Source organism: Schistocerca americana, chromosome 6 (assembly GCF_021461395.2).
Source record: "Schistocerca americana isolate TAMUIC-IGC-003095 chromosome 6, iqSchAmer2.1, whole genome shotgun sequence".
In the NCBI taxonomy this organism is placed as follows: Eukaryota; Metazoa; Arthropoda; class Insecta; order Orthoptera; family Acrididae; genus Schistocerca; species Schistocerca americana.
The window spans coordinates 159,603,345-159,675,433 of record NC_060124.1 but is presented as its reverse complement, the minus strand read 5'-3'; the positions used below and the strand labels follow the sequence as shown (position 1 = coordinate 159,675,433).

Genomic DNA, 72,089 nt, shown 5'->3' with positions numbered 1-72,089 from the left:
TCACGCCCGGTACTCACAGCTTTACTTCTGCCAGTATCTCGTCTCCTTCCTTCCAAACTTTACAGAAGCTCTCCTGCGAACCTTGCAGAACTAGATGGTAGAGCACTTGCCCGCGAAAGGCAAAGGTCCCGAGTTCGAGTCCTGGTCGGGCACACAGTTTTAATCTTCCAGGAAGTTTCATAACAGCGCACACTCCGCTGCAGAGTGAAAATCTCATTCTGGAAACATCCCCCAGGCTGTGGCTAAGCCATGTCTCCGAAGTATCCTTTCCTTCAGGAGTGCTAGTTCTGCAAGGTTCGCAGGAGAGCTTCTGTAAAGTTTGGAAGGTAGGAGACGAGATACTGGCAGAAGTAAAGCTGTGAGTACCGGGCGTGAGTCGTGCTTCGGTAGCTCAGATGGTAGAGCATTTGCCCGCGCAAGGCAAAGGTCCGAGTTCGAGTCTCGGTCGGGCACACAGTATTAATCTACCAGGAAGTTTCAATTATTGTTATGTTTAGTGTAAGACAATTGTTATTTCAGTCCCATAAAGGATTTCGTTGAAAAGAAGCTATCATAAGCGGGACGACGTAGCTTGTGTACACTGTTAATATACCTCGTATTGTCATTTATAACATAGACCCGAAGCTGATACTGGCAAGCCTCCTTGCCTTGAGGATCAGCAGGTTAAACGGGTTACTGTTAATTGTGTGTTTCTGCTGATGTTCGTGACGTTGAGGCCTCTCTGTATGGATTGGCCTCTGGTTGCAGTGGATGGTGTTGTCCTCCACTGACTCTCGCGGTGTGCTACATTCTCGCAGCAGGTCTGGCCAACGGGTTGACGGCCTGTCATGCACCGAGTGGTCCAGGACGTCTCTCAGCCGACTATGAGACTATTCCAACCTGGCATAGAACAATCTAGTAGTTTCTCCGAAAGGATCTCTCAGTAGCGGCGTTCCTGTATCTACATGAAGGTGTTTCGTTTAACAGTCTCACGGAAAGCGCAGCGTGAGATTCATAGGTACACTGTGCACACGGTACAGAGGGTGCTGGCACTGTCAGTTTAAGGTAGTAAAGATCAGTAGCACGGGAAGTAGGCTGCGGATTGGATGAGAACACAGAGACATAATTCGAGCATTCAGCCACTACCGCGGGACATAAAACATTCAGTGTCTACCTCGTAGTGGCCTCCCACCGCCGACAACATTTGGCGGCAAACGTGGCCAGGGCGGCACACCAGGATGTGTTCGGCGACTGAAGTCATGGACGGCCGCAAACTGTTATTAATGGAGCGCGCCGGAAATTGCAAGTAGGCAGTCTCGCGTTCGTATAATTCGGAATGCAGATACTTTCCTATGAGCCTCTGAAACCCCGGTGGATTCCAGTATGCAGGTGGACCTGTTTGCTGGTCTGTCAAACCAATTTGACTCCATGCCACGACTATGCGTGATGAGATATGTCAAATGTTTAGACGGCTGACTCAAGATAAATAAGTACACCCACACAGCACTCGAGTGCGTGATGCTTAAATCTTAGACTTCCCCCACTTCAGCACAAGCCAATCACGAGCTGGAACCCAGCATTCGAAGATGGGAGAGCGCCCTTTCTCTGCATACACCAATTTGACCAACCAGAGACTTTAAAGTTAATTGGGAGAAAAGGAAAAAAAATTCAGCTTCGCGGCCTCTTTCCCACTTGTTTGCTCTGTTTTTTGCTGAGAACATGGCCAGTATGAAACAACATCCCTCCATAAAAGCTTGTTATCTCCCTTGGTGCGTCCATTTCAAAGGTTTCAAAGAATGGCCATAAACTCAGTTAAAGCCTCGGGCTTTCACAAATTTGTTTTGTAACAGAGTCTGGACGTCTGGGCGCCAGTGGCCCTGTCCCATAGAAATTCGCTTAACGCTCACAGTTCTCTTGTCTGCTTCCTGCCTAACAAGGGCCCATCCTCTGCTTTATTGCCGGTCTACAATGTGCTGGCCATTGCAATGGCGACTTCGAGGCGCTGGTCAGTCTATCTGGATGCGGTAGCTTCCTGACCGGTGCCAACCAGAGTTCCTGCACAATGAGACCACGGATCTCGTCCGTCCGGAAATGTCTCCCCCAGGTTCCTCAAAAAAAAGCGCGCTTCCCTCAGCCCACCGTCGCCGTGCACTTTTACTGCAGTCGTTTAAATCGGAACCCTGTTCCGTTGAACGCAGGTAAAGCTTACCGTTATTCCTGCCCTACAGCATGCAAGCAAGAGCATTAACTATTGCCAACTATCATTATGATGTATGAAGTCAAAATTCCACTAAAGAACATATTCTCTAAGAACATGAAGCGGTATAACACCAAATCAGACGTAGAATGCTCTGCAATATCTCAAACGATACCTCATATTTACGGGTTGAAGACACACCGAGGTCTGCCTCCATAACACGCTTTGTTTGCGCATTCCTCAAGTGCATTTCAATACTATTGATTCGCCAGAGCGATTCCCTGTGTTATTCGTCCACTCGACATTCTGTGACTCAAACCAGATTCAATGCTTTTAGGATCCTTGATGAGCCTCTGCTAATATTCTTGCCTGAAATACAACCCTGCTGCCTTACGTGTGCTGGCATTATTTTATGGCAAGCTACATGGGGGAGAAATCCCTACATAAAGCCACAGGTTTTTTTATACCAACAAGGATTTCACCACTCATTCGTCCTCCCACTTAACAGGAGTTAGCCATTCTCAGACTGAAGCAGGATATGGCTGAAAGACGCAAAAAAATTAATGCTGTCGTGTCAGATCCACTTGGTTAGATGTAATCTGTGGGAAGATCGCAGTAAGAGGAAAGTTACCCAACACAAAACAACAAATTAAGTTTTGTCATTCAATTCAGTAATATGCAGAGAAATACTCTGATGAGCCAAAACATTAAGACCATCGACCTGCCTCAGGCGATAACTGTGTCATCTGGCACGGAATGACTCCTGAGTTTGACTGAGGGCAGGTTGTGATGGCCCAGAGGCTCGGCACGAGCATTTCGGAAACTGCACGACTTGTCATGATTTCTAGGAGTGCTGTGGTGAGCGTCTTTAGCTCGCGGCGAAACCAAGGTGAAACCACTTACAGACGCTGGATTGGGTGGCCACACTTCATTAAAGATTTCGGGCATCGTAGGCTGGGCAGACCGGTAAAAAAGGACAGGCGGCGAATTGTGGCGGAACTAACATCATACATTAATGCTGGGTAGAGTGAAAGTGTGTTTGAGACCACAGTGTACTGAGCACTCTTAACAATGAGCCTCCGGATGCATGTGCCAATGTTAACACTGCGATATTGGCAACTATGACTGAAACGAGCATAAGACCATCGGTACGAGATGTTTTTGCAGTACATCATGACGATGAGGCGGGGGGAGGGTGTGGGGAGGGTCCAAATCCTTCGTCTTCCAGGTGAACAGCTCCTTGACACCTGTACTGTGGGACGGAGAGAAGGCGGCGGGGGCTCCATTGTGCTTTTGAGAACACTCACGTCGGCCTCCATGGATCCAGTGGAGCTCGAACAAGGCACCATGTCGGCCAACGAGAGTCGTACAGAGATTGCAAACCACATACACCCCCTTCACGACGAACCGCAAGACCGCTACGGTCGCAGGTTCGAATCCTGCCTCGGGCATGGATGTTTGTGATGTCCTTAGGTTAGTTAGGTTTAACTAGTTCTAAGTTCTAGGGGACTAATGACCTCAGCAGTTGAGTCCCATAGTGCTCAGAGCCATTTGAACCCCTTCACGACGATCATGTTAGCCGACAGAAGTGGCACTTTTCAACAAGATAATGCGCCATGTCACAACGCCAGGAAAGCGAAGGAGTGGTTCGAGGAAGACAATTGTGAGTTCCAGTCGATTTGCTGGCCCCGCAGCTCGCAAGATCTGAACCCAATCGAACACATCTAGGATGTATTGAACTTGGCATCAGAGCTCCTTGCCCCCCGCCAGGGAATCTACATGAGTTAGGTGACTTGTGTGTGCAGATGTCGTGCCAGCTTCCTTCAGCGACCTATTAAGGCCTCATTGCTTCCATGCCACAGCGCGTAGCCGCTGTTATTGGTGTCAAAGGTGTACATACCGGCTATTAGGTAGGTGGTCATAGTGTTCTGGCTGATCAGTGTATATACATCCTTGACCTAGATGCGTCAACGTCGATGGATTACTTTCGTTCTTCTTTAATATGAAACTAAGGAATTTCGTTAGAGTCCTACTTATTTCCCACTACTTCTTTTGTCTAGATGCATGTAAGAACGCTATACTTACGTCTTTCCGATAATTACGAATAATATTCTTAATTTTGAGCTAAAATGGCTTACTATTTATTGAATATGTATCCTGAATCACTAATTGCAATGAATATAGATTTAAGTGTCAGGGAATCCTTTCTGAAAGTATTCGTCTGTAGTGTTGCCACGTATAGAGGTGAAACATGGACGATAAACGTTTTAGACAAGAAGAAAATAGAAGATTTTGAAATGTGGTGCCCCAGAAGAGTGCTGAAAATTGGGTACGTAGACCACATAACTAATGAAGAGGTAATGAATGGGATTGGGGAGAAACGATATTTGTTGCACAACCTGTTTAGAAAAAGGGATCGGTTGGTAGGACAAATTCCAGCACATCAATGAAATAATAATTTAGCATTGGAAGGAAGTTAGTAGGGGGGATAAAAATTGTAGAGGGTGATCATGAGATGAATACAGTAAGCAGTTTCAGAAGGATGCATGTAGCTCTAGTTATTCGGAGGTGAAGAGGCTTGCACCGGCCAGAGTAGCATGGAGAGCTGCATCAAACCAACGTACGGACTAAAGACCACAACAAAAATTGTCTGTAAAACCTTATTATATGTGTCAGCAATCCAGTTCTGCTGGGAAGCGTGAGTTTGGTGGTGTGGCGATTACACGCCATCAGCGCCCTACTATATTGAACCTCTTCTCTTAGAACCTGCTGTCTAAACTGTCTGATTACTCTTGCTGTGCTCTGCGAGACACATTCTGGTGACAAAAGTCACAGAATACCTGCTAATATCGTGTCAGACCTCTTTTTGCCCGGCGTAATGCAGCACCTCGACGTGGAATGGACTCAACAACTCGTTGGAAGTCCCTGCAGGAATATTGAGCCATGCTGCCTCTACAGCCGTCCATGACTGCGAAGGTTGACGGTGCAGGATCTTGTGCTCCAACTGACCTCTCGATTTTAGCCGATAAATGTTCTATGGGATTAATGTCAGGTGATCTATGTGTACACAATGTTCTTCAAACCAATCCCAAACAATTGTGGTCCGGTGATACGGCGCATTGTCACCCATAACGTTCCCATCGTTCTCGGCTGAAAATGATCTCCAAATAGCCCAACATAACCAATTATCCGTTTAGTTGCACCAGATGGCCCAGTCCGTTCCACGTAAACGCAGCCCACACCATTATGCAGCCACCATCAGCTCGCACAGTGACTTGTTGACAACATGGGGCGTGGCTTCGTAGTGTCTCCGCCACATTCGAAGGCTACCGTGAGCTCTTAACAACAGAAATCGGAAGCTATCTGACCAGGTGGGCTGGTCGGGGTGGCCGAGTGGTTCTAGGCGCTACAGTCTGGAACCGTGCGACCGCTACGGTCGCAGGTTCGAATATTGCCTCGGGCATGGCTGTGTGCGATGTCCTTAGGTTTAAGTAGTTCTAAGTTCTAGGGAACTGATGACCTCAGAAGTTAAGTCCCATAGTGCTCAGAGCCATTTGAACCATTTTTTACCAGGTGGACTCCCATTTGGGAGAATGACGGTTCAATCCCGCGTCCGGCCATCCTGAGTTATGTTTTCCGTGATTGCTCTAAATCGCTTCAGGCAAATGCCGGGATTATTCCTTTGAAAGGGCACAGCCGACTTCCATCCCTAATCCGATGAGACCGATGACCTCGCTGTTTGGTATCTTCCCCCAAACAACTCAATCCAACTCATCTGACCAGGCCAAATTTTTCCAGTCGTGTAGGGTGTAAACGAACTGGTCACGATCCCAGTAGAGCCGCTGCAAGCGATTCGCTATTGCCAAAGGCATTAGCATCGGTCCTCTGCTACCATACTCCATGAACGCCATATTTCACCGCATTGCGGTTACATTCGCCATTGATTCCTGAGGTTGTTCACGCAGTGTTGCTTGTCTGTTGGCACTGATAACTCGACGCAATCGCCGCTGCTTTCGATCGTTAAGTGAAGGTCGTCTGCCACAGCGTTTCCGTGGTGAGAGAAAATGCCTGAAATTTGGCATTCTCTGCACTATCTTGACACTATGGATTTGGGAATATTGAATTCCATAACGATCCCATACCTCTAGCTCCAACAACCATTTCGCGTTCAAAATCTATTAACACCCGTGGTACATAGTTAATCACGTCGGACACTTTTCACATGAATCACCCGAGTACAAATGACAGCTCTGGTCTTTTGCGGCCTGTGTGAGGCAGACTATCACCATCTGTGTATGTGGATATCCCTACCCCATGACTTTTGTACCTCAAGTATTTGATCGCTTTGTACCACATTTTAACACGGTCAGCCATCACCCAGCTTATCGCTTCGCTGCAGCAATCCCTGATGCGCCTAGTTTCATCACGACGGGAAAATGATAGTAACACGCGCAGCATCAGCTACAGTGGGAGTTTGTTCAAATAATATATCACCTGAAATCCAAACAAAATCATTTTCTTTCCCGCATCAACTTTCGTCATTTTCCCACTTTATGACAACTAGTATTCTGAGTCAGAATGCAATCTAGTATTCTTTCTTTACTCTGAATACATTTTTAAAAGAAATATGACAACCACATCCCCTCTACAGAAAGTGCAGATTACAAGATACTCTTGCACATAGGGTCATTTGCTCTGATTAAAACATAATCCGTCCCGAACTAGCAAAAAAGATTGGGTTCATAACCGGAACCACCCCCAACACCACAGAGAAGAATGTCGACCTCCAGACGGTCTGGCACATGTTTGCAGGAACAAAGCATGAATCGTATATTTCATATGTAGCTCATTTCAGTCATTACTCGACAACCACAGTCTCACTTGAAATATTCGACTCTGAACCTTACCTTTAACAACAGTCATGTGACAAAGCAGCGGCATAAAATACATTGAGCGGTTCCAAAACTATTCAATCACATTTTTTGGTCTGCATCATAGTGGAATGCAAGTCGAAATTCATCAAGGACCGATGACACTCTTGGAGTGCTAACAGCCTTTAATGGAGCGCAAGGAATATTACAACCGTCGAACCGTCCTTAGGCGGAACAATTTTAATTTGCAGAATTAAGCTCGATTGTCTTTTTAATGACTAGGATATTATTTCGCCAATCAAATTCTCACATAGTATACACAGTTCTGCGACTGCTACTGCTTGGCCTTAACATTAGTCTTTATACGAGGGTAATCCCAAAAGTACGGTCTCCCACTTTTACACGTACATAGACCTGTTTATTTCTACAATGGTTTACATCAGTTTACAACTTGCAGGAGTGCAACGGTTTGCCGAACGTGTGTGTGCAAGCGTTGTCATGAAGAATGTGTTCTCTCTTGCTCAACATTCCTGCTTTCTGGTTCTGAATTACTCGTTTGAGTTTTTCGACATAATCACCATTCTGTCGATTTATTTTTGTAGACGCTGTGGCAGTTTTTTATGCCCATGTCATACCAGCTCGCCGCCATGCTATTCAGAAAGTTACGAACCTCTTCTTTCACTTCGTCGTCGGAGCTGAATCACTTTCCGGCCAAATGTTCTTTTAACCTATGGAACAGGTGATAGTCACTGGGCGCTAAGTGAGGACTATAGGTTGGGTGGGTGATTATGTTGCACTTAACTATTGCAGGAGTGCAACGGTTTGCCGAACGTGTGTGTGCAAGCGTTGTCATGAAGAATGTGTTCTCTCTTGCTCAAAATTCCTGCTTTCTGGTTCTGAATTACTCGTTTGAGTTTTTTCAGTCTCACAGGACGTGTCAGCGTTAACTGTGGTCCAGCGATTCAGCTCCGCCGACGACGCAAAAGAAGAGGTTCATAACTTTCTGAACAGCATGGTGGCGAGTTGGTATGACATGGGCATACAAAAACTGCCACAGCGTCTACAGAAATGCATCGACAGAAATGGTGATTATGTCGAAAAATAGCTAAATGTTCAAGCTGTAAACTGATGTACACCATTGTAGAAATAAACAGATCTATGTACTTATAAAAAATAGGAGACCTTAGTTTTGGGATTACCCTCGTGTTTACAGAATAGCAACAACTTCCACTTATTTTAAAATTGTTACAATTTTAATTTCTCGAAGTTCACGATAAGAAGACGAACGTTTATAAACTTTTATACAAGACGACATATTCTGCATAAATAAAAGGTACATCCGACATAAATGTGTTCGTTAAATACCGATTCTGCACAAAATTTTGTGAAATGTTGGATTTTAACAATCGTTTCCGGAATATATATGTTTCAGTTGTATAAATTAGCTATATATTTAGTTGCCTACAATTACGAAGGTTCTAATTCCAACGTTTTATTAATTCACGCAAAGAATTGTCTTTAAATTCATCTTAAATGTTGCTGACTATAACATCCACGATATATATATATATATATATATATATATATATATATATATATATATATATAGTTACGAGTGGAATATGAATGTGTGAAAAATTATGTAACTTAATTCATTCAATTATGTAATTATTTCTTAAAAAGATGATAATTATGTAAAACAGAGACAATATTTGTCTCACATTCTTTGTTAATCTACGTCATATTTTTCTTTTGTTTTGTACCCTTTTGTCGTCTTTTTCCGATGTACGTCGCCGACGCAAGACGCGAATCGATTTGAGGTCTGTTGAATAAAACACACTGAATGTAAAATTATTGTACTTTTATGTATATTTGCTGGTAAAAAACAAATAGAGCCAAATTCGTTAAAACTATTTATGATTAATTATTGAACAATCACTTCCTCTTTTAATTATAATTTTGTATTAATTGTTTTATCATAGCTGCAAGAAGCGCAGCCATTGTTATTTGCGATTATATAGCAACTTCGTCTGTACTTCTAGTTGAAAATAGCATGGGTTTGTGTTAAACTAATTTCCAAAACAATTTAATAATTTTTTTATTGGTGGCATCAACTTAAATGATCAATTATTTATTGAGAAAAGGAAAATCTTAATTAAAAAAGAAATCCTCTATCTTTTGTTGGCCGCCATCTTAACTTTTTTCACAGTGGAAAATTTAAATTACTTGAAACTGCAAACAATATTCCGATGTGTAAGAAATAAATGTGCACCGTTAGTACTGAACTCTATTTATAAAAGGAAAAATTAATCGAATCAGACTGCATTTTCTAATAACAGTGCTGATGGTATTTATTGTTGAACAAGATTTCATTGCTGATGTATGGGGCCAAAATTAAACTATGCACAAATCACGCAGAAAAATATTTCTGGTAGCACACGTCAGTGTTGTGTGCAAGTGGTATTCTGTGGTTCCTTTTCATGGTCAATTTGCTAAGAATAATTAAATCGATCGAACACAAAAATTATAAAAGCCCTGATGTACGATCTGTAATTTTAGTGAAATGAACACAACTTACATTCAACATTATTACACTGCGTCAGGTGGAATTCTTGTGCAATTTGAACAAAATAATTATCTGGGAGAAGTTGTAGTATGAATAATGCATTATACATGTGTATAATATTGTCAGTATCACTTACAAAATCAAATCAATGCAACTGCTAAATAACAGAGTGAATTCAAACCGCAGAATACCATAGAGTATCATATCATCGATATTCATTGCATTTGTCCATGTTGATGATACACAAAAACCGCCACATGATGTTTGAAATGTTTTCATTTTGAATATGTCTACATCATTTTATAGTGTTTTGTATTTCCACATATTTTATATAAAATTTGCTTTGTATGAACAAATTTGTGTTAGTTAATTACTAGACACTTGAATTTTCCGAAGAGAAATATGTAGGCAAAAACAGAAAACTTCAAATTGTACATTGTCGCAGTTTGTTTCCAATAGGTAAGTAAATTACTTTACATGGTGTTAAATAATGGTTAATTTATTTCGAAGATACATAATCGTAAATATTTGTCAGTATGATAAAAATCACTTTTTATCAAATACTACGCAAAGAGCTTGTATTCGTTAATCCTGTATAAAACTGTTGTAAGGAAATTTCTTAAGGGTGGTAGGACGTCAAACGGCCGACTAGGAGCAGGAGAGGACCCACAGGACATTTTAATTTCCACTGTCTATACTTTTACAAGTAAATTCATAAAACTTTGTCAGAATGACCAGGAAAGATTCAGGATTCACACTCGTAGCAGCGGAAGTTGAAAAACATAACAAAATATTTTTTGTACATGTGAAATATCATCATTTTTTCACTTACTATTGGCTGCATTTGTTGCTATAGGTACACAAGTAAGAGAGACTGTTCGATGGATTTTGCACAGCATACAAACCATATTTACAGGTGTTTGAACCTCTAGAACCTATTTAATTTATGAAAAAATGAATGAGCTGTTACGTTTTAAACTTAATGTTTAGAAAAAAATCAAATTTTGTAGTTAATTATCTCAGTTTTTACCACAGCTTTTAATAGATTTCGAAAATTCTAGAGTTTCATACACCTGTAAGTATGGTTTGTATGCTGTGCAAAATTCATCAAAGAATGTCTCTTACTTGTGAAGAAAAATGTACCTATAGCAACAAATGCAGCCAACAGTAAGTGAAAAAATGACGAAATTTCATATCTAAAAAAAATTATTTTGTTACGTTTTTGCACTTCCACTGCTATGAGTGTGAATCCTGAATCCTTCCTGGTCATGCTGACAAAGTTTTATAAATTTATTTGTAATAGCATAGACAGTAGATAATAAAATGTCCTGTGGTGCCTCTCCTGCTCCAAGTCGACCCGCTTGACGACCTACCCCCTTAATCCCATACAACAATAAATATGATCTGAAAGAGAAGGCTGTTATGTTCCAATAGGCGCGACAAAATGCCGTGATACAGAGGCACAGAAATGGCTAATCTGTCCCGAGATGTGCCTGTCTGCTGATTGGTGGACGCGTGCGGACGTAATCAGAGCTGTCCGGGGGTTGCCGGGCGCCTGGGAGGGGCGGAGGCCGGACTGCCCGCAGCGCTGCAGGCGCGCCACAGCCGCCCCCGTCGCCGCTGCCCGGGCAACGCGGGGGCGCGCTCACCGCTCCACGTGGCGCCGCTCCATTGTCGGCGTCGACACGTGGCGCCGGCCAAGGCCGCCGCTATCGCAGCCCCCGTCTAGGCGCGGACGGGAACTTTCCGCTGCTGCTGGCGTCGCACCGAGGGGTGGGGCGCTCGGCGGGGCGTGGCAGAGCATTCCGCGTATGATAGAAATCCCTGGAAACGCGGACCCAGCCTCGCACACAAAGCGGCGTTACTGGACCGCTCGCGAGGGCATCCCCTTCGCTTTTCCTCATACTGGGTGGTTTTGATGAAAGTGTAGCTACTCGCAGACCTCCCGCGTGAGCTGCAATCATTCCGGTTTACGGCGAAAAAAAGGTAGTCACAATTTTGACGACAAGCGTGCTGTCAATTCAAGAAAGACGTATAGAAATGTTTCCGTACGTAATGGATTAGGAACGAGACCTGGGCAGAAAAAGTCTAACAAGTGAGAAAGGCATAATGTTGATTTCAATTATTAACCGCCGCTTACACAATTTGTTCAACATGATCACTGGAGAGGTCGACCAGATGCTGTACAGTGCCAGATTGGCGCTTGGTATCCAAAAACGAACTTATCTTTTTCCAGTGTAGATGTTGATGTTGTGGTCCTCAGTCCTGAGACTGGTTTGATGCAGCTCTCCATGCTACTCTATCCCATGCAAGCTTCTTCATCTCCCAGTACCTACTGCAACCTACATCCTTCTGAATCTGCTTAGTATATTCATCTCTTGGTCTCCCTCTACGATTTTTACCCTCCACGCTGCCCTCCAGTACTAAATTGGTGATCCCTTGATGCCTCAGAACATGTCCTACCAACCGATCCCTACTTCTAGTCAAGTTGTGCCACAAACTTCTCTTCTCCCCAGTTCTATTCAATACCTCCTCATTAGTTATGTGATCTGCCCATCTAATCTTCAGCATTCATCCGTAGCACCACGTTTCGAAAGCTTCTATTTTGTTCTTGTCCAAACTATTTATCATCCACGTTTCACTTCCATACATGGCCACACTCCATACAAATACTGAAAGAAACGACTTCCTGACACTTAAATCTATACTCGATGTCAACAAATTTCTCTTCTTCAGAAACGCTTTCCTCGCCATTGCCAGTCTACATTTTATATCCTCACTACTTCGACCGTCATCAGTTATTTTGTTCACCAAATAGTAAAACTCATTTACTACTTTAAGTGTCTCATTTCCTATTCTAATACCCTCGGCATCACCCGATTTAATTCGACTACATTCCATTATCCTCGTTTTGCTTTTGTTGATGTTCATCTTATATCCCCCTTTCAAGACACTGTCCATTCCATTCAACTGCTCTTCCAAGTCCGTTGCTGTCTCTGAAAGAATTACAATGTCATCGGCGAACTTCAAAGTTTTTATTTCTTTTCCATGGATTTCAACACCTACTCCGATTTTTTTTTTTTTTTTTTTGTTTTTTTTGTTTCCTTCTCTGCTTGCTCAATATACAGATTGAATAACATCTGGGACAGGCTACAACCCTGTCTCACTCCCTTCCCAACCACTGCTTCCCTTTCATGTCCCTCGACTCTTATAACTGCCATCTGGTTTCTGTACAAATTGTAAATAGCCTTTCGCTCCCTGTATTTTACCACTGCCACCTTCAGAATTTGAAAGACAGTATTCGAGTCAACATTCTCAAAAACTTTCTCTAAGTCTACAAATACTAGAAACTTAGGTTTGCCTTTCGTTAATCTATTTTCTAAGATAAGTCGTAAGGTCAGTATTGCCTCACGTGTTCCAACATTTCTGCGGAATCCAAACTGATCTTCCCCGAGGTCGGCTTTTACCAGTTTTTCCATTCGTCTGTAAAGAATTCGTGTTAGTTTTTTGCAGCCGTGGCTTATTAAACAGATAGTTCGGTAATTTTCACATTTTTCAACACCTGCTTTCTTTGGGATTGGAATTATTACATTCTTCTTGAAGTCTGAGGGTATTTTGCCTGTCTCATAGATCTTGCTCACCGAATGAGTAGAGTTATGTCAGGACTGGCTCTCCCAAGGCTATCAGTAGTTCTAATGGAATGTTGTCTATTCCCGGGGCCTTGTTTCGGCTTAGGTGACAATTATTGAATTACATGAAAAAAAGTAAATTAGTTACAAAATACGTCGTGCACACACTGTATTCAACATGTAAACGTCACTACAGATCTTCGGATTTACGTTATGATGTGTTCGATATGCCTGCCATCATTGGTGATGGTGTGGCGCAGACGAATAGCGAAATTCTGCGTGACCCCCTGAATCGGAAGATCGATGCTGTCGATGACCTCATGAATAGCTGTTTTCAGCTCAACAATGGTTTTCGGGGTTATTGCTGTACAGCTTGTTTGTAACATAGCCCCACAACAAGGAGTCGCGTGTGTTCACATCCAGAGAAAATGGTGGCCATTCCAGGCCCATGCCCGTGGCCTCCGGGTACCCCAGAGCCAGAATGCGGTCCCCAGAATGCTCGTCCAGGACATCAAACACTCTCCTGCTTCGATGGGGTCGAGCCCGTCTTGCGTGAACAACATTTTGTCGGAATAATGGTCACTTTGGATAATGGGGATGAAATCACCTTCCCATGCCGTTCGAGTTATTCAACAAGAACGTATAAAAGTGACCTTCGAGCTCACTTCCATTCCGCTTTACTTGAATAACTCGAAAACCACAGCCTCTAGCGGAAACGTATTCTAGTACTAAATTAAAGCACTCTGAAAGTGCTGAATCAGTGCAGAAGATACTGTACCACATTGGAAAGAAAAAAAAAAATATAAATGCAGGACGAATATGTGCGACGGATAAACGTCCTTTGACCTAGTACACTGGCGAGCTTGAATGTGGTTTTTACACTATTTTCCACTCTAATCTACCCAAATTATGAACTGGTCTCAAATTTCGTCCTGAGAATATACGATACACAAAGAGTTTAAGTGCAATAACACAGAAAAAAACTTACATATTTCACAGGTAGGTGGCGGAAATAAATTACCACAATGCCAATAGTGGCGACAAGAACTGCTCCCCGTCACCGAGGTGAAACAAAATAAACTTGCCAATTCCTGGGTAGTATGGTTCCTGTGAAGTGGTTTAACAGCTGGAGAAGAAAAATTAAAAAGTGAAAGATGAACGTACTTAATCAATGGTTTTGTAATATCTCTTTATATTCTATTAACTATCCCTGCACAATTCTATGAGTGAATTACGTTTCCTACTTGACCATCTATATACTCGCAGAATAGATGCGCAAAGTAGTACAATACTATTACTATTCCGTGAGCGCATAATTACTCTTTGTAATATTCTCTCTGGTGTGTTGAGAGGACTTCTAGGAACTTCTCCGTGCCGAATAGCCGCATTGAATAATTGTAATTTTGCTATCTAGATTACTGGAAGAAAGAGATTGAAAATATATTGTATGCTACTCAAGAAAATATATACTGAGCATTTACATCAAAGGTGTGTAAGGAAATTCATTATATATGTATTCTCTAATTGGAAATTTGTACGGAGGTGTCGTTTCGTTGGTAATCAGAAGGGAACTTCCGATGAATTGGAAACGAAGTTGCAACTATTAGATCCAAGAGCTCCATTATTTCATCGGATGATTAAACTCTATCAAAGCAAGCTTTCCGCTTGATCTGAGGTTCCCCAACTGACTACGCAACGCAAGAAGACCAAATCATTTTATTTACACAGGATTGCAGATGGTTCGAATCATCGAGACTGCGCACAAGGAGAGTCATCGTCCGATTCTGATTAAACAAATAAAGCTTCATTATAACTTTCTTAAGCGACTGTGATGACTGTGATGTCTGTGATATGGTTGCTTATGAATGAGGTCATTAATAAAATACTAATAACTAACTTTCGTCCTCACTAGCAACCAGTATAAACACAATATTAATTAAAATTATAGTCTCACATGAATGGTAGTTCATTCCTGTCTGATATAGACTGCTGCGTCTAATCTTTTCACCTCAGATAATTTTCAGCTCGTGTGTCTGTACAGATATTCCTGAAGTCTTTTCAGCAATACGAGTGGTGTCTAGGGGCTCATGAAGCAAAGACTGGATCATTTTCCAACATCATTACTGACTGAGAGGGAGGTATTACATTTTACTTTTGTTTTATGTAAGGGAACTCTGATATTTTTGAAAGCATGACAATCTGGAAACTGCAGAAACAACAGAATTATAATAACGTCATTTATTGCCTGCTGTTGGACTTGTTTCAGCACTGCCTATTCTCTTTTGTTCTTAACGGATCATCTTCAGACCAATCAAAACGGATTAAAGGCGATGCCAAGTTTGATTTGACTTAACTAATCTGAAAATCACATCTCACAAATAAACTGATTGGTCAAAATCCACGGGAACGATACGTACATTTGAATAAGAGCTGTATTATGACGTCCGAACGTTGCAGCTAGGCGCAAGGTAGAAACGTTGTCTAGGCAATATGTTGTGAATGGATGAGCAGTCAAAATGGCAACGCCTTACAAGGTAATCAAGTTTTTAAACGTAAGTGAGTAATAGGTGTTAGACACAAGGGTCGTACCAAATCGCATGTTGCACAACAACTGGTATTTTCGAGGTCAACATTGACCATGGCGTATCTTGAGTACCGCAGAGACAGGTGTAAACCGCTGCACACGACGGTCCCAAGTGTCTGGCGAACGAACATCACGTCATGTCTGCAGTTCCACATGGACCAATCAGCGATTTGCTGTGACTCGGATTGACGCCGATTTCACACTGTGGCGCCGGGACCCTAGTTCTAGCAGGACTGTATGAAGACTTCGGCAGGTGACAATCTATATTATCTTTCCATGGCTTTTGGCCAGTCACCGTACAACAGCGTTCAACTTACCCATCATAGTTGAGGACCAACCAGTCTATTTCATGTACTGTGCATAACGTCCACAAGTAACAAACTGAATTACAGTACTATTGCACAGTTTATTAAGAAGTGGATGGATGGATATTAGGAGGCGTCTCCCTCTAGATGGGATACATCAAGACCATAAAGTAATTATGTTGAAAACAGAAAAGAGGTCAAACATGAAATTAACACCACACCACTTGAATAAAATTAGATGATAATTCTGCTGTTCTGAAATACATCCCACTGGAAAAAGAATTAGTACACCAGGAGAGACAACGTCAATTTTGATCCGATGATGGCATACACCAGTATTGGGACAATGGGGGCATGAACCCACTCTGCATTGTTGCCAGGTATATGCAAGATGGTGGCGATGACGTCATCCAAAAGCAGCATGTAGACTTGGCTACAGCGCATGACGTCATCCAAGATGGCGGCAATGACCCGCCATTTTCATTGGTTAGTAGGTATACCCCAATTGACCTATCTTCCTGCCAAAATTCAGACTTCCCACCAGTTCATACAATGAGGGGGCAGTTGGTTGACTTAGGTTAGTGGAGGTAGCACAATTAACCTACCTTCCCACATTTTCTTAGGTTAGTAGAGGTAACTGTCGTGTGCTGCATTATCCTCATAGAATTTGATCTTTGTGCCAATCCCTAGGAAGAGGTGGCGGTCGGATGACTTACGTTAGTGGAGGTAGCCCAACTGCCCTTTCTTTCCCGCCACTTTCTTAGGTTTGTAGACATGCCCAATTGACCTATCTTCCCTCCAAAATTCAAACTTCCCGCCAATTCCTAGGAAGAGGTGGCGGTTGGGTGACTTAGGTTAGTGGATGTAGCCCAATTGACCTATCTTCCCGCCATTTTACTAGGTTGGTAGAGGTTGCATTGTCCTGATGGAATTTGAACTTCCCAGCAGGGGGGGCGTGGCACTTTCCTGCCAAAAGCCACCATATTTAATGACTTCATGGCCGCCATCTTGGATGACGTCGTCGCCACCATCTTGGATATATCTGGCAACAAGGTAAAGTCGGCTCTTACCCCCCTTGTCCCAATACCTACACCACTTGGGTGATAGTAGAGGTTTTGATAATGGTTTCACCATAGTTTGACAACAGACAGTGTAGCTGCATAGCTACCTGAGCTCCAACTGTGTCTACCCTTTAACAGGGCGTGCAGACAGCAGAAGGCTCAGTGTCGTTAAATGATGTACAGAAAGCAGACGACCATGTCACGGAGACACACTCAAGCTTCCTACAGCCAACTGAGTGAGTTCAACAAGGGTCAAACTGTGGCCTTTCGAGTGGCGGGATGGTTCTTTTGGAGAATTGCCACACAAGTTGGAATGTTGCATTAGTTGAGCAACGATGCTGGTGTCAGTGGTCACGCGAGCATTCTCACACCTGTAGACGAGGTTCTGGACGTCCACGCAGCACAGGAGCCCTACAGGATCGTGGTGTTTAGACGGCAGCAGTGGCAGATCGTACAGCTACCACAGCACAGATAAGAGGGTTTGTGAACCCAGATGTGTCAACACGAATTGTTATGATCTGGTTATTAGCAGTGGGACTACAGGCCCGCTCACCTCTAGTCCGTCTTCCACTCACGCCACAACATCAATGTTCACAGCTCCCCTGATGTCGTTGGAGGATAACTTGGAAGATGGAATGCGTGCACGCAAGTGATGGTTGTTTGTACGTACCACATACATCTGGTGAGTGCTGTCGTGTAGAATGCATTTTTCCAAGAGACACTGGCCCCACCCAAGCCTTGTGGCCTGGAGTGACATAAGCTGCAACTCTCGTTCATGTTTGGAGTTTCTGGAGGGAACGCTAACCAGCAGTCGCTACGTGCAGAATGTTGTTAGGTCCGTTTTTTGCCGTTCTGGCAACGGGAAGGTGATGTGTTGTTCTGACAGGATAAGCCCGTGAAACTCAACATGCTCTGCAAGACGTGCGGCAACTTCACTGGCCAGTACGATCCACGGACTTCACTCCAATCTAGTACATGTAGAATAAGGTGGGAATATGATGGGACGAGAAGTGACTCACGTCAACCAACAACTCTTACAGAACTACGTGAACGGGTCGATCAGGGATGGCATAAGGTATTCCAGAACAGTATTCGCCAACTGTACGCTTGACTGGATGCCAGATCAGCTCTTTCACTGCCGCCCGTGGAGGCTACACTATGAACTAATACGGGAATTCAAGCATGTTTCGAGACCTGGTACCTTAGAACTGCTTGTGCTGTTGATCTGTATATGCAATCATTTATGCACTGTTGCTACAATAAATACTGTGAGAAATGTAAAACTTTAAAAGGTTTTTACAGCGTTGTATGTCAATAAAGTTCAACGCCGCACTAGTTTGGGATCGCTGTTCTTCGCAATTGTCATTGCCTTCCTTCGATTTGAAGTTAAGATTTCGTTGCCGTCAACCTGAAAGAGCACTAGTTCAGTGTAAAGATGAGGTGGTGTCGTCACGGATGAACGCACAAACCAAGGAAAGGAGAGTATGAAATCTTTAAGCAGACACAGCCAACAGGATACCAAGAAGGCAATAGCAGCCACCGAACCCAGCGTCCTCATCCAGTGAACTTATCACCTCAGCAGAGTTACGGTCTAACTATCAAGAAACGGCGGAAAATCTTGCGGAATAGTCTGTTCAACAGCAGTGCATTTACTCTCCCTGTGCCCAGAGGTTGACGCCTGCTCCCACCCTCGCTGTACATCGATTATTGTTTGCAGTCGCAAATTTAATTAAGGGAATCGGAAATTATTTAGTCCTGTGGTTGAATGGCAAATAGCTCATATGCAGGTTAAAAAGTCTGACCCTGTACCTCGTAGTGATGATATGCCCACTTTCTGCCTTGTTATTTAATTTTCTGAATTCATTTTTATAGACAGCAGGATGTATTTAGTTTATATCCAGTAGTCAAGGAAGGAAGTAAGCAGCAGGCTTTACTGGAGAAATATTTCAACCATAGTGAGCTTAATTACACACCTGTACAGTTGCATTTTCACTCTGGTTAGTGATATTCTGAAAATTTCCCGGCACAAATTACTTAGATGAAGCAGAATCCTCGTGGCGGGCATTTACTTTCACATCACGCACACACGACTTTGAATCTTCAACAGCTGAACGATGTCAACCAGAATGCAACTTCTTTAATAATTTCTTATTGCTGTCTGTTCCTTTGAATCCTTTGCTTAATATTTATCCTGGCAATGTATTTCTTGCTCTTACGTATCGCAGATATGAGCCAGACACTCAACTCCTATGTGCTAATTGCAAGAGTGATCACCTGGACAACACTGTTGGTCCACCGTCTTCGCTAGCTGACGTGCAGCTGCTGCCTTGTAGGTTTGACACGGCGCCATCAAAGAATAAGGGAGTCAACCTCGATAGAAAATCTCTAGCTATGTTAGTCATCTCAGTATTCGGAAGTAATTTAATTGATTTCAATATAAAAACGAAATCATGGACTGTATCCATGGCGGTAAGCAGACGAGGAGGACACTCGAAGTTACGCTGAACAGAAGACCCTTGGAGGATGTGCAAAAAGAACGTGCAACATTTCCGAGGTTTTGGCAGTGTTGTATATTGAAGAAAAGTAACTTGAAAAGATCCAAGGCGTAAGTATTATGCTCTCCACTTTTTTTGCAAATGCGTAAGGTGCCTTCAATGGGAGAAGCAGATCCCACACAAGGTAAAACTTATAATGTTCAACACCTATTATATTCCCATTTTTATCTACTGACTGAAGGTCGATGCTCGGACATAGAGAGTGAATAACAAAACCCCAGTGGTGAAATGAAGACTGTTAGGTCTATACCAAGGTGGAAAAAGGATGAGACATGAAATGAAACGGATGCAGACGTAAAACTGAGTGTGCTGGAAAAAGTTTCCATATCCAGATTAAGATTGTACCGATCATGTGAAACGGATGGAAGAAGCAAGGATAGGCAAGCAATCCCTTGAAATTACTGTAAATCGGAAAAGGCATGTTGGACGGCAAAGGAAAAGTTGGATCGACATGGTTAAGAAGGGCGTCTCCGACAGCGTTTTCCTTTCGGGTAGGATCCAGGAGGAAGAGCTATGCAAACGTAGGAGAAGTAATAACCAATTCAATTCTGTTTCACTCGATATTCCGTCAAATTCCATTTGCATTGTAAACTACCGGCTTATACGATTCACACTCGACCACCAAGTGCAAGCGCGTTCGATTCGTGAAATTCCCATGTCAGCACGACAATGTGCAACGAATACCTGTCTTCCTAGTTGCCTTCGTCAGATTCGTAGCTCGCTGTTCGGACTCCACCTTAGCAGTGAACGAGATACGCCGCATTTTGTCCTAGCAATTGTTTCACGTCGCCGTTAAGAAATGACTCGGACAACCGGGTGCATAACTCATAACTTTCGAATGCGTCATGTTATATGCTGGACAGACCAGGAATTGCTGAAGAAAGACGTAAAGAACACAAGCGTTACAGCCGGCTCAATGAGCCAAGTGAACCAGTTATCACCTGCGAGCAAGAAATGCATCATGGTTCAAACAACAAATCTTTGGGACAATGTTAAACAAGGCCATTTAGATTATAGTGATGGGTATCTCAATCAACAAGGCAAAGGCTTAGGTTAAGTAAAGCATGGTACGTCGTTTTCACTTTAAAACATCACCCAACAGCAGTCAGGTTTCCGACGAGGCAAATCGTGCTGCGGTCAAGTCCTGAACCTGACCCAACATATCGAAGATAGGTTTGAGAGGAAAGAGATCACGGGAGTGGCATTCATAGACCTTTCAGCTGCATATGATACGGTAAACCATTGGAGGTTCCTTAGGAAAGTATATAATATGACAAGAGACTACCATTTAACATCACTGATAGGTACTTTCCTGCATAATAGGAGATTTTTCGTTTGTCTCCAGTGCAAGAAGAGCAGGTGGAGAAATCAGAGGAATGGCCTACCTCAGGGAAGCGTCCTCGCCCCAGCTCTGTATAATATATATACAAATGACCAACCAGTGCCAAACATCACGCGCCAATTTATGTATGCCGATGACACTGCAGTTGCAGCCCAAGGCAACAATATCATGGATGTAGAGGAGAAATTAACCAGTACCTTGGAAGCTCTCTCCCAGTATTATGAGGCAAACCACCTAAGGCGGAACCCTTCCAAGACACAGGTCTGTGCATTCCATTTAAAGAACAGGGAGGCAAATCGTGAATTAAATGTAATGTGGAGAGGTGAACGTCTCGAGCATTGTAAAACGCCCAAATATCTTGGTGTCATGTTGGATCGCACACTGACCTATAAACATCATTGTAATGCCACAAGGGAAAAAGTCTCAACTAGAAACAACATAATCAGAAAACTAACCAGCGTTTCCTGGGGTGCAAACCCAAAAGTCCTGAGAACTTCAGCCCTTGCACTCAGTGTGTCAGCCGCGGAATACGCCGCTCCAGTCTGGTCTGCATCAACACACGCGAGAAAAGTTGATGTCGCGGTGAATGAAATGGCACGGATTGTTACCGGATGCTTGAGGCCAACCCCAGCGCACAAGATGTACTTAATCATTGGGATCGCACCGCCCAACATACGACGTGACATCGCTCCCGAAGCCGCAAAAACCAAGCAAGAAAAGGACATGCGTTATCCTTTATATGGACACCAGCCTGTTGACTGACGGCTTTGTTCGAGGAAGAGTTTCCAGTCACGTACCCGAGCCCTGGAAGGGTCGGCTGCAGAGAATCGTTTGAAAAGGTAGGAAATCTACCTGAGAAACCTCCATAAAGATGTAAAAGAAGAACTGGCGCCTGGTGGAGACCTGTCATACAGTCTTGAGAACCCTAAACCGTATGAGGGTAGAACTGCCAAAGTGCAAGACAAACCTGCAGCAATGGGGTTTCTTAAAAGAGAATGAGGACACTCTCTGTCTGTGTGGTTCTGTCCAGGATATTCAACACCTGCTTATCTGTCCACATTTAGGCCAGCCCTGCACAATGAATGACTTATGGGAGGCAAATGACAAGGCCATATTGGCTGCTGATTTTTGGAAGTCTGAAGTCTAGTTCCGGACACGGAAAGTAAGTTCTTTAAAACATCGTTAAACGAATATGAATAACTTTACTAACACTTACAACTACGAATCCAATCACAGTTTTGTAATCCCCAGATCAAACGGAATCGTTTGATGTACAGCATCATTCAGTTAGAACTTCGTTCAAACATTTTAACAACAAGAGGGCGTTCAATTTGTAAGTAGGCTGTTTAGGTTTCTATGTTGGTAACGTCACATAGCGCTCTGGATGAAAATCACTGACTATGCTGTGTGCAGTCTGTGGCTGGTACGCATTGTTGGGATATTTGCTGTTGTAGTGTTGGGCAGTTGGATGTGAACAGCGCGTAGCGTTGCGTAGTTGGAGGTGAGCCGCCAGCAGTGGTGAATGTGGGGAGAGAGATGGCGGAGTTTTGAGAGCGGATGATCTGGATGTGTGTCCATCAGAAAGAGTAAACTTGTAAGACTGGATATATATATCTCGGGGCGGTTAGTAGACCCGCAACCGAGCGCCTCCCCAGGTGGCGGATAGGGGAATGCCTCCTAGATATAGGTGGTACCGAGGAAATGAAATACTCGGGGCGGACCAAAACTACTAGTAGCGTCTGTTCCCACGGTGGGCGGCTACAAAAGGCGTCTGCTCCACATGTCAGTGGCGGCCTCAACCAACCTCCTGATCTGGAAAGTCAGGTTGTAGTCGGCAGCATGCCATACGTCCAACTACTAAACATCATGATGGTACAACGAGAAAAATCTCATTACCCCGGGCCCCAGTCAATAGACTGGGATCGTCGTGAGCATCGGATTCCGGGGGCTCACGGACATCATGAGAGGAATCGGAGCTTCCCAAACTCCCTCAAGACCAAACGCAAACACTACATCGGCACACTCAACGTGAACACACTGATGAAAACAGAAAAGATGAAACAACTGACAGACACTCTCGAAAAATTTCAAATCAAAATATGTGCACTGCAAGAAACACGATTCACAGACGAAGACCATTTCAACACGGAGAATTTCAGAATATACAAAGGAAAACCATCGAGACAACTGAAAAACCTAAGGCTTTTTGGCACAGGATTTGCAGTACACAGGTCCATCACGGACAGCATAATCGACTTTTCGTCACCAAACGAAAGAATCAGCACCATCACAGTGAAATCAGCCAATAAATCCTACACAATAGTCAACGCACATGCACCGACTAATGACTACAACACGAAAAACCCGGACGAAAATGATGACTTCTGGACGACAATGGAAGAAACTATCAGAAAAATTCCTGCACATAGAGTCAAAATAATACTGGGAGACTTCAACGCTAAACTCCGAAAAGAAAAGATATACAGACATATCACAGGAAAACATACTCCACACAAGGACACCAACAAAAACGGAAAACATCTGATAGACTTTTACAAAAGCCACGACCTCACAATTATGTCAACAAAATTCAAGAAACCAACACGAAAACTTACCACATGGAAATTCCCCAGCGGAAAGCAAGCACTACAAATCGACCACGTAATAGTCCAGAAAGACTCACAAAAAGATATTTTGAACATAGACACCCGTAAAGGCTACTTCGACTCAGACAACCACCTACTACAGATCAGGATTCGTCTTTTGCCCAAGAAAAAGCTCCAGAAGAACAAAATTGTTAGACCAGATCCAGAATACGTTACTTTAAACCAGACACAAATATTACACAAAATTAAAATGGAGAGAACGACAGACTGGACACAACTTTCACGAAGAATCCGAGAGGCCATGAAACTAGCAAAAGCACCACGCACACGGAAACACCGTTGGTGGGACCACATATGTGACCAAGCTATTGACCAACGAATCAGTGCATGGAAAAAATTTAGTAGCCATAAATCCCAAGAGAATTGGATGAACTTCTTGAATACACAGAAGCAATCAAGCAAAATCATTCGCAGCGAAAAACGACAGTATGACAAACGGCGACTGACAGAGATCGAATCGGACTTCATGAAGAACAATACAAGAAACTTCTACAGAATATTCAGAGAAAATATGACTGGATATCAACCACCCAACTTGTGCTTCAGGAGACCGGATGGAACCCTAGAAACCTATACCAAAAACAATTGTGTCATTCTGGCAAAGTACTTTGAAAAACTGCTCAACACGGACCTCCCAATGGAAGAAATGATGACAGAAACGAGCACATACAATCCAGATAGTGAACCTCCAACTCTAGAAGAAGTTAAAGAAATAATCAAGTCACTCAAGAATCGTAGAGCACCAGGAGAAGATGGCATCATCGCGGAAATCTGGAAGTTAGAAGACCCAGAACTCACCAAAGACATCCACAGGATCTTGGAAGACATCTGGAAGACTATGAAAATTCTTGACGACTGGAAAACTGCCCTGGTACACCTATTACACAAAAAAGGTGACAAGACTGACCCGAACAACTACAGAGGAATATCCCTACTACCGGTCACATACAAGATCCTCTCTAAAGCTTTACTGAACAGACTAGAATGCCAGACTGACCACTTGATTGGGGAATACCAAGCAGGCTTCCGTAAAGGGCGGTCTTGTGCGAAACAAATTTGGAACCTGAAAATGATTTTACAACACAAACAGAACCTGATCATTACCTTTGTTGACTTCAAAAAGGCGTACGTCTCTATCGACCGGAAAACTCTCTTCAAAATTCTAGCAGAATACAAAGTAGACAACAGAACACGGGCTATCATGGAGTAAACTTTAACCAACACGACCTCCAAAGTAAAGTTCTGTGGGGAACTATCAGAGCCCTTTGAAATTCGCACAGGTGTCCGACAAGGCGATGGCGTCTCACCTCTCCTTTTCAATCTGGTGTTAGATAAGGTCATAAAAGAATGGGAAACATCACAACAGGGGATAACCTTAGGAAACCTACAGATTAAATGCCTGGCTTTTGCAGACGATTTGGCGATTGTCACGAAAGGTATAAAGGAAACAAAAGACGCTATTGAAAAACTACACGAAATCGCTTCCAAAACTGGACAACAGATCTCTTACGAAAAGACACAGTTTATGAGCACAAAGAAACTCTCATCTCTGAACACAAAGTATGGCACGATTTACAAAACGGCAAACTTGAAATACCTCGGTGAAACACTACAAATGAGTGGACATACCAGAGACTCAAACGAAGAAAGAAAGACTAAACTGGACAAGGCATACAAAGTAGTGTGGAATCATTACAACAAGAAGTCTATCTCACAAAAAGCCAAATTACGCCATTACGACACGGTGGTGCTCCCCGAGGCACTATATGCAGCAGAGACCACACTAATCCTAGGGCATACACGTATCAGACAAATAGAAAAAGTAGAACGGAAAATACTTAGTAAAATATTTGGCGCAACTAACAGCAATGGAATATGGATCAAGAAACCTACAGAGGAACTGTACAAACATACGGAGACAATCACAGAAAAGATTAGAAAACGCAGACTACAATTCTATGGACACCTATACAGAATGCCATCACACAGGCTGACCAAACAGATCTTTGACTGGGTAACCACTAGAAACAACAAATGGGTGGCAGTGGTAGCAAACGACCTGAACCAACTCAACATAACAGCAGACACAATAAACGACAGAACAAAATTCAGAAACATCATTAAGAAAAGTAAACTACATGAGATACAATGTGACAAACGAACAGGCATTAAATGGACCGAAGAACGCAAGCAAGATCACAGCCAGAAGATGAAAGAAATATGGGCAACCAAAAAGGCAATCAAGATGAAGCCGAAGACACAAAGCCGACAAAAAGCATGGACAGAGGACCGGAAACAGAAACACAGCGAGCGAATGAGGGAAGTTTGGGCAGCAAGGACGGCAGCAAAAGGATCTGGCCATGTAGTTTAGTCCAAATGCGCTCTTTAAGGGCAAAACACCAGTAATAATATATATAACTATGCCTGTCAGTAGTTAGTGCCTTCAGTACTTAGAATCCTTTATTTAGGTGGCAGTACTGGCGCTCGCTTTATTTCAGTTGTTCGAGTAACGAAGTAAGTGATTCATGAAAGGTATAGGTTATTTCTAGTCAGGGCCATTCTTTTGCAGGGATTATTGAAAGTCAGATTGCGTTGCGCTAAAAATATTGTGTGTCAGTTTAGTGTTGATCAGAATAAGCAAAGAGAGAAATGTCTGAGTACGTTCAGTTCTGCTCAGCTGTTTGAAAATCAAATAACGTAAGGGGTTTACCAGCACAGTAATTCATAAATTTACTAAGGGGACATTTCAAATGTGTGTGAAATCTTATGGGACTTAACTGCTAAGATCATCAGTCCCTAAGCTTACACACTACTTAACCTAAATTATCCTAAGGACAAACACACACATCCATGCCCGACGGAGGACTCGAACCTCCGCCAGGACCAGCCGCACAGTCCATGACTGCAGGGGGACGTTTCAAATTTTTCTAAGCTCATTTATTCGATACCGGATACTTAGTATATGATCACTTGATACCACTTTTGGTCTAAATCTAGCGATCCTCAATTTTCCTTCAAAAACTGAGTTTCTGATTACTTGTATTCTGGTTTCTTACTTCACTACCGACTGTAGAAATTACGAAAACAGTTGTGGACGACTTATATAAAATAGGATGACTCTAGAAAGCTAATCATCCTGATATTTTTTCACGAACTATTTAAATAAAAATAAACAGAAATATATTGCATAAAGTAAAAGTATGATTTAACAGTGGATACTATTACATTACATCTGAAATTCGTTATTATTGTCAAGATCACAGAGAACATTTACTTTGTAGAAATTACTGAGATACATATCTCTAACTTCTGGACTCTTTGGAGTCATCATTCGCGCCTTTACAGTACTTAATTAGTTGGAAATAGGACTGTGATATACGGAGATAGGGAATTATACTTTAAACTGGTGACAACAGAGTTGTCGAAACAAAGAGCTGACAATAAATGCACATCTGTGATGCCAAACGGCATTACTGTTCTCAGACAATGTGAGATTAATACCCGCCAACTAATTTCAGATCTTGAAGAAAAAGACTGCAGCCTTTACGAAAGGTAAGTACTGACATACACCGACGAAAAGAAACTGCAGCACCAATAATTAAACACTGTAAAGTAATGAAATTTTGGCAATGCATTTGTCTGTGTCACATTTTTAAGTGATTAACGTTGCAAGATTGCAGTTTAATGAAAGTCAGATAAGCCATCGCAAATTTGTAATGCCGGTCCATTAATAATCGGTATAGCCGCCAGAATGTTGAATAAAAGCATGCCAACGTGCATATAATGCGTTGTACAGAGGTTGAACATCAGTTTGTGGGATGGAGTTCCATGTCTGCTACACTTGATCGGTCAGTACACAGATGGTTAATGCTGTTAGTGGATTATAATTGAGTTGTCGTCCAATGGTGTCCAATATGTGCTCGATTGGAGTCAGATCTGGTGATCGAGCAGACCAGGCAACAAGTCGACACTCTGCGGAGCACGGAGAGCGTTATTCTGTTGGAAAACACCTCGTGGAATGCTGTTCATGAATATCTGAACAATTGGTCGAACCGCCGACTGACGTACAAATTTGCAGTCAGCGTACGCGGAATAGCGACGAGAGTCATAGGAAATCGCACCCCAGACCATAACTGCAGATATAGGGCCAGTGTGACTGGCAAGCAAAGAGTTACAGGAATTCAACTGGCCTCCATCTAGCCAACACGCCGCCATCACTGGCGCCGAGACAGAGACAGCTTTCATCAGAAAACACAACAGACCTCCACTATGCTCTCCAGTGAGCTCTCGCTTGACACCACTGAAGTCACCAATGGCGGTGGTTTGGGTTCAGTGAGCTGTATGCCATAGGGTGTCTGTCTTGGAGCTGGCCTTGAAGAAACCGATTTGCAACAGTTCGTTGTGTCACTGTGGTGCCAACTGCTGCTCAAGTTGCTCCTGCAGGTGCAGAACTACAGGGTGTTTCAAAAAATGACCGGTATATTTGAAACGGCAATAAAAACTAAACGAGCAGCGATAGAAATACACCGTTTGTTGCAATATGCTTGGGACAACAGTACATTTTCAGGCGGACAAACTTTCGAAATTACAGTAGTTACAATTTTCAACAACAGATGGCGCTGCAAGTGATGTGAAAGATATAGAAGACAACGGAGTCTGTGGGTGCGCCATTCTGTACGTCGTCTTTCTGCTGTAAGCGTGTGCTGTTCACAACGTGCAAGTGTGCTGTAGACAACATGGTTTATTCTTTAGAACAGAGGATTTTTCTGGTGTTGGAATTCCACCGCCTAGAACACAGTGTTGTTGCAACAAGACGAAGTTTTCAACGGAGGTTTAATGTAACCAAAGGACCGAAAAGCGATACAATAAAGGATCTGTTTGAAAAATTTCAACGGACTGGGAACGTGACAGATGAATGTGCTGGAAAGGTAGGGCGACCGCGTACGGCAACCACAGAGGGCAACGCGCAGCTAGTGCAGCAGGTGATCCAACAGCGGCTTCGAGTTTCCGTTCGCCGTGTTGCAGCTGTGGTCCAAATGACGCCAACGCCCACGTATCGTCTCATGCGCCAAAGTTTACACCTCTATCCATACAAAATTCAAACGCGGCAACCCCTCAGCGCCGCTACCATTGCTGCACGAGAGACATTCGCTAACGATTGTAAGTAGGCTGTTTAGGTTTTTTTTATTGGTAACGCCACCTCTGTATAAAAATCACTGGCTGTGCTGTGTGCAGTCTGTGGCTGCTTTGCATTGTTGTAATACTCGCCATTGTAGTGTTGGGCAGCTGGATGTGAACAGCGCGTAGTGTTGCGCAGTTGGAGGTGAGCCGCCAGCAGTGGTGGATGTGGGGAGAGAGATGGCGGAGTTTTGTAATTTGTCATGTACTGCTATATATATTATGACTATTAAGGTAAATACATTGTTTGTTCTCTATTAAAATCTTTCATTTGCTAACTATGCCTATCAGTAGTTAGTGCTTTCCATAGTAAGAATCTTTCATTTAGCTGGCAGTAGTGGCGCTCGCTGTATTGCAGTAGCTTGAGTAACGAAGATTTTTGTGAGGTAAGTGATTTGTGAAAGGTACAGGTTAATGTTAGTCAGGGCCATTCTTTTGTAGGGTTATTGAAAGTCAGATTGCGTTGCGCTAAAAATATTGTATGTCAGGTTAAGCACAGTCCTGTACAATTGTTCAAAGGGGACGTTTCACGATATAGTGCACAGGATTAATGACGGCGATATGCATGTGGGCAGCATTTGGTTTACTGGCGAAGCTTATTTTTACCTGGACGGCTTCGTCACTAAACAGAACTGGCGCATATGGGGAACCGAAAAGCCCCATGTTGCAGTCCCATCGTCCCTGCATCCTCAAAAAGTACTGGTCTGGGCCGCCATTTCTTCCAAAGGAATCATTGGCCCATTTTTCAGATCCGAAACTATTACTGCATCACGTTATCTGGACATTCTTCGTGAATTTGTGGCGGTACAAACCGCCTTAGACGACACTGCGAACACCTCGTGGTTTATGCAAGATGGTGCCCGGCCACATCGCACGGCCGACGTCTTTAATTTCCTGAATGAATATTTCAATGATCGTGTGATTGCTTTGGGCTATCCGAAACATACAGGAGGCGGCGTGGATTGGCCTCCCTATTCGCCAGACATGAACCCCTGTGACTTCTTTCTGTGGGGACACTTGAAAGACCAGGTGTACCGCCAGAATCCAGAAACAATTGAACAGCTGAAGCAGTACATCTCATCTGCATGTGAAGCCATTCCGCCAGACACGTTGTCAAAGGTTTCGGGTAATTTCATTCAGAGACTACGCCATATTATTGCTACGCATGGTGGATATGTGGAAAATATCGTACTATAGAGTTTCCCAGACCGCAGCGCCATCTGTTGTTGGAAATTGTAACTACTGTAATTTCGAAAGTTTGTCTGCCTGAAAACGTACTGTTGTCCCAAGCATATTGCAACAAACGGTGTATTTCTATCGCTGCTCGTTTAGTTTTTATTGCCGTTTCAAATATACCGGTCGTTTTTGAAACACCCTGTATGAGCCAGAACCCAACGCTGAACGTCATGGTCTTCCCTCTCTGTAGTGCCACGTGGCCTTCGTGCTACCGTACTTTTTCGTGATCACGGCTGCCAGAAATCAAGTGCAGTGGCTACATTCCTGTCAAGTATTTCTGCAGTAACCTAGAAAGAATGTCCAGCTTCTCGTAGCGATGTTGCACGACCTCATTCAAATTCAGTCTGGTGTTTACAATGGCGTCTTTCTCGCCTTAAAGGCATTCTTGACTAACATCGACTCAACACCTCCAGTCTCAAAGACAACTGCAACTCACGTCCGTTACAAAAAAATGTGTGTGAAATCTTATGGGACTTAACTGCTAACGTCATCAGTCCCTAAGCTTACATACTACTTAACATAAATTATCCAAAGGACAAACACAGACACCCATGCCAGGGGGAGGACACGAACTTCCGCCGGGACCAGCCGCACAGTCCACGACTGCATCGCCCCAGACCGCTCGGCTAATCCCGCGCGCCACGACAGCTACAGCGTGTATTTAAAGCAAACCCGATTTGCATTCTCATAGTGGCGTCCGTAGCGCCACTCTTATGCGACCCGCTCGGAATTTGAATAGACATTGTTTTCCAGATGTAGAAACACCCCTATCAAGTTCATTTATGTAGCAAAACTCGTCCCTGGCGTTGCAATTTTTTTTTTTACTTAAGTGTGTAACACAATGTCATTATTATTCATGATGGAAAATAGTCATGAATCACTAAAATGTACATAGTGATTGTTTCCGATTACTGGTTCATCATCCGTTATTGTTTCATGTTGTAGGATTTTATATTTTCTTTATTTTTTATTTTTAGCCATTTCCACTCCGACCATCTAGATTCAGCCAAAAGACAGTAAACAGAATTTGCATGCGACCAGAGCAGGTAGGTTGTGAGAGATTTCCAATGTAATTTTCATACATTGAACTATTTGTATTATTAGCCACCATTGTAACTTAAATTTGCACAGTGCCCAATTTCGATCATAAGACACTCCGTAACTTTGACGAAGGACATGTGTGACACCATGAGAATGACGTCACTAGCCAATGGAATAAAAATAGCAGTTGTCAAGGTGAGATGTTGGCAGATGCTTTAGCAGACGACAGGTGTGCAAAATGCCGCTGCGCTGTTTTCACCTACGGTGCCGGTCGTAATACTGACTCACTGAGGCAGCAAAATATTTCTTCATTGCATCGATCTCATGCTGTTGTTTTCGTACATAACAACAATAAACCAAGATTATTCGAAGTATTTGTTTACTATGCATAATGTTAAAAGACAACTTCAAATATACACATGATGCTGCGAGCGTGCGACGCTGGACAACAAACGTCTACAAGATGAGCACATCCACAGGTTTTGTGAATGTGAGAACCTACATTATTAGTGTGGCCGCAAATGGAAAACATCTCAACGTCATATCACTGCTCACAGGTGAGTGCTTATTAAGATTTTTTGGTAATGAGTTTTTCCTTGCAGCGTTCTTCTTACATACAACTTTTTTTTACGTTTTGCCATGGCCTTTCTTTACGTTTTCACTTATTTCTGTGGTACTGCTTATCGGCGCCGGCAAACATTTACTAGTGCTGAGCTCAACGTGTCCTGTCTACAGTTTAGTTGGAGTCCAAACAGCGAGCAGTAAGACAACTTGGGAACTTATCAAAATACACTGATGGAAAAAAAATCGCAAAAAGTTGTGCGACGTAAACTAAAGTTGGGGGGCATGTTTCTACATCCGAAAGGTGTTGTATATTCATATTTCGCACCAGTCGCATAAGACTGGCGCTAGTAGCGCCACTATGACGATCCAATTCAGGTTTTCTTCCAATACACGCTGAAACGGCAGTGAGCTGTAGTCACCTTTGAGATTGGTCGTGGTGAGTTGACGTTAGTCGAGAACGCCTTTAAGCCAACAAAGACACCATTATCAACGATATCACGTAATATGGCTACCAGAAGAAAGATGTTCTTTCCGAGGTGTTGAAGAAAGACTTGGCAGGAACGTAGCCACTGCACGTGACAGCTGGCAGTGGTGGTCACGATCATGTACAGTCTTACAGTCTCAAGAAGACTGGGCTCTGGACGGCCACGTGGCACTACCGAGAGGGAAGACCATCATGTTCAGCCTATTGCTCTGGCGCATTGCACTGCGTCTTCAGCAGCGATCTCACCAGCAGTTGGCACCACAGTTGAAAGGTCTCTGTTGGATTCCTTTCATGTTAATTTCTTAAATATGTTGTCATTTACGGCATAAATTCCTCTGCTAAATTTACTGTGGTGTTTCTGACTATCTGGGAGGAGACTAAGCAGTGGAACGTGTTACTTTTACACATAAACAAGAACGACCTGTCACACTACTACACTTTAAAGCACAGTTTATATGTAATTCATATATGTAATTCATGTCACACAGTCTCATACGGAACCTACATCCGCTTTCTTTTATATACTGTATATGATAAGATACTGTCATCCCCCTTCCCTTCTGTCTGAGAGGATGAATGAGCAAATGTATTTGTAGTTGCATGCTGGATTTTAGCAGACAAGCCTGTCTGCTAGAGAACAGTAGGACCAACGTCGGAACAGGTAGCTACGCTTTCTAAAAGCAGAGAGGTTTCTATTCTTAGTATGGTCCTGTCTGTCCCTTGTCATGTTGGTATAGGGAGCTGCCTCTCTGGTCACTTCCGTTTGTATTTGGGAAGCACACTCGGTAGGAGCCCAGGTCAGTCTGTCTGCGGCGAGCGTCTGAAGTGGTAAGATCTCCGGCTAAGAGTGTGTCTGCTAAGTCCGTAGGACAATGGATTTCTTAAGTTCAGCCTAACTGAAAATTTAATCACCTTTATTTCAGGTTTATCTCTAAAATATCTAATGTTATCTTAAATTGCAATGCAGTGTAATTCGAGTGTGAAGTTCAGAATATACTCCGGTAGTTGCTTGGTCACTACTTTGTGAGTAAAGTGGAACCACGTGTTGATCAGTAACTCTAACTAGGATCATCAATCTTAAATGCGAATGTGCGTGAGATTATAACGTCTCGTCTTGATAATATTTTTCAATGTAGCAACTTTTCTTTATGTTCAACCCACATGGGGTGTACTTTGTGAGACCAGTACCACGTGCTTATACAATTGTTTGACCCATCAGGTTAATAGTAAGCCGATAGTAACCAGATCGAGGTTTTTCTTTTGTAAATTGCTTTTCGATCTAACTTATTTTAATTATCAAAATTATTGTGGAAACCAAGTTGACCACGTGAAGCATGCGGTGTAATCATCAAAGTAACCCTCAGCAATTCTTTTCGGGAAGATTTCACAGAGAGTTAGTATGAATTTAGTATACCAGTGTGTGGTAATTACATGACGGACAGGATTGCGCTATGAACGTAACTTCTTTGGGTGAAAATTGAATCGGTTGGTTGTGGTTAGTTTCCTCTTGCATATGTTTCAACGTTCTTGGTGTATTATTTTATGAATTCAGTGTTGAATGCAGTCTCCCAATCTTGGCTCCATATTTGATGTGTTCCATAAGATTACAATCTCACATTTTCACAATCCTAAATAACGCACCAGTTTAGTTATGAATCAAGTTTAATAGGCTGAAATTTCAAGCGCTCAAACAACTTCTGCTTTGTTTCTGAGCAGACTTTCAGAAGATTCACGGCGTTGTTGAGCGGCGTTGTGTTGTTTGTCTTGTTTTGTTTTCTATATTAGTGTGTTTTATATGTATGTGTTTTTTTTCCTCGCTTGTAAATTGCACTAACTTCGATCAAAGATATAAATTTCTTTTGCGTGTGAAAAAGTGCGTACTAGGTTGGGTACCCTTCGTGTGACTGCCGTAATTTTTGGGGGATACATTTATTCTGATTAGTGTGTTGCGTAATGGGTATAAATTGAACTAATGCAGACACGTAACCAAGCTAAAAGTAGGCGGTCCAACATCTTAAGCAACATGGACCAGGGGATAATTTGATTTCGAATAGTAACACGTCGGACGGTTCCGAAAATGCAATGGGGAATACTTTAGAGGAAATGCAAAACAGGACGAACGGGCTCACAGCAGAGCCAGAAATTAATTTGCCTCCAACTAACCAAATTGATTTGGCAGAACTCATAAAAGCCTTATTGCATCAAAATAAAGAAAACGCAGAGAAATCAGAAAAATCGTTCCGAGAACAAAAAGAATCATCCGAAAAATCGATCCGAGAGCTAGGTGAACAAATGACGCAGAAATCTGAAAAATCGATCCGAGAGCTATGCGAACAAATGACAGAGAAATCTAAAAAATCGATCCGTGAGCTAGGTGAACAAATGACGCAGAAATCTGAAAAATCGATCCGTGAGCTAGGCGAACAAATAGACGAAAAACTAATCCAGCAGACAAATAAAGTCGACAAGTCGATGCAGAGAGTGTCCGATGATATCTCACAAAGAATAAACAATCTGGTAAGTGATATAAAAAGCGATATTATGAAAGAATTAGGCCGTACATTTCAACAAATCGATGACCGTCTGCAAGCCTTAGAACAGGGCAAGTGGAGTCGCGATGCAGAATCGAAAGAGAGCGAAGAACAACTACTTAGGAATTTCAAAGCGCTGAGAGAAGAATGCCAATGGGAACCCCAGCAGGTACTCTCGAGGGTCCAGGAGGCGGAAACGCATTGTCCCGCGTACATTAGCAACACAGTAGCAGACAACAGTGAAGCGATTCACGCACTCGAACAGCAAGTAGAACAATTGAAGCAGACTGGGGCGGAGGACAACAGACAAATACATGATAAGATTGCGGCATTAGCGGACATCGCAGGCACGATGAAGGTGACGGAGAGCGATAACAATACTACAAAGGTAGCGATCGCAGAGACCGAAGAAGTGCGTTCGCGTCTTAGATTTCAGAAGGGACAGTTCGAAGTGAACTGGTGGCACAAAGCTGTAACAGGCGAATTACAAGAACGCGTGGCGCATCTGGAAAGCCACATTGGGTGTGATTCCGAACTCGCCAATAGCACTAAAAATAATCATACGAACAGTGCGGAGAGGGACTCTGGCCACGAGGTAGATTTTGACGACAGGGAGGAATGTATTTTGAGGGCAGACATGAGAAAAATAGAAACATTCAAGGGCCTCGCCGGGAGGAAATGCGGGGATTTGATTTCAAACATTGCCTTACGGTGAGAAAGTTTGAGATATTTCGAAATTCGCAAAAAGGAATACATCCACGAGCATCACTCGAGCAATTTGAGTTCTGTCTTCCCCCCGACTGGGCAAGTTCACATAAGATAGAATATATATGTGGCTATTTGGAAGGCGAACCGGCGATTCGCATGACGTCGGCAGCGCGTCACTGCAACTCCACTCGGGAGTTTCGACAAGCCTTTCTGTCCGCCTATTGTTTGGAAGCGGCACAAGATAGGTTCAAGCATGGCATAACTATGCTGCCAAATATGAACCAGTCTGGTTTCGGCAGCCCAGCACGCCTATTCGACCACAGGCTGCAGGCAAATCAATTTCTATACGACCATACAGGCCTGCGGAACTAATTAGGATATGCATCACCAAATTGCCGATGCACTTGCGCCACGTCATTCTTGCGGGACGATGCAAAGAGGACGTGGAAACGTTTAAGACACTTCTCCAAGTGTTGGAATATAATACAGCAGAATGCCCGCCTAATCAGGCACAAAGTTATTACGGGGCACAGCAGCGCGATCGCAGTCGTGGCCGTAGTACTAATCAACGGCGTGACTGGTCGTCGCGACGCGAACAGAACAATAATTGGGACCGGCCGTATAGAAACTGAGATAACAGTCGCGAACACAGGTGGAACAACGGAAATGATCGAGGACGTGTACAGGATCGTGAACGCTACATGTAAGACAACCAGAATCGATACTACGATGAACACGGTGCGAATAGGATTGTAGGCGGAGCACCACATGATGTTTAAATTCCGCCGGCCAACTCTAGAGATAATCCAGCAAATGGAAATGAACATAACAGGCAATGACAAATGATCAGCGCAGAAGGCGCCCAATCGGAACAATTGAGCGACATGGCAAATGAGTACATAGGGTATATAGAGAGAACAGTGAGGAGTAGAGAGGACGGTGAGGAGAAAGAATTGATCAGTTTAAATTTGTGACATATGCATTTTGAATAATGTTGGTAAAAATAATGATAAAGATATTTCTGTGTGATTGATTGAAGTGATGTTTGCGGTTTTTTTTTTCGTTGTGCAATTAGGATTTAGGTTGGTTCAAATGTGAAGATAAAAGGTTTCTTTGTGAACAAGTGAAATGCTGTTTATGGTTTTTTTGTGTAAATTAAAAGAGTCGCTCCTGAGAGAAGCAAGATCTGTGTTGAATTAATGCAAAACTCAGGGTAATATCCGATCTGTGGGTATTATGGGTCTGGAAAACCCAGGTCCCCAGCTGTTAGTAGCTTTGTTTCCGATTTTCTGCTTTCAGTGCTACTATCTATCTATTACTATTCTATATCTGTCAGTATAAATGAGGATCTCTTACTTTAGTATGCGTGCTGTATGAATATTTTAAGATAGGAGAACTCTGAGAAAGGAATGAGTAAGTTTGGAATCTTGAAAACAGGATGCGATATACGATTGTTTAATCAATGGCTTCCCAATATGCGCTAATATGTTAATATTGATGATATATGTCTTTTTTGTTCTTTATAGCTGAGTACGTAAGGTGCTGTCTGTGGATTTCGTAAGTAGATTGAATCCCTTCAAGGTGAAAGAAGAATTGTGGTTTGTGTAATTAACGTGGCCCTGAAATATTATTGTGGTAGTCAAATGACGAGCAGTTTTCCAACAAATGGAGAATGGAACAGATTTATGGATCCTTTTTGTAGTCTTGACTGATGTTGAGCCAGAGCCTGAAAAATTATTCTGCTTTAATACTTGTCCCAGAAAAGTGACGTTTATGTGTTTTGCTGATGCTGTGAGCATTACAGCTTACTGTATTCGCTGGTGCTGGATGCACTGCAGCCTATATGAGTTGAACTGAAGAAATGCCCCTCTTGAAGGTAGAGGAAGATTAAATAATTTTGATTATGGGACCGAAGGAAAGCTTGGTTTAATGTAATAAGGATGAAGCAAAATTTTTGTCATTTAAACTACAGGAGGATTCATATCTTCTGTGTCTGTTGTAAGTTCAATATGTTAAGATGAAACTGTTTTACAGAATAGAGGAGACCACAATTTTGCCATTCATGAGTTATGAATCCAGAATAACCACCACAGGCGAAATAACTGATTTGGAAGCGAAAGGTAACTTACAGAAGGAACGAAATTGAAGTAAAATGGGTAAGAAAATGTCGTATAACCTGTATAATGAAAATATTTTTACCCTTCTCAGAGTCATCTGTGTGATTAATTCTTGTGATAACGTAATTTTAGATGAAATTGTCTTACTATTTTTTGTATAAACATATGAGTATGATAAATGTATGATTGAGAGTCTCTTATCAGGTGTGTCAACTGGTATAAATGCTTTGGCGTGCAAATAACCATTGTTCTTTTTACTATGTATGTTTAAGGAAAGTTTCTCCATATTTATCATGTGACAAGACATATCCCGTGAGCGTCAAGAACAGGACGAATTAGAACAATGTCGTAGTGGTATAAACACGGTGTTTAAGTAGCACTGAAGTAGCTTGTTGGATTAACTATTAGTGGATTGAAGTAGAATTTTGAGTAATACATGTTTATGGGTAGTTAGTTTGTAGTATAGACAACAGGTGTGCATGTGTGTGTGTGTAAATAGCATGTGAACCCTATGCTGCCCTGACCTATACTTGCACAAGGCATAATCCTGTTCATTTTAGTGAATTAATAAGTAGCATTTGATTTATTAAAACGACAGTGAACCACATTAGTGATGTGGATTTAGATACTATATTGTCAGTTCATTTAATTTTTATTTTTTACATTGTCAAGTCATTTCACTTTTATTTTTTACATTGTCAAGTCATTTAACTTTTATTTTTATATTGTCGATTCATCTAACTTTTTTATTTAAAAAAAATTAAGTCACACTTTTGTTCTTAAAAATTGTGAAAGACAATACTAAGTGATATTATGTATGACATTTTGTAATCACATATCTATGATGAACAATTTCTGTGAACGCAGTTGAGAACGTGAAAGCGAACTGGCTAAACTCTTACAAGACAGTGGGAGCAGCCGGACCAGTTGTAAACAGGCGGGTTTCCCAGCAGGACACAGTGTCAACTGGGCTACTTCGGGAGCGTGGTCGACAACAAGAGAAGGGGATGGGACAAACACTTTCCCTTGCACCCAGAGCTAATGGCCGGCCGCACCAGTGCGACCCTTCGTGGAGGCGATGACCTGAGATGGACGAGCGGTCCACCACGCGGAAATCCATCTGCTGGCAACGCACCACACGCACGCGACCGTGACGAAACGGCTGCGGTAAAACGACAGAAGACACAGGATAAAGGGGCGTGGAGCCTTTTGACAGGTACTGTCCAGAGAAACTTGCAGACGTTAACGACGACTATCAACATTTCTTGGCGGAAGCCCATTGTCAAGCGACAGTAAATCATGGTTCGGTGTTCTCTGGTTGCTTAGGGCGGCACAAAGAAGAGCCACCAAGTGTCATCCTTGCCCAGGAATATCAAACCAGCGAGCCAATTGAGGATAACTCAAGAATGTAACAACACAATTGGCGTGGAGCCTTTTGACACGTACTGTCCAGAGAAACTGGCAGACTTCAACGACGCCTATCAACATTTCCTGGCGGACGCCCACTGTCAAGAGGCAATAAATCATGGTTCGATGTTTCTCTGGTAGCTAAGGGTGGCACAAAGAAGAGCCATTAAGTGTCATCCTTACCCAGGAATATCAACCTGGCGTGTCAAACGAGGATACCGCCCAAATTTGACAACACAAACATGGAACCAAATCGAGATGTATGTGACACGGGCCACCAAGAGAAACTTGATGAGAGGGCAGAGACAGCGGGATTGCATGCAACAGGTGGACAAAAAAAACCCTACTGACAGCTGCGGCGACGAACCCCCCCCCCCCCCCCGGCCCCTTATATTGTGCCACAGAACAGTGGAACTACTGAGTGTGTCAGTGAACAGTGATTATACGGTTCTTAGTCCAATGCATATACGTGTGTTTCTGTCAGAGAAACTTTGACTCATGTGTTTTGCGGGGGTTCGATTTACTGGTGTTTATTAGACTGATTCTTGTATTTTGCAGGTGTTCTATTTATTGTTTTTTTTTTTTAGACTTTGACTCTAGTATTTTGCAGATGTTTTATGTATTGGTGTTTTTTTTTTTTAGATGTTGACTATTGTACTTTCAGAGCTGTTTTATTGATCAATGTTTGTTCTTGTGTGATGTATTAGATTTGTGATATTTTGTTTCGTAAATTCATTCCTGTGGCATTGCTTCGTTTATCAGTCAGATAGCTATTCATTCACATTGGACTGTGATCGATTAGCCTTTGCATGGGGCATATTTATAGTGAGGAACCCCATAGGGGTAACAACCACATAATTAATTGTAGTTTCAGTATAATGACACAGTGATCATTGTTTACTAACTAACTGAAATATAGTAGAGTGATTAAATTAGTGCCACAAAGTTATTTTAATTCTACAAATTATTAGTTTTATAAGATATAGAATTTTTTTGCGATAACCACTTTGTAAAACATGTTTTTTTCTCTTATCATTTTTTTTGCTTTTGCGGATTGTGCATTGTAATGTTCTGATTTATAATACTGATATTATTTTCATGTTTTGTTAATTGCTGTGGCACCCTTGCTATTTTCCTGTGATCAGTTGGCTCTTGCAATGAGCAAATACTGGTGAACTCCATAAGGGTAACAACCAGAAATTGTTTTCATATTAATGACACATGAACCATTGTTTTTACTTGCTGACCGAATTAGGTCTACATTATTCTTTAAACAGGTGTCACAGATTGTTTTTTTTCTTTGAAATTGGTAGATTCTAAAGATGTGTAGAAATTATTGTGTTTTAGCAAGTAGCTGGTGACCTTTTGCCTTTTCTTTACATTTTTGGTTTAAGTTGGGTGTGAGAAGCCTGCTTCGGAATGTCCTAGCATGCCCAGAAAATTCCCTGCACAATCTTTTCCCGGAGCATTGGCGTTATGAAAGGTCTCTGTTGGATTCCTTTCATGTTAATTTCTTAAATATGTTGTCATTTATGGCATAAATTCCTCTTCTAAATTTACTGTGGTGTTTCTGACTATCTGGGAGGAGACTAAGCAGTGGAACGTGTTACTTTTACACATAAACAAGAACGACCTGTCACACTACTACACTTTAAAGCACAGTTTATATGTAATTCATATATGTAATTCATGTCACACAGTCTCATACGGAACCTACATCCGCTTTCTTTTATATACTATATATGATAAGATACTGTCATCCCCCTTCCCTTCTGTCTGAGAGGATGAATGAGCAAATGTATTTGTAGTTGCATGCTGGATTTTAGCAGACAAGCCTGTCTGCTAGAGAACAGTAGGACCAACGTCGGAACAGGTAGCTACGCTTTCTAAAAGCAGAGAGGTTTCTATTCTTAGTATGGTCCTGTCTGTCCCTTGTCATGTTGGTATAGGGAGCTGCCTCTCTGGTCACTTCCGTTTGTATTTGGGAAGCACACTCGGTAGGAGCCCAGGTCAGTCTGTCTGCGGCGAGCGTCTGAAGTGGTAATATCTCCGGCTAAGCGCGTGTCTGCTAAGTCCGTAGGACAATGGATTTCTTAAGTTCAGCCTAACTGAAAATTTAATCACCTTTATTTCAGGTTTATCTCTAAAATATCTAATGTTATCTTAAATTGCAATGCAGTGTAATTCGAGTGTGAAGTTCAGAATATATTCTGATAGTTGCTTTGTCACTACTTTGTGAGTAAAGTGGAACCACGTGTTGATCAGTAACTCTAACTAGGATCATCAATCTTAAATGCGAATGTGCGTGAGATTATAACGTCTCGTCTTAACAATATTTTTCAATATAGCAACTTTTCTTTATGTTCAACCCACATGGGGTGTACTTTGTGAGACCAGTACCACGTGCTTATACAATTGTTTGACCCATCAGGTTAATAGTATGTCGATAGTAACCAGTTCGAGGTTTTTCTTTTGTAAATTGCTTTTAGATCTAATTTATTTTAATTATCAAAATTATTGTGGAGTTACACTCTTTCTGTAAACCAAGTTGACCACGTGAAGCATGTGGTGTAATCATCAAAGTAGCCCTCAGCAATTCTTTTCGGGAAGATTTCACAGAAAGTTAGTATGAATTTAGTATACCAGTGTGTGGTAATTACATGACGGACAGGATTGCGCTATGAACGTAACTTCTTTGGGTGAAAATTGAATCGGTTGGTTGTGGTTAATTTCCTCTTGTATATGTTTCAACGTTCCTCGTGTGTTATTTTATGAATGCAGTGTTGTATGCAGTCTTCCAATCTTGGCTCCATATTTGATGTGTTCCGTAAGATTACAATCTCACATTTTCACAATCCTAAATAAGGCACCAGTTTAGTTATGAATCAAGTTTAATATGCTGAAATTTCAATGATCAATGTTAAAATAAATTTCCAAATATAAACTGATTTTTTTTTTACTTTTCTATATATATATATATATATATATATATATATATATATATATATATATATATATATATATCTCACCAGTTGTCGTATGACTATTAAAAGATTATAATTAATGTTAGTCTTGTTGGGAATTTGGTAAGCTAGACTGTATACCTGGTGAAACAGTTGCACAGTAATGCAAGGTTAACTTCCTCAGATAGTTCACAGCTTTTAACCCACTTTTTTGGTCTTGAATAGCAGCATCGCTTACAGAACAAATTAAAGCTACAACCTTACACAGTGACAGAACAATCTATTAAAAATCGGATTACTTCGAGGACTACTCCTAGTGAGAAATCTTGTAGTGTGCTGCTGCGCTAGTGTCAGTCCTAGTCGAGGGAAAGGGAAGTTTTATCAAAATTCAATAAAGGCGCGGTTGGCCCACGAAATCTGGGGCCACTGTCAGAGTGTGGTAACAGACGACAGCCGGTAGGCCAGGCAAGGTAAACATTTCGGGGAGCGAAGCTGCGACAGCGGTACTGCGCACACGACTTGTTTTGAGTGGAACAACGACGAGACAAGATACTGCAGCGTTGCTTGAAGTTATTGCAGTGTATGAGGCGGGGCACTAGGCCAGAGCCAGTAGGGTGTTTTGTAAGTGGCTGACATGTGGGAATTTATCCCTGTCATAGTTTCTGTCTCTCTCTGACACTACGTCAGAAGCTATGGGAAAAACAGTATAAATAGACGGGCAATTTTAGCTAGAGGCAGTGTGTGTCAGGTCAGTTGAGTGTCGGGTCGGAGCTGTGCTGGTCTACACTTATAGGGGCCAGTCTGGCAGCAATGTTATAAGTATTCGGCGTAAACTTTTACTTTGTTTCTCTGTACTTTTTCAGGCTATATTCCACCACCGGGGACACAACACTGGAGTGGGACGGAACGGCAGCCTGGAACTTGGAGATCGCACGGACTGCCTGAAAGAGGGCAGTGACAGTGGTCTGCAGTAGGTTTAGGGGGGGCTCAGTTCCACTCCAGTGTACGGGCCACATTTGCTTCACACCTGGTGTATCGGGGTCTGGGCGAGGCATACGCTGCGGGAGGCACAGCAGTGCTGCGACAGCGCCAGAGATGGCGGCGAGTGTTGCCATCCAGCAAGCACCACTAGCGGCAAGTTGCGGCACAGCGTCCAGGAGGGCGCGGGTTCGAGCCTGGTCCTGTCCTGGGAGCAGCGGCAGCCAGAGGGCCAAGGGTGACCAGTACATCCACCTTCGTCCCATGGTCAGACAGAGCAGGCCAAACAGTGTGGACGGCAGCGAGGACCAGGGACTGTAGCAGTCTCCAGAATCGTAGGCAGCTACATGGCGCAAGACGCGACACATCAGTGGGCAGCGACCGGGGAGAGCGCGGCGGACTTCCAGCTGAGTCGCCTTGATGACAGCAGCAGCAGTGTCGGCACACCAGGAGTTGCTGAGCTGGCTGGACTCACAGGACAGCACTGCGGGTGGCACGCCGACACTATGCTGCACCAGTTGAATACTGTAAATTAGCTGAATAAAGAAATGCTACCGAATACCGCTGTATCACTCTGCACTGCCCCTCGACAGTCTTGAACTTGCTCGGCCTTGTGACGAAATACGGCGCGGTGGGTCTTGGGTTCAGATCTGCCATTTAGAGTCCCAGGTTCGACTCACTGACCCCCCAACAGTGGTGTCAGAACTGGTGCCGGTTACAACGCTGGTACCGGATTTCCACTCCCGCATCTTATGTCGAGCAAGTAGTGTTGAGGTGTGCCTGTGTGGAGGGGTAGTTGAGGTGTTTGGTTGCATTCGTGATGGGTGGTCGTGCACTTCTTGTTACGTCTTCTCGTTCAGGAGGTGTTTGTCCATACCAGTATAGGGAGGAAAGCAGGACTGTTCACCTGCTCACACGACGCTTCCAGAATGCAAGACAACTCACAAGCTGCAAACTTACAAGCACACTCAACAAACACACACAATGGCAACATCACTCAGAAAAGAAGCAGACTGTACACTGTGACTTCCACACATAAATTAACACACGGAGTTGCAAACATACTAAAGAGACAGGGCTTCCAAATAGCACATAAGACTGGGCAAATCGGCCAATCACACCTAAGCCAACCATCTACCAAGGGGGATAAATTCAAGGGAGTAGAATTTAAAATATTACTACATCATAGCAAAAACCAGCCATCAGAGCTGTTTAAAACCTACACGTACATTGCCCCAAAATGTAAACTAATTAGTAAAATATGTACATATTCCAGGCCACTGAAGATGCATTGCAGAGTGTAAAGGCGAATCATGTATGGCACGAAAACTGTGTTTCATTCAGTTGTAGTCAGGCGGACCAAAAAGTAAAAATTGTGAATAAACTGTATATAATTTCAACAATGTATCTACAAAGACAAGTCGCCCAAAATAAATTGCAAATCTGAAGAACTTCTCTTTTCACTTCTTAACCGTTAGTAATTAAAAAATAATTTCAGCAAAATTACCTTTCCTTTAAGCGTATTTCTTTACGCATCATAACAAAATCAAATTACGTATTCCATCGAAGTGTAAAGAGAAACTCGTTTCAGCAGCACTATTTGACACTTAAGATTATTTAATTTTGATTCACGAATTTTACCTGAATATTTACTATTCAAAGGTGTTAAAGGTAAGTTACAGAATTTTGCTAGTTGCACAATATACTTTTACAATTGTTACAGTGTTATTTTTATGCATGATTGATAACGTAGTTCGTAAAAGTGCATATGTGAGAATGCTTTTCCCTTCGTATGTAAATATGTTGTCACGTCAATGTAGGGCTGGACGATACTGAATCTTTGAGCACACTTACGTCACCCTTACAGTTAATCGTATGAACAAAGTTATTTTTTCTTCTAATTACAATTTCAAAATTGTGATCATGAAAATGAGGTACTTCTATTATGTGTTCTTATAATAGATTTGTTGTAATACGACGTTGGTGGTCGAGGTACTCATGGATATTATTCCTACTTTGAAAGGGTGTCTAAATGGTAAATCCGGAGGGCAACGTTGCAAGAGGTACGTAATGATGGTTTTGCTAAGCAATTTGAATGAACACAACATGTACATAAAATGGATGAGGAATGGGCAAATGTTAAGTGTTTCAAGAACTGTGTAGACATAGCATTGTTAAGAACGTAATGTAGAGAATTTAAGTATGATTTGTATCATCTACATCTACATCTACATTTATACTCCGCAAGCCACCCAACGCTGTGTGGCGGAGGGCACTTTACGTGCCACTGTCATTACCTCCTTTTTCTGTTCCAGTCGCGTATGGTTAGCGGGAAGAACGACTGCCGGAAAGCCTCCGTGCGCGCTCGAATCTTTCTAATTTTACATTCGTGATCTCCTCGGGAGGTATAAGTAGGGGGAAGCAATATATTCGGTACCTCATCCACAAACGCACCTAGAAAATGTAGTCCATCAACAAAGGAGGTGGCTTACAAAACACTCGTTCGACCTATACTTGAGTATTGCTCATCAGTGTGGGATCCGTACCAGATCGGTTTGACGGAGGAGATAGAGAAGATCCGAAGAAGAGCGGCGCGTTTCGTCACAGGGTTATTTGGTAACCGTGATAGCGTTACGGAGATGTTTAATAAACTCAAGTGGCAGACCCTGCAAGAGAGGCGCTCTGCATCACGGTGTAGATTGCTCGCCAGGTTTCGAGAGGGTGCGTTTCTGGATGAGGTATCGAATATATTGCTTCCCCCTACTTATACCTCCCGAGGAGATCACGAATGTAAAATTAGAGAGATTAGAGCGCGCACGGAGGCTTTCAGACAGTCGTTCTTCCCGCGAACCATACGCGACTGGAACAGGAAAGGGAGGTAATGACAGTGGCACGTAAAGTGCCCTCCGCCACACACCGTTGGGTGGCTTGCGGAGTTACAATGTAGTTGCCACTCCCTGCACCAAGTGCCTATCCGCTGCAGATCTTCCTGCATTTCGCTACAATTTTCTAATGCTGCAACTTCTCTGTATACTACAGCATCATCCGCGAAAAGCCGCATGGAACTTCCGACACTATCTACTAGGTCATTTATACATATATTGAAAAGCAATGGTCCCATAACACTCCCCTGTGGCACGCCAGAGGTTACTTTAACGTCTGTAGACGTCTCTCCTCAGTATTTTAAAATTAGCACCAGTGTGGCCCGAGAAAAAAGCTTTGTAGTGATTTGGAGGTGCTCTGTTAGGATTGTAAAGTACTCTTTAACTTATTATTTGGAGGTGTTGGATACGTGCAGGGGACATTAAAAGGACGTTCTCAGCAACGAAAGCCGTTATTGTATCGACAGTTTGCATAATAAAAGCTAATATTTGGCGTTGTGTGCAAGGTTATTCTCCTGCTACCGTCATAAACACCGTACAGAAGTATTTATGAGCAGTAGGGCATTTAAGGAAACGTGCGTTGTGTTGTTTCCACCTCACTCTATTCGAGAATTGTAGTGGTGGCGGTGCAATTCCGAGCACGCTGTTACAGCGCGCTGCGTATCGCACCGAAGCACACCCGCATGCTTGCGGAGAACGCCTGCGAAGCTGCCCCTATGCTACCCGCACGACAGCACCGGCGTGTGGCCGCTCCGCGCAGAAGTGCGGGCGGCGTGAAATACAGCGACGTTTAGGACTCGTTGCAAAGCGCGGACACGAAACGGTTCGAAAGCGGCTACAGATCGCCCTGTCTCCGCACTAATAGTGAAGCGACGTTAATGCCCTCTAAAAGGTTTAGTGCGCCGCCGCAGCTGCATCTGTCGTGCCCGAGCCAAGCCTCCGCCGGTTGGGACAGGTGTTCTCCCGAGCGCAGCCGACCACGGGCAGCATGGACGTCCTCTCGGCCCTGAACGCCCGCCAGGCGCTTTTCTGCGAGCAACGCCTCACTTGGCAGGCTGCCGCCGCGATGAACTTCACCTGCCTTCCCCTGCACGCGCCTAACTTATGTAACAAGATGAGACAGCCACGTGGTAACCACTGTTAGCCACAACAACCGGAAGACTTGCTGCTGTTGTGATACACATTTTACGTCGTGTTTGTGGGATATGTTGACGCTACGGTGTTCATCTATGGCACGCTAGCGTAAAAGGTCTCATGAAACTAGTTAAGTCCTAAATATGTGACACCACTTGAAGACGTTGCAGTAACCAGATAAGTCACATTTACATACTTTCGAGTAAAGCATGAAAAACTGTCCTGCAACTGGGAATTATTTATTGGTCTTGTCGTTTCCCAACCTTTATTTGGCCACCAACTCACCCTAATAGCTTCTTACATTACCAACAATGGTTTAATGTGATATTCATTGAATTAAAAATTGGAATTTGTCTCGTTCTTGCAATAAACAACATTGATTTTTATAATAAAATATGAATGAAGCAGTAGGGAGCAATCGGACAGAGCCGTGTCAGTATAAACAATTGTAAACAGACAAACTTCATACAAAAATGGTTCAAATGGCTCTGAGCACTATGGGACTTAACTTCTGAGGTCATCAGTCCCCTATAACTTAGAACTACTTAAACCTAACTAACCTAAGGACATCACACACATCCATGCCCGAGGCAGGACTCGAACCTGCGACCGTAGCGGTGGAGCGCTTCCTGACTGTAGCGCCTAGAACCGCTCACCCACACCGGCCGGCAAACTTCATAACAACGCGATGTAGTAAGGGTAATAAATCCAAATTAAACACAGGTAACGAGTGAGATCTTCAAGTACAGGTCAAACACTGAGAAGAAAATCCGTTAGCATATTCTTAATTCAGAAACTGAAAATACGGTGCGACAAAATAACCGTCAAATGCGTAACTTCAAATGAGGTGAGGCACCAAACATTTAAGAACTATTCGTGACAAATGGTAAAAGTGCTTAGAATTTTTATCATCTGCTGTTCCGACTACAACTGTTGTAAGGTGGGGCTTTGCTTATTCTAGAATTGAGAACAACTGTGTAAGGTGAAATGACAAGTTTAATGTAGCAATTTTTCTCACAAAATTACACGCTATTACACAGCTTTCAAATCGACAATATAAAAACAGCACAATGGATAACGCATCTTGGCAACAACAAAATGTGAAACAATTTTATACCCAACACTGTTAAATATCATCTCTCCGAAAGAACATTAATCCTAAACACAATATTATGAAAGTTTAACTGGAAGTTTCTTTACAAAATTACTCCTACACATACGTTATGATGCTGGTCAGTCCTACGAAAATCGTCCGATTCCGGTTCAAAGTTCGGTACTATTTAGGATGCCTCGCGTTGCCTGTTCCACCTTCCGCTCAAAGACATGTATTGTATAGGAATGGTGTGTTAATTACTGTCGATTGGCTGTCATCCCTTTTTGCATTACATAATGACAGGCAAATGTTCTCACAACCGCCGAATTACGTTAGGTGTCATCTTCACCTTCTCGTTGCGATGAACATAGGTCTCATGTAAGGTGCGAATCTGGCCGTTTATTCTGCCACCTTACACTGTAAAGTACAAGGCACTAGAAATAATGTGCAAGACGAGATTAAAATGAAAAAGTTTCCAACCTAGTTTACCTGGATGTAATGTTACGCGTTCTTCTTCAGATAATCCATTTGCATTATTTAAAATTTCATCACTGTTAGAAAAAATCAGCTATAGTTATCATAATTCATAAAAATTTTAAATCAGTAGATACAAAAAATGAAAATAAAAACACGTATGAATAATAAAATTCGTGAAGCACTGACAACATAATTAACCATGGTGAAGGTGAAACACTTCGTAATAACGTGGAACTTGCTTAGAAGGGCTTCTAGCCAACCAACAAATACAATTTTGAAGCTGTAGTTTTATCGGCGATCAAGTGTGAAATATCACAAATGAGAATGCCTAATAGCTTACACCAAAAACAAACAGAACATACGAATATGAGGAATTAACAACACACTCTACTACGAGTCATTCCACAATCCAGGCCTTTGTCTCGTGATATTGCCCGAAGTGGTTGTGGCTAAAAATGGTCCTCAATTTGTTGTCGTCAAGCTTTAATAGTTTTGCACCGTCCCTGGCGTCAGGCACATCACAAATGCACCATTCAACTTGCGATTAAATGGCTAACGCTTGTACGAACAACTAAGCTAAGCATCGACATACTTAATGCCTAACACACATGAGATGAAGCTGTGTTACTCTTTTTATTTTCCTGCCGCTCCCAGCCTCGCAACAGACTTCGCTGACGGAGTTGTTATATGATGCATCCACCATGGCAGGCGGCGTCCACTCCGCCCGGTATCAAATTGACGATTCGGTCTTTTACAGATTGTATGGTGCACGAAGGCGCTGGGAGTGAGGCACCACTGTACAATGTATTGGACGGTCTATGTTTCCTCTACACAGAACAGGAGCATTGTTGAGACGTCACCAGAATCAAATTCGTCTTTGTGAATTTCGTGATAATGCCACAGTCTTTGTGCTTTCAGATATCGTACCTGGCTGGACGCAGTGGCCCTCGCTGCTTCCAGCTCCCACGGGCCTCACGCCATCAGCGCCAGTCCAGGAGCCGGTAGAAGTCGACGACCTCTCCCAGTCGTCACCCTCTCGACAGCGAACATCTTCTAGGGATGGGCCCCTAGCCGGGTGGCTGTCCTTTGTGCATCCTTGCGTCCGTCTGCAGTCGTCGAGATGCCTCCGTCTTCATTTGCTAATCAGTCTCTGTGTATGAGTGCGAAACTCTGCCCGAGTTTTCGTCTGGTGTTCCCAGGTGGGCTCAGGTCTTATGCCAGAGCATGGGAGGGACTTGCCATAATCCTCATTTTGGACTCCCGTCTCCTCACTACCGCCGGCCGGTGTGGCCGAGCGGTTCTAGGCGCTTCAGTCTGGAACCGCGCGACCGCTACGGTCACAGGTTCGAATCCTGCCTTGGGCATGGGTGTGTGTGATGTCCTTAGGTCAGTTAGGTTTAAGTAGTTCTAAGTTTTAGGGGACTGATGACCTCAGATGTTAAGTCCCATAGTACTCAGAGCCATTTGAACCATTTTTTCCTCACTCCCACCTGCCTGTAGCCCTAGCCTCTGTCGTTTTTCGCTCATCTACGCTACATAACAATTGTGAGGAAGTTCGGGAAAGGAATGTGGTATCACATATTAACACCACCCCACGAACGTCATAGCAACGCAGTGGCAAGTATCCGTCTGCAGTCGTGAGGGATCTGGCGGACACAATGGCGCATGCCCGCTGAGCCACGCCTCCGGCGGCTCTGGACCACGAGCGCTAAGTGCCGCCATAGTGCAGGGCGGTCAGTGACAGCTGCTACGGTAACTCACGCCCCAAGCCACGTCGCCAAGTGATACTGTGCAGATGCCACCTCGTCATTGCTCTGTCTTCATCATTCACGATTTAGTGAAGACAGACTTTTCCTTGAAGGCATGGTGACGGATGAACTTCGTTTCTTGCTGCATTAATTGTTTTGAGTCTTCGTTAGTTTGGAGAAATGTAAATTAAGTAATTTTTATGTTTACTGTGTTAATCTGTTTGCTAATCACTTCTGCTCCTGTCGAGCTTTCCTATGATGAAAGTTTCTGCACCATTCTGCAGCGGTAACTCCTTACCCCTGTATACGAAACCGTACACAGCACACAGCACATGCTGCTTGTGGTCAAAACTACAGCTCGGTCTGTAGGCTAGGCAACATCTGGGTTCATGTTCAAGCATGCTTTACCCGCTGTGTTGCCCTATTCGTGTCCAACCAATATAGTTACGTCAGGCGCAACAGGGGGAGCAGATACCTGTACCTACCTTCTTCACCCGTAAAACAGATCACAGATACACTTCCTTCCGCCGGTCGCAGGTAAACGTCCTCAGTCAGCCAGTTGACGACCAGTTGTCCACTTGCCAGTAGTCGCGGAGCCACAGATGTGACACAGCAACTACCAACGATTGATTATTGGACAGTAAAAGCAGAGTGTCAAAGTAAAATTACAATGAAATGAACACCCTTAGCTGCTTACAGGCGTTGACATAATGTCAACGGGGACAGATAAAAATGTGTGCCCCGACCGGGACTCGAACCCGGGATCTCCCGCTTACATGGCAGACGCTCTGTCCATCTGAGCCACCGAGGACACAGAGGATACCGCGACTGCAGGGATTTATCTCTGGCACGCCTTTCGCGAAACTCACATTCTTAACGTATTGTCCCGCACTACATTCGTAGTGCCCCCGCCCATTATACTCATTACTCGCGGTGCGTGGCCGATTCCCGTAAGAGTTCGGGCGTGCCTAAGATAAATCCCTGCAGTCGCCCTGTTCTCTGCGTCCTCGGTGGCTCAGATGGATGCCGGCACGGTAGCTCGGCGTGTTCGGTCGGAGGACTAGCTGCCCTCTGGAATAAAATAACTGAGTTAGTGGAACAACAAAGAACAGAAATGGGTGTCTTTCGACGTCCGCCCAGAGCAGATACAACGAACGAATACGTACTAAATGAGTTTAGAGGGTGCCTCGGTAGCCGGCACGGTAGCTCAGCGTGTTCGGTCAGAGGGTTAGCTGCCCTCTGTAATAAAAAAAAAACTGAGTCAATCGATCAACAACGAACTGAAACGGGTGCCTCAAGACGTCCGCCCCGAGCAGATGCAACGAACGTAAACGAACAAAATGAGATTTTAAAAAAAAAGATGGATAGAGCGTCTGCCATGCAAGCAGGAGATTCCGGGTTCGAATCCCGGTCGGGGCACACATTTTCATCTGTCCCCGTTGACGTATGTCAACGCCTGTAAGCAGCTAAGGGTGTTCATTTCACTGTATTTTCATTCTAACGAGCTGCATGGTCACCCATGTCACATGTCCGAAAGAACAGATACCACCTTAGTATATATATAGAGTGTCAAAGTGTTTAACAGAGTCTCTACTGATAGACCGCCAACCGACAACAACGGTATTAGATGAGACAGTCATAGCTCGCCGTGTTAGCGTAGACAAGATTTTAGAACTTTTACTTTCAGTGCCACGCATCTTCGTCAGCCTGAGTAGCTGCTGTGTGCCTTATTTTAGTTAAGTTCTTGTTGCATGTTTCATATGATTTCTGTTATAGGATTAATCACGCTGTGCCGAGTGTAGTTGAAAGCATCACGCCTTCAGTACAGCAACGGCGTTTCTTATCTTGGACACCAAACTCATTTGGTGAAAACAACAATTTTAATTAACTGAAATATCGATACAAATGTATCGGTAACTTACGAGATACTTGTCCCAGGAAAAGTCCGAGTCCAGATTAGTAATCTGTGATTAAACAGCAGAATATATGAACTACGTCCTTTATAGTTTCGAGTTTTACATATTTGCAGTGATTCTCCTACTTGCGTGTGTTCTAGTCCTTATGTCCCAATTTAAACGCGGTTCAATTAAAAAAATATAAACGCAGTTCGCCTCCAAACAGCACCAGGAATCAATGAGGTGCCATGAACACTATTCTAATCCACAGACACATACTGAATATTGGTCTCCGGTGTCTTTATAAATCATACAAATAGCAATACATTTCTCAAGATACTTTCTATTTCTGACGAAGCGCACGGTCAACGTTTTATATCCTCACATCTGTCCCCGACAGAAACTGTGTGGTAGCTACTCGGACGTCAACTGCGGCTCACTGTCAGTATCCGGGACATCCAGGGCTAGCTACAGCAGTTGTGGGAGAGTTTGCCTCAGAAGAGGATATATCAGCTTCATCGCACCATTATGAACAAAATCAGCGCATGCTTCTAGGCCAGAGGGAGTCCAATGTCATGCTGATAAATGGGCTCGTACTGCCATATTCTTTGTAAATTTGACTCCATTTGCAGAGTAACCATGTAGATGTAGATGTAGAACACAGTGTGATACATCCTATAACAGAAATAACATACTATGAACCAAGCTACTAGCATTTTCACCAGCTACCACATAATCACGAATATGAACAGTGATCCAATACTGTCAAACTTTATTATTCCAATCTTTGATCACAATATAAATTCCTTTGACGATGACCGGTTTCAGTCAGTAATGACCATCTTCAGATGTGCTCTACACCATGTCCTAATGTGATAGAACCGTAATGGCATCATACAAACTAGAAATACACTCAGCACAGCATCCTCCCATTGATCTAAAACATGGTGTAAAATAGGCCACAACGTCCACACAGTCATTTTGCAACTGGCGTTCCCAGAACTCCTGAAGATAGACGTTGACTGTGGATATTGTATCTAAGACACAGTCCCTTTGACTGTTCAGAGATGTCACTAAACCCACCGAAAGACGTAAACAACCACGTATGAGCTGCGCATATTAGACGGAGGGGTCAGACAGCCAAACAGTTCCAGTCATTCCACCAGGAAGGAGGTACACAGTTAGTGTTGTCTGTAGTTCAACCATGACTAGACGGTCCATACCGCAGTTCGATAGCGTTCGCATTGTTAATTTGTGCCAGGAAGGGCTCTCAACAAGAGAGTGTCCTGCCGTTTGGGAGGGAACCAAAGCGATGTTGTTCGGACATTTAGGAGATACAGAGAGACAGGAACAGCCGATGTTATGCCTTGCTCAGGCCGCCCAAGAGCTGCTACTGCAGTGGATGACCGCTACCTACGGGTTGTGGCTCGGAGGAACCCTGACAGTAACGCCACCATGTTCAATAATGCTTTTAGTGTAGCCAGAGGACGTCGTGTCACGACTCAAACTGTGCGCAATAGGCTCTCACGACATCCATGGCGAAGTCCCTCTTCGCAACCACGACACCATGCAGCGGGATACAGATTGGCCCGGCAACATGCCGAATGGACTGCTCAGGATTGGCATCACGTACTCTTCACCGATGAGTGTCGCATATGCCTTCAACCAGACAATCGGTGGAGACGTGTTTGGAGGCAACCAGGTTGGGCTGAACGCCTTAGAGGCTTAGACACAATGTCCAGCGAGTGCAGCAAGGTGGAGGTTCGCTGCTGTTTTGGTGTGGCAGTATGTGGGGCCGACGAACGCCGCTGGTGGCCATGAAAGGCGCGAAACGGCTGTACGATAGGCGAATGCAACCATATCGGCAGCATATTGTAAATAATGAAAGAGAACATATTATTGGTGACTGAAGATTCTATTATGTGTATCTGTTTTGTTTATTGAAACATTTGGAGAAACGCTATGGACTTACACACCAACCTCATGTATAGAGAATAAGAATGGTGATATCACACTTCCCTGGGACACTCCTACCCATACCCTTGTCTCTGATGAACGCCCAACATCGACGACAAGGCATTGGACTCTATTACTTCAAAAGTCTTCAAGCTACTCGCTTATCTGGGAACCTGTTCCCGTAGAGGCCTATGCTCGGACCTTCGTTAACAGTTTGCAGTGGTGTAGCGTGTTAAACTGTTTCTGTAAATCTAGTTATGTGGAACTTCGTGATAGATCAACATCTGGAAACATCCCCCAGGCTCTGACGAAGCAATGTCCATGCAATATCCTTACTTGCGTAAGTGTCAGTTCTGCAAGGTTCGTAGAAGAGCTTCTGAGAAGTTTGGAAGGTAGGAGACGAGGTACTGGCAGAAGTAAAGCTGTGAGGACGAGGCGTGAGCCATGCTTGGGTAGCTCAGATGGTTGCCCAAGAGAGGGAAAGATTCCTAGATCGAGTCGCGGTCCGGTACAAAGTTTTAACCTGCTAGGAAGTTTCATATCAGGGCACACTCCGCTGCAGAGTGAAAATTTCATTCTCGTAGATATGTGGAATCAGCCTGTTGCCCTTCAGCCATGATTCCCAGAAAAGGGCAAACAAATCGTTGCTTAGTTTTGGACAAAAACTTTTGTGCCTCAAAGAAATTCATTACATTCGGACTTAGAATAAGGTCGAGTAGAGAATGCTGCAGCGAACCGATGTTAAGGATACTGGTTTGTAATTTTGTGGGTACGTTCTTCTATACTACTTTTGCATTATGTATACTCGTGTATTATATTATGGGCCTATTATGGGTTTGAGACTAGTCTTTATCTCGTTGAACTGCTGGTACCAAATGGATGTTCATTAAGAGCGAAGCCGGTTGTGGCGTAATAAACGTACCTGAAACGCGGCTGAGGTGTACTAACCATTACAACGAGAGTACGTCCAGTGCATCAGAATGGAAGCTGGCTGCATTCAGAAGCGCGCTGTTGTGTGTGTGTGTGTGTGTGTGTGTGTGTGTGTGTGTGTGTGTCAGGGCCGCCAGCCACCGGAAGTGACGCCTGCGCGGCGGCCTCGCCTCTTCCCCCCCTTTTATTTCTTTTTCCTCTTTTGTCCGCCCATTCATCTCTGCGGGGCTCGCAGCCACACGGACCAGCGCCGCAGAGTTGCGCAAAGACACCGGCCGACACAATGGCTGCCTGCCTGCCGAGATAGACATCACTACAAGCGCAAGACAACTAACCGCGATTAGGCGCGATACTAACCGTCGCAAAAAAAAGCCAGCTAAAACAGCGCAGGTAGCGCGTATTAGCATACGCAGAATTCTGGCTCGTATTGTAAGGAAATACTTCGGCTTTTCACGTGCGAAGTTCTAAGGTGATATTAATAAAAATTATCCGTCTACACTGACGTTATTACGTGAATTCTGATATGCATCATGGGACAGAAATCCTGCTATTACGGATGATACAACTTCTGCTGTAGAGCCGAGCAAAGACGTTTCAATAGTGAACATAGTAAATGATTCCTTCGTTCAACTATTTAGCCAACTTTTCTGTAATTTGTAGGAATATTTTTACTTGGGATGGAGATTCTGGTTAACAGCAGTGTCCGCATTAAAGAGATTTGAAGTTCAACAGTATATAGGCAGCCGATGGTCTTCTGAGTAAAGTTATATAACTGCTTAAGCGTAGATCTATAGGCCATAGTACTATATAAAGGCAAGATGTTGTTTCAAGTTGCTGCCAAAAATCTCGGGACGTTCTTGACCGATTTCCTCCAAATTTTTTCACGGCACTCTAATATATATATATATATATATATATATATATATATATAAGAGAAATGTTTTTACCATAAATCTCGAAAAGTTCTTGACCTATTTACTTCAAATTCTTGCTGGATACTAGACAAAAACAACCATGTGTTGTTTGTTAGCAGAATATTCTAAATTTTCTTGTGAGAAATGCTGCACTGTTAAAATATGCCAATGTGTTTTCTTTCTCACCTTCAGTTTTAACTACAATAGTGGGACACATATATCATTGGATAAATTGTTTCTTCCATATACATATTCTTTCCCACATATACATATAATTAAACAAAAACCGTATGCACAACAATGTGCTGTTTTATTTTCTTCCTCACAATCGGTTTTAGCAGAAAACAGCGAAATTATATTGATTATAATACTGCTATTGAACCTGAATTGTCCAGAACTTTGTAATTCAGCCCATAACTCTACCCATTCTCAGATTAAAACTAATCGAAATACTGATATTGGCGCAACTAGATCCAGAAGCTGGAGAAGTCTCTCTCATACACTGCATACCAATTCTCCCAATTTATATATCCATTCATTTTAAGAGACTTCAGTTCCCAACCAAGATCTTGTTTGCAGTGCCAATAAACAAAGATCAGTGTCAGAAAGAGGCATGAGGAGGAGATGAACAAAGAGAGAAGGGAGGAGGAGATAGTAAGGCAATGGTGTAAGAGGAGATGGATGGACAGAGAGAGGAGGAGGAAGTGATGGACAGAGAGAAGGGGAATGAGGAGGAGATGGATAAAGAAAAAAAGGGGGGAGAAGACAGAGAGGGAAAAGTGAAGGACGAGATGGGTGGAGAGATTGAGTGAGAGGTGATGAGCAGAGACTATGGGAAGGAGGAGGAGATGGACAAAGAGAGGGGGCAGGAGGAGACAGAGAGGGAAAAGTGTAGGACAAGATGTGTGGAGAGATTGAGGAGGAGGTAATAGACAGGGATGAGGGGAAGGAGGAGGAGATGGACAAAGAGAGAGGGGAGAAGAAGATAGAGAGCGAAAAGTGGAGAATGAGGTGGACAGAGAGATTGAGGAGGAGGTGATAAACAGAGATAAGAGGAAGGAGGAGGAGATGGACAAAGAGAGAGGGAAGGAGGAGACAGAGAGAGAAAAGCATAAGACAAAATGGGTGGAGAGGTTGAGGAGAATGTGAAGGAGGAGGAGATGAACAAAGAGAGAGGGGAGGAGGAGAAGAGTAGGGGACAAGATGGGTGGAGACATTGAGGAGGCGGTGATGGAGAGAGAGAATAGGAAGGAGGAGCAGATGGACAAAGAGGGAGGGAAGGATGATGTGGTCAGAGATAGTGAGGAAGAGGGAGATTAAAACATACATCCAGTTCCCAAGCGTATCTAATATTATTGCAGCACTGCTGTGATGACTCCCATAATTGTCAGTTTGAGTTGGTTCCCAGTTCTTGTACTGCCATAATCTGTTGCTTTTTGACCCAATTTATGTATAATTTTGACTCTTTCTATTTCCATGATGGTGTCTGATGCGCCAGTAGCAGTTTTAGGTAGTGACTCCGATATGCCGCTCTTTGTTAGCGAAGTGGACATTCACTGTACTGTGCCTGTAGCTCATGGTCTAGTGGAGCCGGCACAGTAGCTCAGCGTGTTCTGTCAGAGGGCTGCGTGCTCTCTGTAATAAAAAAAGTGAGTCAAGGAATGAACGACCAACTTGAATGGATGTCTTGTGACGTCCGCCCAGACCGAACGCAATGAACTATACCGAAAAAAAAAAAATTGTCTTGCGTCGCTACCTCTGGATTATGGGGTTCCGCGTTCCATTCCCAGCCGGGTCGGGGATTTTCTATGCCTGGGGACTGGGTGTTTTTGTTGTCATCATCATTCCATCATTATTCATGAAATTGGCTATATTGGACTGTGTCAGCCTGGAACTTTGTACGGGCGCTGATGGCCGCGCAGTTGAGCGCCCCACAAACCAAACACCATCATCATCATTGACTGCACTGCAAAAATAACATCACGGTGGTGTGTCAAAACCAATACCGTACGTTACAGACTATAAGACACTATGAAATATTAGACGCACCTTAATTTTAAGTAATTTTTACCATTTTTATTATTAGATTTCAAAGCCAGGCTAAGAGAAAAGAACTCAACCCTTAAAGTCCACTGTAGTACTAGCTTATGGGCATCTTTTTGAATAATTTTTGTATCAATCCAAGTGTCATTTTGACGGTATCCTCGAATCCATTTCAATATATCTTCCTCTAGTTTTGGCTATTTTGCGTTCAGTCCTCTATTTGAACATTTAGTCTTCCTCATTTTTTTTCAGTCTTCTTTACTAGCGCGCCAATCGCGAATGGATTTTTTTCTGTTGGTGGAGAGCGGAAATACCGCACAGCTACTCTGTTCCCACGTTCTTCTGCATATTCTGCTACTTTCAGTTTATAGCCCGTGTCATATGAATACTTCTTTAGTCTTTTACATTACGAAACTAGCTATAAACAAAAATATTGTGCTGTTACCGATAGCACAAATCGCTTTCAATTCAAGGTCACTGGTGGAGTAGGCTACAATGACGCACCATAAGCTACACAGTGTTCTGGGTTTTGCGATGGCGAGATGGGAGAGAGACAGTCTTACCGAGCTTGTGAATCCCTGCAACTCACGTTCGTCGCATCGGTGAACTGCTGCTGCCTGTTGAATCCAGTGTAGGCACACAGAGATAGGTTTCCTGGGACATCGAATACATGATCATTTTTAAGACGAGCTGGAAGTTTAAATCAAACACTGGACGTTTTTAGATTAATTTCGAGTATAAGACGCACCAGAATCTTTCAGGCAATTTTTTTGAAGAAAAAAGTGCGTCTTATAATCCATAAAATACGGTAGTTCAATATAACTGTTTTCGCCACATCAAAATACGCACCCGAATGGGTGTACTCATCTGGCGCAATCGAGCGACCGTAATGGACTTCGAATAACAATTGCCCCCCCCCCCCCCCTCCCCCGTGACGACCTTTTACCGAGTGACGTCATCCGGCAGCAGGGTCACATTTACATATGCCGCTTCTTCTCAGCATAAAACGCAAAGCAAGTACTGTCCACAGTTCTTTATATGTTGTCATTGGAAATAAAGTCTAGTCATATTCCCACAAGTTCCCACCACTTTTAGCTGCGGTGAACTACCTAAATGATGTTACCATCTATACGAATAAAAATGTAAATGTTCGTGTGGTCCACATGCAAAGTTCTTCACCGATTCCTTCGAAGCTTTAACACAACGTTGCTTGGAAATATGGGCGTGTTTTTATATGCCTCTATCTTTAATACATATATAAGTTGTATAAATAAAGCCGGACGAAGTGGCCGAGCGGTTCTAGGCGCTTCAGTCTGGAACCGCGCGACCGCTGCGGACGCAGGTTCGAATCCTGCCTCGGGCATGGATGTGTGTGATGTCCTTAGGTTAGTTAGGTTTAAGTAGTTCTAAGTTCTAGGGGACTGATGACCTCTCATAGTGTTTAGAGCCATTTGAACCATTTTTTTGTATAAATAAAAATATAATGTATAAAAGGGGAACATTGTTACTAAAAACCTCCAAAAGATTTTGACCGATGTACTTCACATTTTTACACAACACTACCATGAAAATCTGGGCGAAAATAGACTATACATTTTAATATAAATTTATGTGTAATGTGTTAAGAGGAAACATTGCTACCAAAAATTTTAGGAAGATCTAGACTCATGTAGTTCAAATTTTTAAACGTTACAGTAGCAACACATAAAGGCTCTTCAATTTAAATACACACATCAAAAAAAGGTTTGAATCACTCTGGTTCCCAGAACTCCCGAAGACAGGCGTTGACTGTGGATATTGTATCACACACACAGTCCCTTTGACCGTCAGATATGTCACTAAAGCCGCCCAAAGATCTAAACAACCATGCATGAGCAGCGCCTATTAGACAGAGGGGTCCGACAGCCGATCAGTTCCAGTTCCAGTCATTCCACCAGGAAGGAGGTACACGGGTTGTGTTGTCTGTAGTTCAACCATAACTAGATGGTCAATACGTAGGTTCGATGGCGTCCCCATTGTTACTTTCTGCCAGGAAGAGATCGCAATAAAGGAAGTGTCCAGGCGTCTCGGAGTGAACCAAAGCGATATAGTTCGGACATGTCGACGACATGCCTCACTGAGGCCGCCCAAGGGCTACTACTGCAGTGGATGACCGCTACCCACGAATTATGGCTCGAAGAAACCCAGACAGCAACGCCACCATGTTGAAAATGCTTTTCGTGCAGCTACAGGACGTCGTGCTACGACTCAAACCGTGCGCAATAGGCTGCATGATGCGCAACTTCACTCCTGAGGTCCATGGCGAGGTCCATCTTTGCAACCACGACACCATGCAGCACGGTACAGATGGCCCCAACAACATGCAGAATGGACTGCTGAGGATTAACATCACGTTCTATTCACCGATGAGTGTCACTTACGTCTTAAACCAGGCAATCGTCGGAGACGCGTTTGGAGGCAACCCGGTCAGGCTGAACGCATTGGACACACTGTCCTGCGAGTGCAACAAGGTGGAGTTTGACTGCTGTTTTCGGATGGCATTATGTGGGGCAGACGTACGCCGCTGGCGGTCATGGAAGGCGCCGTAACGGCTGTACGATACGTGAATGCCTTCCTCCGACCGATAGTGCAACCATATCGGCAGCATATTGTCGAGGCATTCATCTTCATGGACGACAGTTCGCGCCCCCATTGTGCATATCTTGTGAATGGCTTCCTTCAGGATAACGACATCGCTCGACTAGAGTGGCCAGCATGTTCTCCAGACATGAACCCTATCGAACATGCCTGGGATAGATTGTAAAGGGCTGTTTATGGACGACGTGACCCACCAACCACTGTGAGAGATCTACACCGAATCACCGTTGAGGAGTGGGACAATCTGGACCAACAGTACCTTGATGTACTTGTGGATTGTATCGTTCAGGAGTGGGACAAACTGGACCAACAGTGCCTTGATGTGCTTGTGGATTGTATGCCACGACGAATACAGACATGAATCAATGCAAGAGGATGTGCTACTGGGTATTAGAGGTACCGGTGTGTACAGCAATCTGGACCACCACCTCTGAAGGTCTCGCAGTATGTTGGTACAACGTGCAATGTGTGTTTTTCATTAACAATAAAAAGGGTGTAAATGATGTGTATGTTGATTTCTATTCCAGTTTTCTGTACGGGTTCGGGAAGTCTCGGAACCGAGTTGATGCAAAACTTTTTTTAATGTTTGTGTATATGAAACATATGAATGTATTTATATAAAATATTTAATAGTGAAATGTTGTTAGCAAACAGTACAGTTGTATTTATGGATTAAGCGCTTATGATTGTAATACTGTTACAAAATCTAAATTTTCAATGACAATAAACAAGGGTTAAGGTCAGAGAGAGGGGTGAGAGGAAAATGACATCGATAGCTTAAAGCTCGAAACGGAGAGAGAGAGGGCCAGGAGGAGATGGAGAGAGAGGGGGGAGGGGAAGAGAAGATGGACATAGAAAGGGGTGAAGAGGTGACAGAAAGAGAGAGGAGGAGAGAGGCGGAGCAGAAAATGGACAGAAAAAGGAGGAGGAGGAGGAGCTGGACATATACAGCAGGTGAAAGGGAGGAGGAGATGTTGGAGACGGAGAGGGGGGAGGAGGTGATGGTAGTAGGAATTAAAATCCATGGAGACGAGACAAAACTTTGATGTTTGCCGAAGGCATTGTAATTCTGTCTGAGACAACAAAGGACCTGGAAGAGCAGTTGAACGGAATGGACAGTCTTGAAAGGAAGTTTTAAGATGAAAATCTACAATACCAAAACGAGGATAATGGAATGTAGCCGAATTAAAACAGACGATGCTGAAGGAATAAGATTAGGAAATGAGACACTTAAAGTTTCCTGTTTTGGAAGTAAAATATCTGATGATGGTCGAAGTAGAGAGGATATAAAATGTAGACTGGAAATGGCAAGGAAAGCGGTTCTGAAGAAGAGAAATTTGTTAACATCAAGTATAGATTTAAGTGTCAGGAAGCACATGGTGTACATAAATTCCAGGAACACTTTCAATAATTTGTTGCACAAGGACCAAAAGTTGTACAGATACCATACATATGTCATTTTGAAGAAAAAGCCTGAATGTTTTTTTTTTTTCATGTCTACCGCCACAGCGTCGTTTCGTAATTTGACGGTAGTCGGTGCTAATCGCAAACATGGCGAGTTGAATCGACCTTGCTACAGAAGGGGACAGCTGATTCATGAAATGGTCTCCCCATTCACCAGATCTCACTCAGTCTGTCTTTTTTCTGTGGGGACATATTAAAGATCTGATGTATGTACCGCCTCTACCACGTGATGTAGGAGCTCCGGGAGAGAATACGGGAATCGACTGCCACAGTCGACGATGCTATGCTGGAACGGGTATGGCAAGAATTCGACTACAGTATTGGCATCCGCCGGGTCACTCAAGCTACGCATATAGAATGTTTGGAAAAAAAACTTCCAGAGTTTCTCTTCAAAATATAATATGTATGACACCTGTACAATGTTTAGTTCTTGTTCAATGAATAATTGAAAGTGTTCCCTGACTTCATGTACACCCTGTAGTTTTTGAAAGTATTTGTATGGGGTGTAGCCGTGTGCGGAATTGAAACATGGACGATAAATAATTTAGACAAGAAGAGAGTAGAAGCTTTCGATATGTGGTGCTATAGAAGAATGCTGAGGATTAGATGGGTAGATCACGTAACTAATGAGGAGGTACTGAATAGATGAGGAGGTACTGAATAGAATTGGGTAGAAGAGGAATTTGTGGCACAACTTGACTAGAAGAAGGGATCGGTTGATAGGACACGTTCTGAGTCACCAAGGGATCACCAATTTAGTATTGGAGGGAAGCGTTGAGAGTAAAAATCGTAGAGGGAGACCAAGAGATGAATACATTAAGCAGATTCAGGAAGATGTAGGTTGCCGTATTTACTCGGAGATGAACAGCCTTCCACATGATAGGGTAGGATGGAGCGCTGCATCAAACCTGTCTCTGGACTGAAGACCACAACAACACTGTATATAAGGTACAGGCCCATATTCCGTACCTCCAAAAGTTATGATCAGATTGTCGTTCCAAAGCATTATAGAAATATCCCACCATAAATTTCGAAAATGCTCATCAACGAACGGACGTACCTGCGCCAAGTACAGTTAAATTAGCTGATGAACATTACTTACTTTCATGGATTTCTTAAGAGCTCACAAGATTTACATGGCATGCCACCACACTGTCTGAAGGCGCAGCTAGTTGGCTACATATAACCTTGAAACTACTAAGTAAAGATGTAAATTATTACACAGTAAAATGGAGAGACTACGTGTATTTTTGATGCGCGCTTCGCATTCACCCGCGCTCACTAACGTCGTCAGATTGCCTTGACGCGCCATTAAATACTCAGTTAAGCTTCTCGCACGCGTACACTCAGCCTGACCATTCTGCTAGAAAACTTGCGAATATAGTCTCTGCCGTGTGTACTGAGTTCCTACGAGCCATACTTGTTCCGTCCAAAGCATTTTTTTAAATTTTCGTTGCGTGGCAAACCTGTTCACTTGTAAGTCTCCCAGTGCTTTTGTAGCTATAACAAAGACTTCAAACAAAATTATGAACCCAGTTTATGTCCCGAAGTATGCTCCTAGACACTGAATTTGATCAGTCGATAACGATATCTGACTTCGAAAATCGAGTTCGTAGATGGCAAAGCTCACGCAGGGGGCACAAATTGGAGCGGCGAGGGACGGGTTGCGTGAAGGCGGGCAGGTGGAGGGTTGAGGAAGGAAATTACTCGGAAGTGGCCCACTTGAGTACTGAGCTGCAAGCCTCGCATCATACGGCCTAAACTGTGTTAAAATCGTGTAAGGAAAAAGATTTTTGTTTGTTGCGAAAATTAGTTAATAACCCGAAAATAGTGAGCTTGTGAGATGAAAACAATACTTTATGATGATATTCTCTCCGTCTCTGTGTGACTCGAAGAAGTGTGTTACCAATACCTTACGTGGATTGCTGAAAATTTCTTACCGAGAATAAATACAAGTACTCAAGCGTGCGCAGAGTAACCCCTGAGAAAATGCAGTGTAATAAATTTTAACACGTTTTGCAAGAAACAAACGTCATGTTCTCAAACATGGAGGCAACTTACACGTAGTACAACTTGATAAACAATAAAATGTGTAAGACAGTGAATTCAGGAATTCAGCATTTAATGATGATGAGGTCCCATAGTCCGAGGAGCGTTGGGGACGATGCGGAAGACCCGCACCGCCGTACTTGGCAAGGTTCTAGTGGAGGTGGTTTGCCATTGCCTTCCTCCGACCGTAATGGGGATGGCTTATGATGATGATGACGACACAACAACACCCAGTCATCTCGAAGCAGGAAAAATCCCTGACCCCGCCGGGAATCTAAGCCAGGACCCCGTGCGCGGGAAGCGAGAACGCTACCGCAAAACCACGAGCTGCGGACATTCCATATTTTACAGACGTAATACACAAGTTAGCCATTACGGCTGCGAACAAACGTCGAGTCCGAATATTTCACATCCCTTCTGAACACATTGTCAGAAAATTACGAGGGGATGCTAACAAGAAATGGGTCCGAATTTTTTGTGTTATAACTCTTAAAAGTTTTAAACAACACAGATCTTTTTTAAACTTTCTACATCATTATTCTTCATGTCTACGTATTTATTTCTCTAGTCGCCCTGAGGACAACACATTTCACCCAATGAGAGATCAGTTTGCTGATATCGTCACGGTAGAATTATTGATTTTGTTGAAGGAATCAGAACCTCACCTCCACCTGCACCGCTTTATTACTATCAAAGTGAAGCTCTCGAAGGTGTTCACGTAAGTTTTGGTAACAGATGAAAGTCGGATGGGGTTGAGTCAGGACTGTATGGGAGATAGGCGATGACAGTGGACCGAATGCGTCGGATTGTTGCAGATGTCGCTGCGCTCGTGCGTCGTCAGGCATTGTCGTGCTGGAGGAGAGGGTGCTCCATGTGGGGATGAGGTCTTCGGATTCGTGCTGCGGGTCTCTCACGTACCGGTATATACTGCCCAATCACGTTAGTGTTATCACCTGTCAAAGGCCTCAATAACCACCTTTTGCAGCGCGGACCGTTGCGAGACATACAGAAAGAGAGGCAGTGAGGTTCTGGAAGGTACCGAGCCATGTAGACTGGAGTACCGTGGCCAGCTGCCATAGGTTTCTCGGTCTATGATACATGGCGCGAACAGCCCAATCGTGGTGGTCCCACAGATTCTCGATTGGGTATTGGTCTGGATAGTTCAGTGGTCGGGGGAGTACGGTAAAATCATCCTGGTGCTCTTCGAACCAAGCACGGTGCACTGCGAGCTTTGTGACATATTGCATTGTCTCGCTGGTAGGTGCCATCATGCTGAAGAGAAACAAACTGCATATAGTGGTGGACATGGTCCCCAAGGATAGATACGTACTTGATCCAATGTGCCTTGCAGAGTGACGAGGTCGCCCAGGGGATCCGACGAGAACATTCCCCAGACCATAGCACTGTCTCCTATGGCCTGGAACCTTCCGACAATTGGTGCATGCTGCTTTCTTTCGGTCTGATGAAGCATCAAATGTGATTCATCTGAAAAAGCCACCTGTCGGTACTCAGCTGTGGCACTGGCGTGCTGATTCCAGTCTTCGCTGCCGACGGACAGCAGTCAGCGTGGGTGGATGGACCAGGCACCTACCGCGGAGGCGAATACACAGGTTCGCTCGCTGAACGGTCGTCTAGCGGAGACTGTTGATCGTGTTCAACAGTGGCACATCTATTCGACCGTATACATCTTCGCAGACGTCGTTCATCCCCGTCATGTCCGCCCCGATAGCTCAGTGGTCAGCGTGACGGATTGCCGTCCTATGGGCCCGGGTTCGATTCCCGGCTGAGTCGGGGATTTTCTCCGCTCAGGGACTGGGTGTTGTGTTGTCTTTTCATCCCCATTCGGCGCTCAGGTCGCCCAATGTGGCGTCAAATGTAATAAGACCTGCACCAAGGCGGCCGGACCTGCCCCGCAAGGAACCTCCAGGCCAATGACGCCAAGCGCTCATTTCCATACCCACGGTCCAAGGCGCACCGAAGATGCCTCGGTGCCAGTTTTGAATAGCGCCATTTTGCCACGCGTGGTACACTTTAACCACAGCGGCAGATGAACAGTTAACGAACGTAACCATTTCGGAAACACTTCCACTCTTGGCCGGAGGACCAACAATCATGCCCTTTTTGGACGTCAGGTAAACAACTACAGTATGTATGCGGAACACAACAATGACAGGACTGCTTCTCCACGTCTCCCCCCACCCCCCCAATCCACTCCGCACCCAACACGCTTGCTTTATATACACTCCACTGCTAGTGCTGCCGCCTGCTGTCTGGGAGTGGTAATTGCACGTTGACGTAGAACATGGGCGGTGGTCACATGAATGTGACTGGAGAGTGTTGTTTCGTTACATACTGCCACGTTAAGCTCTACAATTCGGAGCTCTCTAGGGGCAGAGGGTTTCAGCCTGCATCTGTGAAGTGGGAAAGTGAACCGGGCAATAAGTAATGTAATACTTCAACCGATACTGGGAACAAAATTTGTTTTTTAAATACTGAAAGTGTTACTTTTCTACTCGTACACGCTCTCGTAGATAAAAATAAATTTTCAAACTGTATAGAAACATACTTGCGAGTGAAACAAGCTGCTTGTAAGTAACTTGAATTTGCAGATGGTTAACTTTTAGACGATTGCCGATCACCACGGGTTCGGAAGCAGTTGAAAACGAGAACCAAGTCGCAACATTATATGCGTCAATTCCTCATGCAAAAAGCATCGAGGAAGAGACACGATTTTATCTAACCTCAAGACTATCTCGGTTTTCATTCATGTGAATGCAACCAGAATCCTCTCGGCGATTTCACCATTGTGTTGAATGTTGATGGTTGCATGCAGTCATATCAAATTCGCAAGACAAGCGTTTTAATAGTTCTACTGCAACGTGCAGTCGGGTTGACTGCGTGAAGAGGGAGCTTTGTATTTAAAGCTGCATGAGCGAACCAACCCAAGTATGTGGCTTCTAGCACTCTGATTGCAGTAAGAGATACCTGATTCTTTTTCCCTGACGAAAATGTGTTGTCCTCAAGGACAGGGACGACTTGTGATTGATCCCCTGTGAGTCGACAAGTTAATAAAAGGGTGTCTGTTTATGCCGAGTTGACAAAAGTCACGGGACAGCGATATCTACATAGACAGACGGCTGTAGTATCACGTGCACATGGTATATAAGGGCAGTGCGTTGGTGGAGCTGTCAGTTGTACTCAGCTGGTTCATGTCAAACTGTTTCCGACCTGATTATGGCCACGGGACGTGGATTAACAAACATTGAACACGAAATGATAGTTCCATGTCGCAAATCGTTGGAGAATTCAGTATTGCGAGAGCCATAGTGTCAACGGTGTGCCGAGAATACCAGGTTTCAGGCATTGCCTCCCATCATGGACAACGCAGTGGCTGACGGCTTTCGCGTAACTACCGAGAGCAGCGCAGTTCGTGTAGAGTCGTCAGTGCAAACGCACAACCAACACTACGTGAAAATTTTTTCAGATATCAAAGTGAGACGTACGACAAAGGTAACCCTGAGGACAGTGTTGCGAAATTTGGCGTTACTGGGGCATGCCAGCACACGAGTGACGCGAGTGCCTTTGCTAACAGCACGGCATCGCCTGGGCTCGTGACCATATCGGTAGGACCCTAGACAACAGAAAAATAATGGCCTATTCGTATGAGTCCCGATTCCAGTTGGTAAGAGCTGATGGTAGGGTTCGAGTGGGACGCAGAGCCTACGACACCATGGAACCAAGTTGTCAACAAGGCACTGTGCAATCTGGTGGTGGCTCCATAACGGTGTGGTCAGTGTTTACAGGGAACTGACTGGGTCCTCTGGGCCAATTAAAGCAATCATAAATTCGAAATCCTTATGTTCGGCTAGCTGGAGACCATTTACAATCATTTATGGACTTCATGTACACAAACAATGATGAAATTTTTATGGATGACAATGCGCCGTGTCACCGGGCCACTCTTGTTGGTATTGGTTTGAAGAATATTAGTTCAAATGGCTCTGAGCACTATGGGACTTAACTGCTGAGGTCATCAGTCCCCTAGACCTTAGAACTACTTAAACCTAACTAACCTAAGGACATCACACACATTCATGCCCGAGGCAGGATTCGAACCTGCGACCGTAGCGGATCGCGCGGTTCCAGACTGTAGCGCCTAGAACCGCTGAAGAATATTCTGGACATTTCCACGAAATGATTTGGACACCTATCGAACATCTATGAAACATAATCAAGAGATCAGTTCGAACACAAAATCGAGCATCAGCAACACTTCCGCAATTATAGATGCCTACAGAGGCAGCATGGCGCAATACTTATACAGAGAACTTCGAACGACTTCTTGAGTTCATGCCACATCGAGCTGCCGCATTACACCGTGCAACAATAGGACCGTCACGATATTAGGAGATATCTCATGACTTCCCTCCCCCAAATCAACCAACGAAGCAACCGTCAGAAGTAAGAGATGAGATGCTACATTATTGGCCATTAAAACTGCAACACCAAGAAGAAATGCAGATGATAAACGGGGATTCATTGGACAAATATATTATACTAGAACTGACTTGTGATTACATTTTCACGCAATTTGGGTGCATAGATCCTGAGAAATCAGTACCGAGAACAACCACCTCTGGCCGTAATAACGGCCTTGATACGCCTGGGCATTGAGTCAAACAGAGCTTGGATGGATTGTACAGGTACAGCTGCCCATGCAGCTTCAACACGATACCACAGTTCATCAAGAGTAGTGACTGGCGTATTGTGACGAGCCAGTTGCTCGGCCACCATTGACCAGACGTTTTCAATTGGTGAGAGATCTGGAGAATGTGCTGGCCAGGGCGGCAGTCGAACATTTTCTGTATCCAGAAAGACACGTACAGGACCTGCAACATGCGGTCTTGTATTATCCTGCTGAAAAGTAGGATTTCGCAGGGATCGAATGAAGGGTAGAGCCCGGAGTCGTAACACATCTAAAATGTAACGTCCACTGTTCAAAGTGCCGTCAATGCGAACAAGAGGTGACCGAGACGTGTAACCAATGGCACCCCATACCATCACGCCGGGTGATACGGCAGCAAGGCGATGACGAATACACGCTTTCAATGTGCGTTCACCGCGATGTCGCCAAACACGGATGCAAACATCATGATGCTGTAAACAGAACCTGGATTCATCCGAAAAAATGACGTTTTGCCATTCGTTCACCCAGGTTTGTATTTGAGTCCACAATCGAAGGCGCTCCTGTCTGTGATGATGCGTCAAGGATAACCGCAGCCACGGTCTCCGAGCTGATAGTCCATGCTGCTGCAAACGTCGTCGAACTGTTCGTGCAGATGGTTGTTGTCTTGCAAACGTCCCTATCTGTTGACTCAGGGATCGAGACGTGGCTGCACGATCCGTTACAATAAATGGTTCAAATGGCTCTCAGCACTATGGCACTTAACTGGTGAGGTCATGAGGCCCCTAGAACTTAGAACTACTGAAATCTAACTAACATAAGGACATCACACACATCCATGCCCGAGGCAGGATTCGAACCTGCGACCGTAGCGGTCGCGCGGTTCCAGGCTCTAGCGCCTAGAACTCCTCGGCCACTACGGCCGGCGATCCGTTACAGCCATGCGGATAAGATGCCTGTCATCTCGACTGCTAGGGGTACGAGGCCGTTGGACTTTTATCAAAGTCGGAAACGTGATGGTACGCATTTCTCCTCTTTACACGAGGCATCACAACAACGTTTCACCAGACAACGCTGGTTAACTGATGCTTTTGTGTGAGAAATCGGTTGGAAACTTTCGTCATGTCAGCACGTTGTAGGTGTCGCCACCGGCGTCAACCTTGAGTGAATGCTCTGAATAGCTAATCATTTGCCTATCGCAGCATCTTCTTCCTGTCGGCTAAATTTCGCGTCTGTAGCACGTCATCGTCGCGGTGTAGCAATTTTAATGGCCAGTAGTGTGTGTTCATTCTTCTTGAAAACCTAAATTTTGCAATTATTAATTTGGATATCCCTGTGGGCTCTATAGTTATTATCTTGGATTCAGTGATAATATGTTCCTCGTTAATACACTTCTCTCTGTTTTATTTTTACCACGAACCTTACCATTCTTTGTATGCAGTAATTTGATCGTGTCGTCTTGCTTCGGCGCCACTTCTGTGTTATCACCTATAATTCAACACATTGAGTGTGTATCGAAAATCGGTCAATAAAATTTATCGTCAAAGTGTTGATAATAAGCGACATTTGTTTGGATGCTATTAATTTACACGTGGTGATAAAGAAAGATAGTGGAGTGCTGCGTTGGTGATTGCTGTTTGTCAAGGACTGAGCTTTGTAATCTCACTCGCTATTAGAATGTAATGTAAGAATGACAATCAGGATCCGGTTCACCGTCTTTACGAGTCAGCACTCACTATGCAACATACAAGCGATGGAGGATGGAGGATTTTGAGGAAAGAGCACTTGAATCAGCGGTTTGTATACCAACTGTTTTTTGGAGATACGTTGATGATACTTTCATAGTTAGCAAACTGTATAGTAATAATTTTCCTGTGAACAATTACTTACCTTGACACTTGTTTCAATTATAAGACAAATCCATGTGTTTCACTATAAAATTTCTACAGTAAACTTTAATCATACACTATGTATTAACAACAAGAAACTACAGAATTACGAATATACACAAAGAAACTAGATTACCTTAGAAAACTTTCCTTCTGTCATTCTTTATTCATAACATCTCAGTTCCACAATTTTTTTCCTCAGAATACGTTAATACAAGCACTCCGTCTTCAGGCCACAAGTGGCCCACCGGGACCATCCGACAGCCGTATCATCCTCAGATGAGGATGCGGATAGGAGGGGCGTGTGGTCAGCACACCGCTCTCCCGGTCGTTGTGATGGTTTTCTTTGACCGGAGCCGCTACTATTCGGTCGAGTAGCTCCTCAATTGGCATCTCGAGGCTGAGTGCACCCCGAAAAATGGCAACAGCGCATGTCGGCTGGATGGTCACCCATCCAAGTGCCGACCACGCCCGACAGCGCTTACCTTCGGTGATCTCACGGGAACCGGTGTATCCACTGCGGCACGGCCGTTGCCACATTAATACAAAATCCTTTTTAAATACTGTTGCCTCCATTACACGGCAGGTCAGCTTCCATCCTTATCAAAACAGGTATGTCGCCAGACTGTCTAACACACACTCACTGCTACTCTCTACAAAAGATGCAAGGCTCCTAACCAACTTCTGTGGTCTCAGGAACAGACTAATAAGGAATATGGTCACATCGATACTACGGAGGTTAAGTACATTAATCGAATTCACATTTTCATTCACATTTATGGCCAGAAGTATCTGAAAATTGCCACGGCAAATAAAACAGCCTCCTGTCACAGTTATAGTTTCCGAAAGAATCCCGTTCTTGGTAATTTCCGACGCCTTGGCAGTTCTGTTCCAGAGATCTCATACTTTCGTGTTACTTGAAGCTAGCTGCTCAGCGTACAGTAGTGGCAGGTATCTCGAAAGAAGCCTATTTATTCGTAAGACAGGTATGTCGTGATGGAGGGGTAATTCCTTATTCTCTTGTATATTGTGGTAATCTCTAAGCAGGGCCTCAGTTTTGCGAATCTATGTTGGGGAGATATCACTTAGCAGAGGAAGCCAGTAGACAGGAGTTGGTCTGATTGTACCAGTAATCATGTGCATCGAGTTGTTGAGTTGCGCCCCGGTGAGGCTGGTGTGACAACTATTACACCACACTGAAGCACAAAAAAGAGAGAGAGAGAAAGAGAGGACAGTACAAGAGCAGATGTACGCACAGGCTCCATCGAAGCCCCCAAGATTGGCCGATGTGTTTTCCAGATGTTTTTGTATAAGGTAGTGCGTGGTCGAGTG

The 72,089-nt window shown here is 43.6% G+C and overlaps 1 non-coding gene across 1 annotated transcript; it reads right to left on the bottom strand.

Annotated features, from left to right (window-relative positions):
- Positions 1-51,033: 51,033 nt before the first annotated feature.
- Trnat-ugu lies at positions 51,034-51,107 on the bottom strand. The gene has a single exon. It is a non-coding gene; the product is annotated as a tRNA-Thr (tRNA).
- Positions 51,108-72,089: the final 20,982 nt, after the last annotated feature.